This window comes from Cryptomeria japonica, chromosome 9 (assembly GCF_030272615.1).
Source record: "Cryptomeria japonica chromosome 9, Sugi_1.0, whole genome shotgun sequence".
NCBI classification, from domain to species: Eukaryota; Viridiplantae; Streptophyta; class Pinopsida; order Cupressales; family Cupressaceae; genus Cryptomeria; species Cryptomeria japonica.
The window spans coordinates 607,634,755-607,706,843 of record NC_081413.1 but is presented as its reverse complement, the minus strand read 5'-3'; the positions used below and the strand labels follow the sequence as shown (position 1 = coordinate 607,706,843).

Below are 72,089 nucleotides of genomic sequence, written 5' to 3'. Positions count from 1 at the left end.
AAATCAACACATATCTGAATCTCAACATTCTTCTTACGTACAAGTACAATATCGGCTATCCAAGAGGAATGGTGAATGAGGGAGATTATCCTTGCTTTCAACATCTTTTGTACTTCAGCAAAGATAGTATCAGACATCTTTGGGTTGTATTTCCTTTGCTTCTGACGGAAAGGCGTAATACCTGGTTTCAATGGAATGTCATGGTGGAGCTCTTCAGGATGAAAAGACTTTAAATCTTCATAGGAGTATGCCAAGATGTCAACATATTGCTGCAATAATGCAACAAATTTCTGCCTTTCTTCTTGTGAACAACACTTTCCAATGTTGATCATTTTTGGATTGTCTTCAGTCCCAATGTTTACTTGTTCATATTACATTGATCCTATAGCTGATCTTTGTTGCTTTTTAACATAACGATCATGTTTGTAAAAAATCTTTTCTAGAGAAACTAGACCCTTGGGGATCTTGTTTCCTTTTAATTGTAGAAATTTTTCTCCTATTTCAGCATCAATACTTTCAATTGCATCCTTTGAAGGACAATGACTACCTTCAAAGTACAGATCATCAAAATTGTCAGCAGTGTACAAAAAAATTATTACATGATGATCATCATTAAATACTTGCCAATGATCAGAGTTGTCAAGAACACTTGGCTAGAAAACTAACTCAACAACATAAGTTGATCCTAAAAAATCTTTGTGAGGAACCAAAGAAGTTCCAAATATTGCCAATGAATCCGCCCTATCATTAAATTCATGAGAGACAATAGATATATCAAAGGCATTGAATTCCTCAATCAAATCCCAAACTTGGTTACGATAATGTCATAGCCTATCGCTCCTAGGTTGATATATGTTTTGGACTTGACAAACAATTAACTCTACATCTCTTTGAGCATGCAAGTTCTTGATTCCCTTCTTCTGAGCAACATTCATTCCCTGAAGAAGTGATTCATACTCAGCAGTGTTATTTGTGTTATCAAACTACAATTTGAAAGAGAAAGGGAAAAGATTACCCTCAGGAGAAACCAAAACAATACCGGCTCCTGATCTGATAGAAGAATAGCTACCATCAAACTCTAGTGTCCAAATGTCATCTGGACTACCAATGCTGACGGTATCAAAATTGAGAATTTCTTGTTGTGAAGTTGAAGATCCTTTTGATTCTATAACACTACTTTAACAATCAATTGGAACATCATTTAATGGAATGGCATCTTCACTCTCAAGAGCCACCTCTAAACCATCATCGGCATGCATAAAATAATCACCCATACTTGATGATTCGAAAAGAATCTGGGCCCGCTGATCGTCAAACATGACAATGGTGTATTTTGATTCTTTTTCTGGAAGTAACTTTTGAACAACTCCTTTAATAGGAATACGAGCCTCAGTTGTATCCATGTTTAACTCACCCCCAACATCTCTACAGAAATTTCTTCCCAACAATAGACCATAGGAGGCCGACACGTCGGCTACCAATACTGTCATCTTAATCTTCTTTTCTGGGAATGAAGCAAAAGTAAACTGTGCGTCTTTTATTTGACCTATCAAGGGGACTTGCTTGTTATCCATAGAGAAACACCTTCCAAATGTTTTGGTCAAAGTCAAGCCAAGGGAATTGGCAAATTTTGACGGCATAACATTATCAGATGCCCTAGAATCAATTACATAGTTACTAAGCTTATATCCATTTATCAACAAAGATATGTAGAATGGTTCTATCTTCTCTACAAGAGAAGGGGAAGTTACTAAGTTATTTTGAAGTAAGTTAGACTTAGGAAGATTACTAGGGGTAGTATCTTTTTCTTTAACAAACTTGACCAACTGGTCAAATTGATCTGGATTAGATCTCAAAAATTCAACTTTAGACATTTGTATTTTGGTTTTCTTAGCATGGTCTAAAATATCAAATGACTAAAAGGAATTCATCATCAAAGATGGATTTGGATTCTCATTTTGAGAATTTAAAATATTAGGTACACTAGTCTTCGATGCATGTGTAGAAGAATTGACAGGTGCAGAAAAATTGACAGTAGTCGAAGAATCACTTACACTTTTATCCTTCGCGGCGTCCATTGAGATAGCATTGTCCTTTGCAGGATTTGGTATGGGAGTCCCACGCTTCGCAATAGAAATTAGCAAATGTTGAGACTCCTTAATTTGGATAGGATCATCACTCTTCACAATGACAGGTGGTTGAGCTTCCTGTGCTTGTGAATGAGTGAATATTGCAAAGACATCCCCATCACATGTGTCTAGTGTATCATCTTCTTGATATTGCATAAACCTAATATTAGAGTCGCCAGCCAACACTACATCATCTTCTTGATGTGAATTGGCATCTTCTTCACCAAAAGGGGGAAGATCATTTTGTTCAGCTTCATAATATCCTATAGCTAAATTTTGGGGTGGTGCTTCCAACGCAAGCCTCTCTGGAGAAGGAGGTAATTTATTCTGATTACGCATGGTTTAATTGGAAGCATTGTTTGGATAAGTCCTTCTTAGAACATCACGATAAGAAATTTTTCCTTGTGAGGAAATTTGCTTCTTAAGTGCCAACAACTCATTTGCTAACTTTTGTATCATGGGGTCAATAGAATTCATGGAAGGAATTGATAAATCAGCAATTTGATTATTTCTAACCTTGTTGGGCTTTGTCCTTATCTTACTGGTGAGGATAAGATCATCTTAAACCAATATAGCCAACTATTGAGAAAAATCCATATCTATAGGATTATCTCTTCACAAAAGAAAGCTCACCTCTGGCAATTGAGCGTTGATGAAGAAGCATTTCAAGTTTCCAATGGTTGGTCGTGAAGCAACTGGAATGCGATTGTGCAATCTGTTGAACTTTGCTACAAATTCATGCATAGCTTCCTGGGGCTCTTTCTTCATTTGAGTTAACTGAGCTAGCAGTACATGATCATCTTCGGCAGACTTGAACCTTGCTTCAAACAATGTTCTAAGAGACGCCTAATTTGTGATACAAGCATTCGTAAGATGATAGAACCAATCAGCAGCAGCTCCATGCAAAGTCTCAATGAATAATCTCACTAAAACATCTTCATGCTCAACACCTAGGACTCCACATGCAATGTAGAAGGCTGCAATGTGTTCATTAGGGTGCTAAGAACCATCCCTCAAAAATTTTGGTAATTTTTTTTGCGTACCTTTGGGAAGTTCATGCAAAGGTGCGGTCAAGTTCAAAGGACCAAAAGCAGTACCCCAAGGTCCAGGAGTAGCAGCCATCCTTAACGGATTATAGGGTGGTATTACAAAATGACTTGCAAGTGGAACAACTGAAACTTGCAAACTTGATGCCTCACTTGGTACGGGAGATCGTCGTGCAGATGGAGGAAAACTTTGTGTCCACTACAAAGGAGAAAGCGTCCGTGGAGGTGTCACAAAGGGAAAATTAAATTGCTGCAATACTTCAAAAGTAGGATCAACAATTCCTGCTAATCGTTGCCCACGAGTGTAACTTCGATCAGCCAGATTATGATTTTTGAGAAAATCAGCAAACAATGACATTATAATGAAAAGAGCATTGCAACCCAAAGGGAAAAACCGGTTGCACGTCGCTCCCCAGTAGAGTCACCAAAAAACTGTTGGGTGAATATTTTGTCACCAACGTGTTGGCATATGTGCAAGAATATGATGGCATGATGATATTATATGTTGTCATTGATGTCAATATGCTAAGAAGTGAACCAGCATATTGAAGCTAAGCAACTGGCAAAGAGAACCGGTATGGTTGTGCAAACCGGTATATGTGCAATAAGTGAACCGGTATGATATTGTGAATCCGAACCGGTATGTCAAAATGAGAACTAGTACATGGAATGTGGTAGGACTACCGGTTGGTAGTCTTAGCTTCAGGGTTTCCAGTTGAAGTGTTCCAAGCCTGTGTGATTCAACCAATGATATTATATGATGAGTTAGCATTGTAATGGAGGTTAGATCGTGTTGCCACGTCAGTCTCATGCACATGAAGGATCTTGCATGAAGGAGATTGATCATGTCTACCTCAGGAATGTGCGAAGTCTTTGCAAACGGTGGAGAACGCGTGATGGGTTATCACCTCCATGAAGCGATGAAGAATGAACAATGGAGAATGTCTTGAGATCTATTCAAGACTGTTGTATTCAAATGCAAAGTGTTCAATGGTCAGGATTGAACCGATCAATTGCTTAACCTAAGTGTTTAGGGTTTAGGGTTTATGCTACCGACCTATCTGTGCTCTATAAGGTTGATGTTGTGCTTCATGTTGAGGTTGTTGGAAAATGTTGTGTGTGTATCTAAGTGCAGAGATACGTGATTCTTTCTAGACCAGATAAGAGGATTGATACGTGCCTAGTGTGTGTGCAGAAGGAAGGAACTAAAGCGGATCTGCATTGGCATTGAGTACTATTACTAGATCATTGTAATACCTGTTGATCTTTAACTACTTCAACAATTGGAAAATCCCTTAACCGGGAAGCTTTAACCAGCTTGTTGTAAATCCTTTAATATGGTGACTCATAGCCATTGAGTTCATAAAATCCTCTAACAAGGTAACCTCTAACAGGGTTTAACCCTTAACCAGGTATTCTAGCCATCCCTTAACCAGGTGATCCCTAACAAGATCGGTTCCTAATAGAACCTATTGTAACAGTCTTTAACCAGACTAGGCTCCTAACAGAGTAGACTTCTAAAGAGTTCAAAAATAGCTTGTGGGTATTCATCCCCACCGTGGTTTTTCCCAGTTGGGTTTCCACATGAAAAATGTGTGTGTCGTGTGTGATGCCTCTTTCATGTGATGCTTTGTTATTTTTTGTCAAGCGGTGAATCATGTTATGCTATAAATTATTGTGTCTCCGATGATAGTTTATCTGTTTATGCATAAGGACAAAGTGGAAATGAGGAAGTAGGTTGTGTGGAAAGCTAAGAAGATTGACCGGTTCATGTCTTTCACAATTGCACTTTGTTTAACTAGTAGTAGTCTGGTTTGGACCGGTGTTGGAGATTGCCAGTAGTTTACAGTCTGCAATCAAACCGGTTAAGGAGAAGTTTTTTTAGTTTGTGCTTGTACTAATTCACCCTCCCCCCCCCTCTTAGTACCAGTTTGGTACTCACCGTTCATCATTGAGTTATCACAGTGTACTAATGACAAAATATATAATTCACACAAAGCTATGCTAAGAAATTAATCTCTCCTCTCATCAAGGGAAGGTTCCCTATGAAATTTCTCCTCTAATTAATAAGAAATTAAATTTGTCAGTTGGTGTTGGGAATATAACTCTCTTTTTTCAGAGTTTATGTATTCTCCCTTCACCTGGTTACAATTTCTCTATCTCTTTAGATACTTAAAGAAAAGAACTATGAATCTAACAATCTACACCAAGAGTTACTATTAAGCAGCACAAAGTCTCCTTGAAGGTAACACTAACTTAAACTGATTATTACAAGTCAAACAATTAGAAACTTAGCTTGTAGCTCAAATTCTTCAAGTATAAATTTCTAATTCTTTAAACTACAAGTAACCGCAACAATACAAAGCTTACTACTAATTACTTAATTTATCAGAAGGTTTCCCAAATACGTTAAGAGCACACAATTTACTTGCACGATTCAGGAGCTCTTTAACTCACATACCAATATCTTCAAGATCAAAGAAATAAAGAACATATATATTAAATGGACATAGGAACATTAAATTATATAAATAATTTTCTTGATACAACACAAAGTTTGAGATCAACAAAATTGTTTTCTTTATTTGCTTGATAGAATTTTCACCACAAAAGGCCCAAAGTCTTAGTTGGGATAAAAAATTTGCAGAGTTTTGCTAAGCATGAAAAAGATAAATATTTACAAATGAGGTCCTCCTTATATAGGAAAAGAAGTTGAGAAAAAGGTGGGCACAGTTGACTTATTCAACTGCACAGTCCCATTTTACTATAACTACAACATAAAGAAAACATGCAGCTACATAAAAATTGATAGCATCTATCGGTGCAACTGCATAAATAAAAGGTGCCAAAAGGGGGCACTTCATTCTTCATTCTCCACCTCATTGGATTTCTGAAAATCTTCGAACTTAGCCAGGATATCTTTCATCTCTACTTTGTTCGGCATTGAGGTAGAACTTGTGATCACTCAAACGCGGGAAATTGCATCTCCAATCTTTACCTGTTTCTTTTTAACATCCTTCAGCATGGATGCGAGGACTTCAAAACTGACCTGGATCTCTAACAGCTTATCAAATGTATCACGTGAGAAATCTTGTCCTGTGCAGTGATCCATCAAGGAAAGGAATTCCTACGTGACAACTTCAGCAGTGACGAGATTCTGATCGCCATCATATAAATAACAAGGAAGATCAACAACTTTGGCAAAAATGAGATCAACCTCGTCATCACCTTCTTTCTTCTCCTAGTCTAGTTCTGCAATCATTAACCTTATTGTCTCTTGCTTATGAGACAATAAAGACAATATCTGGATGTACTTCTCCCTTGTGGGAATTACCTTATTTTAAACAAGGACATCTATCCTGAAGTCCTCCATTTTGCTCCAAAAGGTAGTACTTTTTACAAATTCCTCAATCTCCTGTGATAAAGACATTTTGAGTCCTTGCCTCTAACTCTGGATTACTTCATAATCCGATAATAGTCTCACTGTTGAACTCAGAAGATGAGAGCCTTCTGACCTTAGATGTGAAATCCACTCATCCATCACTCGGCCTTTAGCTCCCACCTGTTCAATCTTCTTTACAGCTTCGATATCTATTAAGGATCCTATGGGCTCAATTTCTTGAGAAGATTGTGTGACCTTTAGAAGAACATTGGTCAATTGTTCACACTTCTGCTTCAAGATATTTTTCTCATCCCTCTCTTGATCCAATCTCCTCAATAAAGAAGTAAAGGTTGTCTGAGAATCCAATTTAACACTCTCATGGGTTTCCACCCCAAGCTCTACGACCTGCATGGTATAATCTTTAGATCGTATGTTGCCTTTATCCTTATCTGACGATGGCACCATAACCTCAACATACTTTCTCTTAGAAGTGGAGTCTACTACCACCCGAGATACTATCTTTGGCTTCTTTATTCCCTTAGGCTTTGGAGGAACCAAAAGCTCAAAGTCAAACTCATCCAAAGAAATTACCGATTTTTTCTTCTTAGGGGCCACTACTTCCATCCAAGGGGGTAATTCTAGATTAGCCGATGGAGTAGTAGCTCCTTACTGATTTTGAGTTGAAGTTTCAGGAGCAGGTTGACTGGAGCTCGGAGCAGTTATGACTGTTATTGATGGCACCGATGTTGAAGTATCTAGTGGAACATTTGCTGCCGCTGACACCTCTTCAGTTACAGATGGGAGAGTTGAAGGCGTTGTGAATGCAACTTTAGCACTTACCAATGGTGAATATTTTGTCGTGGTGATTGTAGTGACAGGTAAGTCTACTGAAACCTATTCTACAAGTGCCTCTTCCAAGGCTTCATTAAAATTCATCATCGTGGATTCAATAGTAGATGAAGGGATATCATCTAGATTAGAGAAGTTGGTTATTGTGAAAAACTTATTAGTGTCTTCCTATTGTGCCATGCCCATACTTAGATCCCCATCTTGAAAAACCTCATCCTCTTGGTCAGAGTCAGATTCAATAGAGTGGACGATTACCTGTGAGGTAATCGGGACATCAACTTCAGCTGGGTGTGATGTTTCTTCAGCATGTACTTCCTCTTGTTGAGAAATTTCATCTTCTTCAATTTCCTTGGCAGGCAGTTGTTCTGGCTCTTTAGTCACTACTTCTTGTACTGCAGATTATGATTCACCCTTTTTGGACCCTTTCACTATAAATTTAATCTTGGGCCCTTTCCCTTTTGATTGTATCATAGGAGCTAAGGATAGTGCTTGTGGGTTTTCCCTTCTCTTCATTCTCGTCTTAGTTGTAGCTTTCTTGCCGACTGGTCCATCACTGTTATCATCATCTCCTTAACTAGCAAGAAGTTGTTTCATCCTGAGATTCTTCTTTACTAGCCATGCATTGGTGTTTGCTAGGATAGGAGCAATTCTTTGAGTGATTGATCTTCTCTCGATCTTTGACCATTGTACGGGAGGAAGCGGAGAGTCGGCAATTTTCTTCTCATAATAGACCGGGTCTATTATGTCATCTGTATCTTCCATGGTCATCAAGATCTTAACTAAATCCAAGTTTTCAATTTGTTCCAGAGTAAGGCGGCTGAAATCCATCCTTCTTATATCCTCATCATTTTACCCAAACATATTCCAACCTATAAACATGAGTATAACTCCTTTTGAGTTTGTTCTTTATGCCACGAATGTCAAAATTGTTTCAGGCCTTGAACCTTGTCATGGTATTCTGCTGCATTTCTTCCTCCATATTTTTGGCCTTTGGATTGGTTAGCACTGAGTACCTACCGATTGATACTGGGAACTTCAGCCCAGTCTTATGTGCTTGTGACTGTTTTTCACGCACATTAATCAGTTGTCTACACAACTCCATGAAGATGATTTTGTTTGAAGGGAACCTTGGTAGAATAAAGGGCTCACCTAAGAAACATCCAATTTGGATGTAAGTGAATGTAGGAAACTGTAGGAATACACACCCCAAATGAGATACCATGTTATAAGCAGCCTCTAATATTCTCTGCTTTTGCAGGCCCTTATCATGATAAATACTAAGAGGGGGGGGTGAATTAGTATGCCAAAAAAATTTGCACTTAAACACTCTACAAGACTGACAGTAAACCGGTAAAACAGTTTAGCAGACAAACTGGTTAACACACATGCAAACCAAATAGCTAATAATCCATTCACCCACAAAAGCACAAACACCATAACACAAGAGATTTTGACGTGGAAACCCAAATGGGAAAAAACCACGGTGAGATGGAACTCACAAGTAACTATCTACAGAATAGGAACCAGACCGGTTAAGGTCTTACAATGTTCTATACCAAAACAGATCCTGTTAGGAATCTCAATCTTTGTTAGGAGATAAGTCCATTTAAAGAATACCTTGCTAGAGGGTTTTAGATCCACAGATGTGAACCACCTTGTTAGAGGATTTACAAATTTCTTTTCGGCCTACCCGGTTAAGGGCTACAGACTTCTCAAAGATGTGAGTAATCAACAAGTGATTGATCTAGCTAATAGCACAGACTGCTTGGTTAGATCCTTGATAGCTCGTTCCTAATGCATTCCAGCATTACTTCAGTCTTCTACACATTCATACTCTCTTTAACTCCTCAACCACCTTAAACCCTAGCAACAACATAAACTTTCACTATAATCACATCAACAACCTAAAACCCTAGACATGGTGTCCTTATAAAGGAATTTGATTTCATGTCGGTCCAATGGGATTACATTACAATTTCCTAGGTTCAATGAACCTGGACATACTTGGTAACACGACACAAAAAGAACCATTAAAGTGTCGGCACCGTCAAACAATCGGTGGATGGTAACTCATCACAACATGCCAGTTGGTAACTCATCATAGAGTATTACCGGTTCAAGCAAAATGTCGATTGTCGGTTTGACAAAATGAAGACTGAGAAGTATGTGTTCTACCGCTTTGATCCTTCATGCCGCTTGAGATCCTCGAACCGCTTGGGATCTATATACCGCTTCAAATCGGTAAACACATTATGCAAAACACCAATAGTCTAAGGACTATAATGCATCATACTGGTTGGAACAATTGTCGGTTGAGCATAATTCATACATACAAAAATGATCTCAATGCAAGTGTGTGTCCATCAATGACAATCACAACATAATCATCAAAAATACCAACAATCTCCCCCTTTGGCATTGATGGCAACACTTAGGAAAATAAAATTTTGACATCTAAGTGTTTTACAACAAAATCATGCCATTAGCAAAATTGCTCCCCCTAAGCATATACACAATCCCTTTGACAATACAATGTATAACAATTTTGCATATAGAGCATAAACATTGAGATATTCAAAGCATATATCAAAATTTGATTACCAGATACTTCTCCCCTATACTTCTCCCAAATAGAATTCTTCTCCCCCTTTGCCAACAATGACAAAGTACAGCTGAACAACCCTGTTTTCATTTGATATTAAAATAATACAAGTTTATGACAATAAGGAATAATACTTGTCAAAAATAGATTTAAAGTCCTGCAAGAATTGTTTCCTCGATAAAGACCAGGACTCAAGTAGGGAGGTGGCTACTTCTTTCTCTGTCTGCATCTGGGAGACATGTTCTTCCATGGCATCAATTGTGCTCATCTCCTGTGTCACTGTTAAGGCATCCAGGTTTAGATAACACTTCTGAAGAATTTGCAATCGTGGGAGTAGAACCAGTTGTAGCTCCTACAAATCTCTAGACCGGGTGCTGATCTCTTGCTCCATTTTTGCTGACTAGATGTGAAACCGGTGAACGGTTTGCCGATAAGTTTTAAAGGAATCATAAGGCGGCTTGAATGTGCTCATGTAGGAATGCAAGTCTGTTTGAAGCTTTTTCTTCTGAGCTAGCACATCATCATAGAATAGATGGGGTTGGTAGATCTTGTTGAGTAGCAGATTCCCCTCATCCAGAGCATCCCTTATATCCTTTTGTTCTTTTTGCAATTCAGAACGGAGCTCATGCAACTTCTTTACCAGAGCGGTATTAAGAGCTTTTTGATACTCTTTCTTGGCATTTGCCTCTGTTGCCTCTTCTAGGCTCTGCACCTAATCATCCACTACTATGCTTAGGAGCTTAAGTTTAGCCAGTGATGATTTAGTGTTGGGAAGGTTAGTACCGAGCATCAAATGGGTAAGAGTGTCCGCAGCCGCTTGAATTACATCTTGCTCCTTCTTCCTCCGTATGTTTTCAAGCCATTCTTGGGCAACTTTGATGCTCTACATCAGCTCCATTTCACTTGCAAACTGGAGGTCGACAGGACTGGTGAGGTCAGCCGGTTTGGCTGGACTACCAGTTGCCTTCGGAGTCTCCATCTGGGTTCTCTTTGCCACCTCTCTTTCCTTATCCTCTTCTATTTTTTTCTTCTCCACTTCTCTCCTCTTCTCCTCTTTCTTATCCTCCTCTGTCTTTTTCTTCTCTACTTCTCTCCTCTTCTCCTCTGCTTTGTCTTCCTCAGCCTTTTTCCTTTCTACTTCCTTCTGCTTCTCCTCTTCTTTCTCTTCCTCTTCCTTCTTCTTTTTCTCTGCTTCTCTCCTCTTCTCTTCTTCCTTATCTTCCTCTTCCTTCTTCTTCCTCTCTGCTTCCTTCTTCTTCTCCTATTCCTTATCTTCCTCTTCCTTCTTCTTCCTCTTTGCTTCCTTCTTCTTCTCCTGTTCCTTGTCTTCCTCTTCTTTCTTTTTCTTTTCATGTTCTTGTTTCTTTTTCTCTTCATCTTCTTTTCTTTTCTCCTCTTCCTCTTTTCTCTTTTCCTCCTCTTTCCACTTCTCCTCATCTTCATCCTTTTTCCTATGCTCTGCCTGTTCCTTTGTCACTTCATGTTTGTCCTCATCTTGCTTATCAACTTGTTTATCCTGTTGCTCTTGTCTTGTTGCCTCAGATGGTGTTTCCTGAGTAACATCCTCTACGTCCATAGCATCGACATCAATGGTGTCGATCAGCTCAACAACTGGGTTTCCTTCATCATCAAATGCTTCATCCAGTTTTGTTATTACTGGTTCTTGCTCAACCTTCCAGTTGGCTTCAGCCACTCGATGCATTTTCAGAGCTTCTAGAGAAAGGGTGTGTGTATTCTTGAGTACTTCTTTACCCTTCCCTTGAAGTAACAGGAGTCTTCTTCTTCTCATGAAGAAGAGGCCTTTGTATTTGTTCATCACTTTGAACAGTTTCGAATTTGATACATTCGGAAAATGTTCAACAAAAACGTTTTCTCTCATTTCATGTTCCTGCTCTATGGTAATGCGACATTTATTGTCTAAGGATTTATACAACGAATCCGGTGTCTCAAATCTAATTTATGAAGGCAACCGGTCATTAACACATAAATATTGAATTATTTCTTTTTCCACCGCTTCCCTTTCATCATCATTAAAGCCATCAAAACAATCAATTAAATCATTCAATACTTTTCTCCTAATGTTTTTGATAGTTCTTTGACAATGTGTCAAAGGTTTGTAAGAGGAGATGTCAATATTTACCAATGCTGATGATGTCGGTTCATTCTTTGTCTTTTTCTTTGCTTGACATGTTTTCTTTGGTTTTTCCTCAGACACAGTTTCTTCTGAGTTTGGAGAGGTATTCCTTGTCTTCCTCTTTCTCTCGAACACTTTAGTTAGTGCTGCTTCAGGTTTCTTCTTAGTCAGTGGTTGCTTGGTCACTGCAGGACTGGATATAGTAGCCAGTGCCGATGCTGAAGGCACTATTTTTGCCTTCTTCACTGTCAGTTCTTTTCCTTTCTTTGCTGAGGTTTCGTCAACTGGTGTTATCCTTTCTAGGTAGGTGTTGGTTCTTTTTGCCTTTGGATCAAGCAGTGAGGCAATAAGGGTAGAGGCATATCCTTCCAGCATATAATTCATTACCTCATAGCCCATAGGCTCCACTTCCTCCTATCTAGGCTCAACAACCTCCATTATACATTGATCCACTTTGATGGTGAAACAGATATCATCTTCATATTTCTTGACAATATCACCTGATATTCTCACCCTCTAACTCATTTTCGTCTGAACTCATCAAAGTACTTGTTCAGAACTTTAGGGTAACCGGTTCCAACTACTTGAATGCTTTCCTTGATTTGCTTGGTTATCGGTTGGTCAGCTGACCACTGGACATCACCTACTCCTAGAAAGTAGCCTTGGAAGTAAAAGAATAGCCCAACCAATAGTTGTCCAAACTTGAACCTTAAAGCATTATCCTGTTTGATAGATTTCAAATTCAATAGGAGTTGCCTTTGCATACCAGTGCATAGGTCAAATGATGCATCCTCCTTAATCATCTGGTAAGTGGCATTTACCGTTGTAGCAGATACAGAGTTAATTCTGCTGGCTGACAATGTTCGGTATCCAATCACCATACATGCATACTTCACCAGATTGTCCTTGATAGAATTGATGGTCATACCTCGTGAGTCACTCACTGAACCGGTAAGCTTGGACATTTCAGTTTTGCTTACTGTCCTTAGGGCTGGCACATCCCCTGTATTGCAAAAACCGGTGACAGCATGAATTGCTTGTGGTGTTATATCATGCGTTCTTTCCAGGTACATCTTGTCACCATGAACTCTGCTCAAAATGATCCTAATGTGATCATCTATGAAATCCTCTAGGAAATAAACAACATTGTGGAGCTTCTTCTTCTCCAAGATACTATACTCCAGTTTGATCTTTTTATCTTGTCCATAGAACAAACCTAGCTGGGAGTAGATAGCTAGAGACCCTAGGTCTTCAATATTGCAATCTATGTAATCAGAAATCCCTTCTTCTACTATAACACCAGCCAAAACTTGTGATAGGGCATTGTACTTAGACTTGCATTGAATAAAACTTGCAGAATCGACAGATGCACTAGAACTGGTATGAGATGCGGAAGCCATGATAGAAACTTAAAGACTCGAGAAATACCTTTTGAAACACATGAATTTAGGGCTTTCAAATTCTCCTTCACTTCACACTCCATCGGTTGCAGAATCATCGCTTTGCGTTCTTCACTTGGCCGTTTGCAATTTGAATTTGAATCTCCTTCGTGGTTTCTCATTTTCTCAAAATCTTAGCACAAATCACCTTTTCTTCGCTCGAAAACTAATAGTGAGAAATGACTTGAAAAATCCTTTTAAACCTATTCCTCACCTACCGCAATTAATGCTCCACCATTAGGGTGTAAACCCTAATTTGCCATTTACCATTTTTGGTCTTCCACCTATTGATAGGTATCACATGTCGGTTAAGGTCTTTTACCGGTGTAAACCGGGGGTTCGAAACATTTCGCCGTTTGCTCCCCCTAAGCTTTTCTGAAGCTTAGTTTGTCGGTTCCGTGATTTCCACACTAGGTGCAGAAACCGAGTCCTCTTGTAACACCATTGGTTTCTTCTTCCAAGTTTCATTCATGTCCGCTTGAACAGTGTCAACATCAATGTTTCCTTCCGAAGTGACCAGTATTTCATCAGATATGTTCTTTCTTGATCTACAGAATCTGGCAATGTGACCCGATTTGTTGCAATGATAGCAGACCAATCCAGGTGCTCTCCAAGGTCCATTGTTCATGTTTCCATTCTTCCTTTTGCATGTTGCAGCAGTGTGACCATGACTATGATAGACCATGCAGTTTGCTCTCCATCTGGTTGCTGCTTGATAGCCACCGCTTCTTTGTTGATGATTGAAGGCATTAAACCAGTTGTGATTCCGGTTCACAAAAGGTTCAGGACCAACTCCTTGGGTCCTCTAAGGATATCTACCAATGTTGTTCATAACTGACCTACATTCAGATGCTCTATGCCCATACTTTTTGCATGCATAACAGTTACCATTGAATCTATAGGATCTAGGCTTATCATTCAGGAAATAAGGAAAATTGTTGTAAGCCTTACTCCTACACATATTTGCAGTGCGTCCTTCTTTAAGACAGTTGAAGCAAATAGGTTTAAACTTTTGCTTACCTTTATCCTTTGATGTCGGTTGTTTCTTTGATGTTCCAGTATTTGTACCAAAGGTCTCACCTTCCTCATGACCGGAATAACCAAGTCCATTGGTATTCTTGACCAGTTTGGCAAATTCAAGCTTTTGCTCTAGCTTGACAGTACTCTTGTTGAACTTAGCAAGTATTTCCTTTGACTCAAAGAGTTCTTTGGAAATGCCAACATTTGTTTCCATTAGGTTTTCATTGTCGGAGATGGCAATGTTCAGTTCTCCTTGCATGTCTTCCTTTTCCACTTTGCTTGCATGGAGTTGAGCAGTTAGGGCACTGATCTCTTGTTTCAACTTGGAGATCTCATGATCTCTATCCATCACCAGATCTTCAGCTTTCCTCCAGTTCTCAAGCTCTTGACACATTTGAATAGTTAGTCCTTTCAGTCCTTTCCTTAGGTTGGAATTGGATTCATTCAGCTTTTCTACTTCTTGAATCAGGGCTTCCATGTTCGCTTCATCAGAGGAACTATTTTCAGATAGCTCCATTAGCTTTTCTGCATGTTCTCTCCTTTTTGCTTGAGATGCCTTGTATTTGACCATAAGATCATCATAGGTTTTCTCAGACTGAGTGAGTCGATGAGTAACTTCCCTTATAGAGTATTCCCCCATATCTCTTTCCAAGTGGTTAAACTTATAGAAAGGTAGGCTCTGATACCAATTGATGAATACTAAGAGGGGGGGTGACTTAGTATGCCAAAAATCTTTGCACTTAAACACTTTACAAGACTGACAGTAAATCGGTAAAATAGTTTAGCAGACAAACTGGTTAACACACATGACCAAACAGCTAATAATGCATTCACCCACAAAAGCACAAACACCATAACACAAGAGATTTTGACGTGGAAACCCAAATGGGAAAAAACCATAGTGAGATGGAACTCATAAGTAACTATCTACAGAATAGGAACCAGACCGGTTAAGGTCTTACAATGTTCTTTACCAGAATAGATCCTGTTAGGAATCTCAATCTTTGTTAGGAGATATATCCGTTTAAAGACTACCTTGCTAGAGGATTTTAGATCCACAGATGTGAACCACCTTGTTAGAGGATTTACAAAAGGCTTTTGGGCCTACCCGGTTAAGGGCTACAAACTTGTCAAAGATGTGAGTAATCAACAAGTGATTGATCTAGCTAATAGCACAGACTGTTTGGTTAGATCCTTGATAGCTCGTTCCTAATGCATTCTAGCATTACTTCAGTCTTCTACACATTCATACTCTCTCTAACTCCTCAACCACCTTAAACCCTAGCAACAACATAAACTTTCACTATAATCACATCAACAACCTAAAACCCTAGACATGATGTCCTTATAAAGGAATCTGATTCCATGTCGGTCCAATAGGATTACATTACAATTTCCTAGGTTCAATGAACCTGGACATACTTGGTAACACAACACAAAAAGTACCATTAAAGTGTCAGCACCATCAAACAATCAGTGGATGGTAACTCATCACAAGATGTCAGTTGGTAACTCATCACAGAGTATTGCCTATTCATACAAAATACCGGTTCAAGCAAAAATGTCAGTTGCCGGTTTGACAAAATGAACACTAGGAAGTATGTGTTTTGATGCTTTGATCCTTCGTGCCACTTGAGATCCTCGAACCGCTTGGGGTCTACATACCGCTTCAGACCGGTAAACACATTCTACAAAACACCAATAGTCTAAGGACTATAATGCATCATATCGGTTGGAACAATTGTCGGTTGAGCATAATTCATACATACAAAAATGATCTCAATGCAAGTGTGTGTCCATCAATGACAATCACAACATAATTATAAAAAATGCCAACATATCAAACATGCACTTCCATATAGCAAAGAAGGCGTCATTAACTCTTTTGTAATGGCTACCTTGATTCTTGATAGTAAGTTGATCATAGTACTCCCAAACGGGTACCAACCTCCTATCACCCTTAGTAGATAAGCCTGGATATTGCCTCATTGAAGCAGCCACATAAACCAGGTATGAGGTCATATAAAATTTCATTGTTACTTTGACCTCCTTCAACTAAGCACAGATGTCATCGCTGATTTGTTCACCCCAATCAATTCTTGTTGCTCCTTTCCTGATTATTTTCATATAGTAGCACATCCACCTTTGAAAGTAATGAGATTCTTTTGACCCCCTCACCCTTGATAACATGGTGACCATATCATTGTACTCCTCATTGAAATCACTCCTGTGAAAACCCTTAGGCCATCATGAGGTTAGGGAACCTCTTGCAGTAGAGAGGAAAACAGTATTGTACCTTCTTGCATTTATCCTCATTTTTTTCATAGTACTCTTGAGCACTTTCTTCAGTAATATCAGCCACCTCTTCAACTTGGGAACCTTTGAAGACACTATTGAAAAATACACTGTCTAGGGTCATGATGACATTCTGATCTTCATCTTTCACCTGTCTTGTATTTGGATCAAAGTGATCCGCTACTACAAGCACAAATTCTGGATCATGAGCTGCAACTAGAAAAGATGCATATTTATGCAACTCGGAGTTGATCAGATTAATTAGGCGAGCAGGAGCCTTCTCAACTCGGTCAATGAATTGCATATTTACATGCTTGATTTCAGTGTCTCTGATCTCCTTGATATTCGATTCTACCGAACTCTCTAGGTACAAATTCAAGTACTTGTCGTACTTGTACTTCATCTTTCTTGATGATGTTTTACTCGGAGAAGATTCCAACTGACTCAAGGAAGGCTCAGACTTGTTGTGAGGGAGCTTTGACATTTGTGATGACTACATTCGACACTAAGGATTAGCTCTTCATTATTATCAAAATCATTTTTTCTCAAACGGATCGAAAAACGGGACTCAAAACAGGCTTGGGAGTAAAACTACCAAAAACAGCAAGTTGGGGAAAAAAGTCCGGCATGCTCTTTTGAAAACAAAAATTGCACATCGGACTTTAAATTCCGGTGTGCAAGGATAAACACCTTGATCAGCACATCGAACTTTAAAGTCCGATGTGTGAGGGTAAATAAAGTTGATTAACACATCGGACTTTAAAGTCCGATGTGCAAACTCGGGGTAAGTTAACAGCACATCGAACTTTAAAGTTCGATGTGCAATCCGGGGAAGAGTTATCAACACATCGGACTTTAAAATCCGATGTGTTGATTCAGGGTAGATCAATAGCACATCGGACTTTAAAGTCCGATGTGCAAGGGTAAAATCTTAGGCAAAACCAGCACATCGAACTTTAAAGTTCGATGTGCTCACAAAGGGAAAAACAATCGGTTGACATGTCGGGTTTTAAAATTGGATATGTCAACTGAACCTTCACATCTCCACATATCGGACTTTAAAATCCGATATGCAAAGGTTATGATCCCACATATCGGACTTTAAAATCTGATATTCAGAGATTCCTCCATCCAGCTGCATATGCAGATTTTAAAACCCGTTATGCAGCTTTAGGAAAATGAGGAATAAGGGGGGGCAATCGGATTTTAAAATTGGATTAACCATACTAACACACCAAGCAAAAATGGAGGAAACAAAACAAAACAAGCGGAAAAATAAAAATGCAAACAAGAAAGAAAAACCCGAAAAGAAGAGATAAAACCCTACCTTCTTTGCAACAAGTGATTTTGAAAGATCTGACGATGGCGCGATCAAATCTGAGGTGAGACAAGCAAAAACGAAGGAGGGCACATGGAGAAAAAGAAAACACAAGCAACAATGAAGAAAAGACATGCAAAAATTAACTAAATAAACCTTTAAATTAATAATTAATGTAGTGTTAATGACAACTCGCAGTGCATGTCGGACTTGCAAGCTAGAAATCCTTGCAAGTCAGACTTTAAAATCCGACATGCATTCTCCAGCCAAACAGCCTTGCAGGTCAAACTTTAAAGTCCGAACTGCAAAGGAAGATTACATACAGGTCGGACTTTAAAGTCTGAATTGCAGGCTTAGACCACCTGTAGGTCAGACTTTAAAGTCTGACTTGCAGGCTAGAAAACCTAGCAAATGCACATCGGACTTTAAAGTCCGATGTGCATAAAGCAAAGAAAGACCCTATAGTTCAGACTTTAAAGTCCGAACTGCAGGTAAAACTGCAAACTTAGAAAAACTAAGAAAACACTAATAACGAAAAGCAAGAAGCTAAACGAACTAATCGAAGAAGTCGATTAAGCTCTCCTGGAGACCGTAAGGTACGAAACGGATCAGTTTCGTAGGGTTGCCTCATGATTTTGGCCACATTGAAATTGAGGACAACATACTCAAGGTCAACCTAATCCACCAACCTTGGCTAAAGATGAGGAAAATGATTGCAAAGCAAGAGAAGCACTTTTGAGCGCATTGTCAGATCAGCAAACCATGGGATTACCAAATAGATCTACTGCTAAAGCTATTTGGGATAAATTGGAGTCATTGAATGAAGGTGATACCACTATCAAAATTGCAAAACTGGAATGATTCCGGGTCAGGTATGAAAATCTGAAAATGGAAGGAGATGAAAGGATTTCTTCTTTTATGGAAAGAGGTAATGAAATTGTTTTGGGTATACAATGTTGTGGAGGATCCTTAAGTGAAGATGAAATTGTTTCTAAAGTTTTAAGAGCATTTCCATTGACATATGTAATGAAAGTAACTACTATTAATGAATTGAGAACAATGCCTAATACATCAGTATCTAGAGATACTTTGATTGGAAAACTTTCAGCTTTTGAACTTGAGGAATTTGGTCCTATTGCTACAATTAAGACAGATTTGGCTTTCAAGGCATCTTCATCATCTGCAGCATCATCATCATCATCTGAGAAATATGATTGGAAAGCACTCTATGCTAGAGAACTTGAAGAAATCAGAAGAGAGAATGAAGAACTTGAAGAGCTTGAAGCACTATTTGCAAGAAAAATGCCTAAAGGTCCAGTTGGAAGTAAGTATGAAGGTAAAGCACCATTTAAATGTTTTAACTGCAATAAAATTGGTCATATGGCATCTAGATGTCCTAATAAACATGCAAGATTGAAAGAAGAAGCTAAAAGGACATATAAGCCTAACCCTGAATATCAGAGGTACAGATTTAAGAAGAATAGAGACAAATCATGCTACTATGCTAATGAAGGAGTAACTGATGATTCTGATGAGGAACCGACAGACAATGGATGGGCTTTTGTTGCTATAACAAAAGATCAACTGACACCTACTGTTCAACTGGTAGAGCAGGCCCTGACAACTAAAATTGAAGATAAGGATGAATGGATCATTGATTCTAGATGTTCGCATCATATGATAGGTGATAAAAGTAAATTCTTAACCTTTCAGGAATACAATGGAGGTCTAGAAAGATTTGGAGATGATAAAGTGATCAGAGGAAAAGGCACTATATCTTTTGATGGTAAGCACAATACTGATAATGTTTACTATGTTGAAGGTTTGAAGCATAATCTTTTGAGTGTTGGTCAATTAGTTGAAAAAGGATTTCAATTACAATTCAATAATGGTAAATGCAAAGTCATGAATAGAACAGGTTTGGAAGTTACAACCGGTAATCAGACTAGAGGTAATATCTTTCATTTGAATAAAAATAAGAAGGCATGCTTGATTGCACATATTGATGAAAGTTGGCTATGGCATAAGAGACTGTGTCATGTAAATTTTGATTGCATTGTGAAAATCAGTACAACTAAGGCAATAAGAGATTTACGTAAGATTGTTAAGCCTCACAATCCGATATGTAAGGAATGTCAATTTGAAAAGCAAGTTAGAGCATCTTTTAAGTGTGTACCAGAAAAATACAATAATATTCTTGACTTAATTCATACTGATTTATGTGGTCCAGCAAGAACTAAAAGTTTACAAGGAGATAGATATTTTATGCTAATCATTGATGATTATTCTAGAATGTGTTGGGTTACTTTTCTCAGGGAAAAATCAGAAGCTTTTGGGAAATTCAAACTATTCAAGGTAATGGTAGAGAATCAAACCAGTAAGAAAATCAAATGCTTGAGATCAGATCAAGGAGGTGAATTCAGATCTAAGGAATTTAATACATTCTGTGAACTGAATGGAATTAAAAGATAGTTATCAGCACCTCGGCCACCCCAGCAGAATGGAGTTGTGGAAAGAAAGAACATAACTATTTTGGATGCAGCTAGAAGTATGTTATCTGAAGCAAATATACCTCATGTGTATTGGAGAGAAGCAGTCAATACAGTTGTTTATACATTCAACAGAGTTCACATCAAAGGTGAAACCGGTAAGACCCCTCATGAATTATGGTTTGGTAATACTCCTACTCTTAAATATTTCAGAATATTTGGAAGTAAATGCTATATTAGGAGAGATGAGTATATTGGCAAATTTGATCCTAGAAGTGATGAAGGAATATTTCTTCATTATTCATCTAAGAGAAAGGCATATAGATGTTTTAATAAGAGATTGCAAAAAATTGTTGAGAGTGCAAATGTGAAGATTGATGAACAATTTAGAGATAATTTAAGGTACATGGACTCTGAACCGGCAATAGAGATAATATCAAATGAACCTACAATGAGTACACGGTACAAAATGTTGATCCAGTCACACCGGCACCATCTAAAACTCCACAGTGACAAAGGAACAGCAACAAGTAAAAACACCCTGGTATGTAAGATTGAATCACTCTGAAAATCAAATAATTGGGAACGAGTATCAAGGTGTTATAACTAGAGGAAGACTGGCAAATGAAGAGGTATGTCTAATTTATCAATTGGAACTAGCAACTATTAATGAGGCATGTAAAGAATTGGAACAAATTGAAAAGAATAACACATGGACATTAGTTCCCCGGCCTAAAGACAAAAATGTAATTGGAACTAAATGGGTATTCAGAAATAAACTCAATGAAGATGGTAAGGTAATCAGAAACAAAGCAAGATTAGTGTGTAAGGGATATCACAGAAAGAAGGAATTGATTATAATGAAACCTTTGTACCGATAGCTAGAATTGAGGCAGTCAGATTATTCTTAGCTTTTGCAACACACAAGAACTATAAAGTATATCAAATGGATGTTAAATGTGCATTTCTGAATGGTGATCTTGAAGAGGAAGTTTACATTAAACAACCTGATGGATTTTCTTTGACAGATGACAAATATATGGTTTTCAGGTTAAGCAAAGCTTTATATGGATTGAAGCAAGCTCCTAGAGCTTGGTATACTAGATTGGACAAATATCTTTTGAAACTTGGTTACACTAAAGGTAATGCTAACAGCAACTTATATTACAAAGTGACTAATGATGACATCTTGTTTATTGAATTTTTTGTTGATGATATCATTTTTGGAGGAGAAGATGGATTGTGTAAAGACTTTTCTAATAAGATGCGGGAAGAATTTGAAATGTCTGTGATTGGAGAGATAAAATTCTTTTTAGGATTGCAGATTTCATAGACTGATAAAGGTATATTCATAAATCAATTAAAGTACTTGAAGGAATTACTAAATAAATTTGGCATGGAAAACTCTAAACCAGTAAGCACACCTATGACTACATCTGATAAACTATCACTGAAGGATGAATCAGCACCTGTTAATCCGGCTAGGTACAAGTCTATGATAGGAGGTTTACTATATTTGACACAAACCAAACCTGATATTATGAATGCAATATGTATTGTTTCAAGATTTTAGAGTAATCCTAAAGAAAATCATGAATCAGCAGTGAAAAGGATCTTCCAGTATCTACAAGGAACTACAAATCTTGGTTTATGGTATCTTAGAGATGAAAACTTTGATTTATGTGCATACACAAATGCAAATTGGGTAGGAGATGTAGATGACAGAAAAAGTACCAGCGATGGAACATTCTTTCTTGGTAGCAGATTAATCTCTTGGTTGAGCAAGAAACAAAGTTGCACATCTTTATCAACAGCAGAATCAGAATATGTTGCAGCAGCAACTAAGTGTACACAGGTATTATGGATCAAGCAAATGTTGAAGGACATAAAGGTAAAATGCAAGGAACCTATAACAATTTACTATGATAATATGGCAGCAATTGATATATCAAAAAATCTAGTATTTCACTCAAAAACTAAACATGTTTCTATCAAATTCAATTTTCTAAAAGAGAACGTTGAAGAAAAAGAAGTGAAATTGGTTTATGTGAATACTAAAGAGCAGATTGCAGATATTTTCACTAAGCCTTTGCCTAAAGAATGTTTTGAGTATCTCATAGAGTAGCTTGGGGTTATACCCTCACCAGTAGAAACTTAGATAGTTGATGCTTGCCATCAAACCGATAAAATTAACAGAGAAATGTTTTTCTGACTTTGATGAGGAGAGCTACTTCTCAGGGGGAGTAGTTGGATAAATTGATAAGTTGGTATTTTGTGATAAGTTCTTTGAATCTGGTTTTTGTATTGCTTTGGCATTTGATGTCAAAGGGGGAGAGATATCTATGGAAAAACACATTATCTTTTGGGAGAGATTGTTGGAGAAATTGTTGGAGAGATTATTACTCTCTCTATCTGTATTTTGATTTTTGGTTAATGATCTCATTTGGAGATTGTTGGTTTTTGGTTTTTGGCACTTTGATGGTTTTTCCAGCTTGTGTTGCCATCAATGCCAAAGGGGGAGATTGTTGGTATTTTTATTATGTTGATATGGTTTTGTCATTGATGTCAACACTTAGCAGCACTTGGAGATCTTTGGTTATGTTCACCGGCATGTTCAATGACTTATGCACAATCACCGATATCTGGTTCACCAGTAGGTTATATTGTTCACCGGCACTTGGAATGACTTGGAGATTACTTGGTTATGTCTAAGATATTGTTTGGACACTTGGTTTTGGTGATTTGTTCATTGGTCTAATTGGGTTTGCATATTTGTTGTTACCGACAAATAGGTCCAGGATATGCACCGGCAAGCATATCTATTCCAGATTAGCACGGCACATCATGAAGATGATTTATTAATATTGTAAATGCATTGAGCCAACATGATGCATCACATATTGATTCATTTGTAATTGATTTTATTGTAATATCTTTTAGTGAGTTGACCTACTCATTTGGTCTTAGGTTTTGGTATAAATGTAAGATCTCATTTGTGAGATTGTAATAAGGATAGTGGAAGAGGAATATAATAAGGTATATGTAAATATAAGAAGAGCTATACACGCAGACATCATTCAAGATTGAATGAAGGTTTGAAGAAGGCAAATGAGAGCTTAATCGGTACTGAATCTAGCATATGAAGATGCTATTTTGAGCAGTACATTATCATTGGATTTAACCATCCAATTGTAGTCAGTGTGACTCTCATTTTGTGATTGAGCAGTGAGCTCTAGGCAGTTGGCCTTTTTGCATATGCAGACCCCATATTGTACACACATATTATCTGCAATAGTATCATCTGATTGTGGGTAAGGTTTCCCATCGTGGTTTTTCCCCTTACAGGTTTTCCACATATAAATAACTATGTTATATGTTATGTATGTTATTTGTCTTTCTGTTTCATGCATTAAACTTTACCGGTATTGCAATTAACTGTTAAATTGTCTATCGACGTTAAATTTTGGTTTAACGGTATTATGCACTAAGTTTGGTTAAGTTACATTTGGGTTAAAATTAATAGACAACTGATTCACCCCCTCCCCCTCTCAGTTTCCTCTGGAACCTAACACTCCTCACTTGATGAACTCTAGTGAAACCTTGGTCATCAACCTTCCTCATTCCTTTTTTTCTAGCATACCGGTTTGTATGTTGAACTGCGACATCTTTCTATCTTACTGGTTGATCCCTTGTAGCAGCAGCATATGACTTATTTTTCTTAGATTTACCAATAGTGAATACATGCTTGACCTTACTCTCACTGGATGTCATGAACTATATCTCCTTTTTGGTTGAGTCCTTTCTTCCGAAACTCTGCCCCTTTTTAGATCCAAGTCCACCAGCATCCTTTGAAGACTTTGGTTTTCTCAACATTTTATCTAGGGCCTATGTGTTGCTTTCATACTTGCTTCTCATCATCAGTTCATTCTTGCTCTTCTCTAATTCCTTCCAGAGCTTAACAATTTCTTCTTCTAGGTTCTGATGCTCCTTCTCCTTTTCACTCAAGCTGGTAATAGTAGATTCATATCCTCTTGGCCTCTTCCAATTGAAGTTTTAGATCTACAATTGTTTTCTTGGATTCTTCAAGAGATTGCTCCAACATCTCTTGTTCTTCAGCTGCAGCCTTTTTCACCTTCTTTAGATCTCTTCTTGTTTTCTTTAGCTCTTCCAAGGCACTGATGAGCTCTGCTTCAAGATCTACTTCTCCTTCTTCTAGTACTGGGACCTCTTAGGCCATAAAAAGGTTTTCTTTGACTTCATCTTCATTGCAACAGTCATCTGAGGCACTCTCCTCATCTGTGGTATCATTTTCATGTGTGTAAAAATTTTCTCTGCTTCTGGTTGCCTCTTCTACCATGTCGGTAGACATTCTTCTTCTTGTCTTTACCGATTGATCTGCTACCACTTGATTGATCATCTTCATCCTTATCACCATAGGGACATTTGGTAGCAAAATGTTCAATCTTTCCACAATTAAAATATTACAAGGGAAGTTTGCCTTTGTATTTGTTGGAACCCCTCTTGAGTCTTCTGACAAAGTTTGCCATGATATCATCAGAATCTTCACCGGTTCCATCTTGAGCAGAATCTTCTTTTCCTTTCCTTAATGTTTTGAATGCAGCTTCTTTCTTCACAGCCTCAGTACAGGCAATCCTCATCTTATAAGCAGTTAGGGAACCATATAGCTCATCCACTGTAGAGGTTTTCAGATCTTTTGCTTCTTATATTGCTAAAACCTTGTATCATACTTATATGTGAGAGATCTAAGTACTTTCTTCACTACCACCTCATCTTTTATTTCTTCTCCAAGCCCTCTAATGGTGTTTGTTGTTTCATCAATCCTTTGGAGATAGTTAGCAATTTTCTCTTCATCTCTCATCTTCAAACCCTCAAGTTGTGCTCTCAATGTCTGTAACTTGGCTTCCTTGACTTTAGCATCACCTTCAAATATTTTCTGCAACTTATCCCTAGTTTCTTTGGCAGATGAGCAGTGCATAACCTTAATGAACTCATTATCGAATAACCCAGTAAGAATGACATTTTTAGCTTTAGCATTGTTCTCATATTCTTTCTTAGCATCGGGATCAGTAGGGGAAACATTTGGGACTGTATACCCATTCTTAACTGACATCCACATATCAAAACCTAGAGAGGATAAATAGGTTTCCATTCTTCTACTCCAAAAGGCATAGTTGACACCATCAAACATAGGAGCTTTTGAGGAGGCAGATTCATTTCTTGCCATTGTGCACACTTGAGAGGATCTACCCAAGCTAGAGAACGCTTTGACAAAATAGGGCACCTAGGCTCTGATACCAATTGTTGGACATAATGGATCACTGAGAGGGGGGTGAATCAGTGATTTAAACACTTATTTCCTAATCAGGGATATATCAGTATAATATAAAACAAACAAAGTGCTGACCGGTAAACCAAACAATGCAAACTAAGTGTGTGAAAGGATTTGTTATAAAATCAATATAACACATACACAAGAATGCATCACATAACACCATATATACAAGGAAAACCCAATGTGGGAAAAACCTCGGTGAGAATAGCTACTGGAGATTTTCTGCTCCAATCCAGCCTCACAATGAAAATGATCTGATTACAATTTTAGGGCACCAACCCAAGGAGCACCAAATCCTGATTTATGAGCACTGACTCAAAGGAGCACCAACCCCTGATCAAATTATAGGCTACAACCTAAAGGAGCTACAACCCCTGCACTAAGAACCTACTTAGTGAAGACAATGTGAAGATTCAAATACACAAATAGATTCCCTGTTGCAAATGAAGTTTTGCAACCCTTCAATACTTTGCACTACCGATTTCAATCTTACTGGTCTGTGAAAACTCCACACACCTTGCAACAATGCCTTTCTGTAGATTCTTACTCTTCTAAAACTTCTCTCTCTCTGACTGTTGGATTCAATTCACACTTGACCACACTTTGCCAGGTTCTGCCTCTGTCGGTTTTGACACCTTTGTGTTCTTCACTAACTCTGTCAATTTGTCCTTTACATTGTTTTTCTTGTTCCTTCTCACCAATACACAAACACTTCAGATATTTCTTATTTTTCACTCAAACAGACTTTGCCCACACACTTTCATTCTCCGGCATTATCACATATCAGTCTCAAGTTGGCATCTTTAAACTTGAGGCTTCCCACGAAAAACTAATTCAAACTTAGGACAGTTAGGGTTTCCCTCCTCTGACCAAATTTGTATCCAATATGATTTGATTTGCCTTGGATCGCTCACCTGCTTTGAAGGGACAAATCATCACACATTTTTCATCTGTCCAAAGCATGTTTGCCAAAAATAGCAAACCTAACCCTATTTTTCAGCCTTGAAATCTATCGACACATTTATGATCCAACTGTTTCTTTCTCAAGGTCAATTTGCAATCGTATTTCATGCTTCGATCACAATCCCTCAACTATCTGATCATTCTCTATCGTCCATTCTTCCTCGAGCCGCATCAGTCTGTTATCAATTCATCTTGCCTTCTGGTATGTCTTCATGTCATTCTTTTTGTTCTGCTCACTGGGTGTTGTTATGATTCATATAACATTTCGCCTCTTTATCACAAACAAACAGCCAGCCATCCAACTTTTCCAACCCAAAAACTATCACAAGTTTCCTCAAATGGGTCCTAAATGGCCTCCTTATGATTTGGCGCCAAAATTAAAATTTGAAATTTAAAATGTGGCGGTCTGGTGCCAAAACTTGAAATTGGCTATTTTGAATTTGAGCCAAATTCGAAAACTATAAACTTTATGAAAAGTTGTCCAACTTCTGGTAGCCATAACTTTTGATCTGGTGGTCGGATTGACCCATCATTTGAACCGTTGAAAATCTCTCAGAGTGAAGAATATGCCGATAAATTCTCTCTGCCAATTCCTGCCATTTTTAGGTGCATTTAGTGCCTCAAATCTAACTTGAAAGAATTTTTAGATGATTTTTGAGAAATTGAAACTTGAATAACTTCCAAACTGTAAATGATTTTGACCTAATTCTTTTGCCAAAGTTCTTATTTTTATATCATAAAGTTTCCCACAATTTTTTGTCTCCATCTACCTTCAAATTGAAACTTTCTAAAAATAGCAAGTTGGCTAGAAAAAGCAACAAAACAATTCTGAAAGTTGGAATCTCTTATTTGCTCAAACGAGTATCCACAAATGCAAAAACATTAAAAGAAAACTAACAAAAAGGAAAAATATTTTGGGTGATGCAGGATTGGCCTTACACCACTAGATGCTCCTGCATTAGAAATAGTCACCTTAACTAAATAAATATGATTTATTCAATTAAGGTTGGGACAATAGAAGAAAAGGATGAATTGGTTCAATTAATTAAATAAATAAGGGTAATTTATCCATTTAATGCTAGAAGAAATGTTAGACAAGTTAATTGAATAGTTGAAACTTATTCAATTAACGTAAAAAAGATTTATTAGAGTTAATTAGTTTTAGGAGCAGGTATTGCACGTCCCATTATTTTGCTTATTTTATTAATGCACAAAAAGTTGATTTAGATATTTAATTAGTTAGTTTTTAATTTATTTTTGAATGGATTAAGTTAAATAGAATAATGATATGCGTAATTTAAAAGTGATTAAATTAGATTTTAAAGATGTTGTAATCAATATGAGAAATTAACGATGATTTAGACTATATATATATGATGATAATGATTTTTTTGAGTTGACCTATCGATGTGCAGATGAGTTTAAGTGGATGTAGGATTAGTCGAAGACAGGAACATTATTGAAAAGAGGGGTCCTAGTCATTTGGGTAAACAACGTCCATGATGGGAACCATATCGCACACCACGTAGATCATGCATATGAATGATATAATGAATGATTCTATTTAATTGCCATGCATACGTATGATCATTCATGCTTATGAGTGAATAATTAGAAAATAAAAAAAGTAAAATTCTTTAGCTTGTATTTACTTGGTGCATTGCTTGATAACAAGTACATGTTGGAGTGCTATGATAATATGTTGTCATCTCTACTTTTTTATGAAATTATATATGCTAAAAATGAAAAGTGCAATTACAAATGTATTGTGTTTCTCATTTATTAAAAATTGCACATAGAAACTTACAAGTTCACTTATAAGCATGACTACATCACCATATGAGTACGAATATATGGGTACATATGTGTACATGTATGCACTCACTCAAATATATACTTATGATAGTATAGGAATGACTATATGTGATCATACAAGAAACTATTGTTGATTTTGCTAAGCCTCATAATAATTTGGAGGCCAGTTATTTCAATAGAAACATCCATTATAATATTGCAAGTGATAATGGTCACTTGACACTAACAATATTATAATGAATGGTGCTAAATTTATATTATTCATGAGTGTTGCAATAAATTGTAATGCATTATAATACCACCATTTGAAACTTACTCTTAATGTGAAATGTATGGAATATAGTAAATGAAAATCCTTACGACATTAAATGTTATTATTAAACTAGATTCAACACAAAGAATAAGTTGGCTGCCAACTTTGATATAATAAGTCATTGAACCCCCAAAAGTAAAGGCGATAAAAGATTGGTTTTGAAATGACCACTAAGTGACACTTGCGCACCATTATGAAGGTAGGAATATGTTGTTATTTAAAAAAGAAAAGAAATGCCTCCACATATAGGTGATGGGCAAGAATAGAATACAATGACATATTAAGCATCATTTCTACTTATTTTAAACACGAATGAAGTAAAAAACCACTCTCTGCATAAGATATAATTCTTTCATATGGATGTAGTAATTCTAACATAACTTTTCCTAGTAGAATCGATAAGAAACATAAAAGATATTAGAATGACTTTGTCTGTAGTTGCATTTGCATGCAATCAAGCTTGGGAAGATATTATAAAATTTGATATCCAAATTTGAAAATTGATTAGAGGCAATTAAATTAAGTGATAGATAAGATTATGTTGAGCAACAAAATTTGCAAGCCCAACCCATTTCCAATCGAATCTTTTCAACGAACATCCAAATAGGTCAAATATTTTCTTGTAAAATTTGAGCCTAATATTGAAGCTAGATAAAATGTATATATGTATATCTAAAATTGTTTAATCCTCATTAGATTTCTAAATATAGTCTGATCGAATAATTGTTCATCATACCATGAAAACATAGATTTATCATTAAACCATAGGTGAAAGCAGCAGTGCAGAGAAATAATTCCTCATTGTTCATTACCATGATAAGTTGGTAGGAAGACAACAAAATAAGTTAGTTCTTATGGTTTGAAACTAAATAGTAGTATAGCTAAAGAATATTAAATCAATAAATTTTCAAGCTATATTGAGATATTTATCTAATAAAAAACCGGATACATAGAAACATAGATATATAATGCTCCATGTTCAATTGAAAATTAGTTAGTTAAAAAACTAAAACTGAAAAATGAAAATATAAATATAATTTGTTATTGCTTATTTTCATGATTATGATTGTTATTATAAATTTGCATTTTCTCTCTTTTGAACTAAAAATTTAAAAGAAATTTACTCATAAGCATGCAATAATTTGTTTTCTTAGCTACCATGTCTTCTTTAAAACATGTTATTGTTTTCATAATGACTATATTATGTTTGTAAATGATTCCAAAATGATGCATTATAACAGCCATATAGAATTATAGAAACGCATATGAACTCATGTAAATAATCTCAATGTGATGATAGAAATGCATATGAAAGTCATATAAACGATCTCATTTATAATGCATTAGAAAGATATATGTATATGATTGCATCAAGATGTTGAATAGCAATGTAGAATAATAACTATGGGATTTATTGTAAGTTGGATGTAGGAGTTGCATTAAATGATCATGTAGAATGTGAATTTGTCTAGGATGCATACGAAAAGCCATGTAGGAGAAATGAGAAGTCTCTTCAGAGGAAAATGCATGAACATAGGATCATTGGTGTTTGATGCATTGTGTGTGGGATAAGCTATGTTTCCAGGAAGAGATGTTGAATGTGAAACAATGGAGAAGGATGATCCTTTTTCAAGAAAATTTGTGTTTTAAAAGTGTTTTGGCCAAAGACTAGTTCATTGAAATAGATGAATTACCTAGAAATTTTACTTAATATGTTTCTCTACCACATCTTGATAATATGCCATTGCATTATCATATAGTAGATGTGTGTGTAGATGCATCAGATTGCACCATGGTTTCCATCATGCCATTATTTCCAAGTAGCTAGGCTCTTCGTGCAGGGTCAATGGTTCTTCATGTCATGATGAACTTTGGGTAAGCATAATTGCCTCGTGGTTGGGTGAAAAAGCACCAAGGCCATGCTCCTGTCCTTAGCTAGTAGATGACAATATGGTTGGTGGTGAGCAAGGATGATTGTATTCTATTTATTTATAATTTGCATATTGTACTTCACTTGTATTATTATCATCACGGCATGTGGCTCATCATCATTGTACTTATGACTTATGTATATGTGCTTTCCTAGAATAAGCATTCAAACTCCTTGAAATTGTAATTGTAATTGTAATTGTAATTTGTGATTTCGTTAGTTAAATATTTGTATAGTTTGGGTTTTTGAGGTTGTTACAAGTATGTGGGGTGGATATGGTGTGATGATGGCAAAAATAAAGTATGCATTTTAGGTGTCTATAATGGGAATTAAAGCAATTTATGAATAGATGAGACAATGTCGAATAGAACTTCTATATATATCCTCTTTATACACCTTTATTACTTATAATTTGAGAAACAAAAATCAATATAATGAACCATTGTTGGGTTTTTAATAAGTTGTTTTTGTAAATTAATTATGTATGTGATTGTTTTTCTTTTTAAGATTTATTTAACAATACACATATTTATTTGAATATTTTAAACTTTAACGTGTCACGCTTGACTAGTCCTATGAACTAATATCCCGATGCATAAAAATATTAAATAATAACTCATACATCAAAAATATACATGAAATTACTATTTATACAACATAATTATTTAAATTATTAATTTGTGTTAGTATCAAATTCAACTAATCACTTAGTACCTATTTGTGTAGAACACTCTATGTATAACCAAGTGAAAGCATCATGGAAGAGAGCAACTTCAAATATTAGTTATGATAACTCATAAAAAGAATGATATGCCACTATGTGATTTGATGTTTGTGAGTGTTTGTTATCATGCTTTCTGATCTACGCTTGAAATAATTCTTACAATACTTTTCATGATTAAATGGGTCCTTAAATAATTTTGAGATTGTGTGCTGCTATGATGTATAAATCAATTTGAATTCACATGTATATTATTTTTTCTTTTGAATTAGTGTGATAATGATTATTATGGGCATAGTTGAAATACCAGTAGGATCATGAGTGAGTAATTGATGTTGGCAACATTAGTCATGTCATTTTATTATGATTGCTAAATCTAGGCATATAAATATAAATAAATAATGTGGAAGTCATAATCTTGATTGTCTATACAAAAAGTCATAATATTTTTTTCACTTGGGTGATCTCATATTGTTTATATATGTCTAAAAATAGGTCAAATAATATTTGTGTTAATGATTATTGTCTTTAACAGGGAGATTGTGATGATTACTCTTTGAGAAAGTAGTAAGAATTTTCAAATATTGTCTTGATTTTCTGTTGAAATTTGAAATTTGATGCTTTGTAGATCATTTTTAATTTAAAATCATATATTGAAATTTTAAAATTTATGAAATCACATAATTTGACTTGTTATATTTTTATATGTGTATATAACTCTAACTTATAAACAAACTATAAAAATTTATTATACATAAATATAATTCAGTATTCTAATTAATTTAGAATATTTTTAAAGATGGAATATAAATGATTCTTTAATTTTTTAAAATATTTTTGACAAAATAGTCTTAATATTTTTTAAATATGAATTTAAAATCTTATTGTTTTTTATTAAGTAGGGAGAGGGCCCTCATCCCATAGAGTCAATAAATTTAAAATCTTATTGTTAATTGTGACAATAAGTTTAAGATTTTTTCTTTATGTGAACTTTGAAAACATTCAATTTAATAGCATTTGTGATTATCATTGTTTTGTAATTTTTCTTTTATCTATATATGTACACTTTATTATTAGAGCAAATTGCTATTAGAGAGATCAAGAAAAGTTGTTGTCATTGCATAAAAATTGTTGAACTATGATTTGTGAGTAATGTCCAAATTCTCACATTACTAAATCTTGCTAGTAATTTTCTTTTATTTTAAAATAATATTGCTTAAAACATAAAAAAAAGTTCATTGAGTGCTTTACTATAAATAGAGTTTTTATATTTGAATTTGTGCTTCTTAATGTAATTTTAAAACATTATAATTTTCTATCCTCAATTAATACATCTAATAGAATTTATCATAAGTCAAAGTTGAGATCTTTTTCCTATTATTGAAATCTAAGATAGTCAATAGTAATGATTTATAGCTTAAATTTATTTTATGATATGTCAATACAGAAAATAGAAGTCTAAAGTAATCTAGAAAGAATGATAAATGACCCTTGAATCTTGGTGGCCGCTTCACCAACGAAGTGTTTTATGATGGCCGCTTCACCAACAAAGTGTTTTAACCGCGACACATGTCCAAAGACCTTCTACATTCACTTTAATTAAATTAAAAACCTTTTATTTATTACACAAAAAAAAAAAAAGACTTTATTTTCAACAATGATAAATAAATGTAGACTTGTATGACTTTGAAAGGAATACACAAAATAGAAAATAATTTTACTCTTTTATAAATTTAATTAAAATATTAAAAATCAAATACCACCAATATATCCATTACACATTCTTCTTTAACCTTCACCATTTTCTTTTAAAAGCTTCACCCTTTTAAAAGAGGCTTTCAATTTAACCTTTCTATATATCTAAGAAAATTTTCACTATATAAGAAAGTTGTATGCAATAGTCAATTGATCTATTTTAAATAATGTAAATGTAAACTTTCTAAAGAATAAATAAATTATATGCAATAGTCAATTGATCCATTTTAAACACAGTGTAAATGTAGATTTCCTAAAAAAAATTTATAAATAAAATAATAAATATTCAGTAAGCCCATGAAATTGAAATTAAGCTAATAGTTGCAGTAAGCCCATGAAATTGAAATTAAGCTAATAGTTGCAGTATGGTCACATTAGATCTAGTTACGCAATCCTTAAATCTTAATTAAATCTAAAGAAATTATTAAATAGCCAACTGCATTTTTATTATACAAATGATTATTTTATTTTATTTTGATAAAAGTGGATATACCACTCAATTATATTAATATATTTTTTATTTTTTTACAAGGTGTCTAGTTCAATGAGCGCTGAAGGGAACCAGTAAGAAAACCCTTTAGTATTGCTCTAATAACACAAAGCCTACCTACCCATTACAAAAAGAGCCACCTGAGCGACATTCCACCAAAACCCCTTCCCATATTACATAATCTTTTCATTAGACACAAAAGAAGCTGCCATGAGAGGCATACAAGCATAATCTGTCATTCAGATCAGAGAGAAGAGCAACAGCCACCTAAAACTGAAAGATCAGCACAAAAAGTCGTCCACGAACCACTCGTCTACAAAGAACAAATCTCCAAGCCACTTATACAAACGATTATTGACAATATAATTATAACTCTTTTGAGTCTCTTATTTTTCTTAGAATTTTATTTGTTTCCTTTGATTATCACATTCACATGAAATTATCCTAAAATACATTCCTTTAGTTAAGGGTAATTCTGTCGTAAAGCAAAAGAGCATGATATCAAAAGTTGGTAAGGTAAAGGTAGATAGGAAGAGTTATCTTGTCTAACACTAGTCTGAGAATTCTGAGAATTCCCGGTTGCTTTCAGAATTGATGAAAATGACATGTATACTTTTTGTAGGTTCTTTTCATAAAGATTCACATTATTAGAATGCTTTTCACTCTGATAACAATAGTAAAGGATAATATGGTTCAGATCCATGTGCTAGCAACATTACCACTAGGCTCTAAGAGAATCTCCTTTTTAATGTTAGTTAAAAAAACTCATCATCTTTCTTTTTTTAAGATCTGGAAATTAAAAAAAAAATTTATTAAAAAGAAGTTTGTTGTATAATTCAAATTGAGAATACAATAACATGGTATTCATCTTTTAAAAAAGAGACCTATATACCAATACATATTGTCATCCAATTTAAATAATGTTACTAAATTATTTGCAATAAACAACTCAAACTCTTATTATTTCAAGGTGTGATCATCAAAGAGTGAACCCATAAGTTTATAATTTTATTTAGATTAATTTTGTATTGTGGGTTTATAATTGATTAATTTTGTATTGAATTATGGTATAAAACATTGTTTTTACAATACAATCATTTGAATATTTCAAAAATGTACTCATTTTGGTAGTAGTTACATAAGATCAAGGCTATAGAAATTACATTACAGATGAATAGCTCAAGATCTAAAAAGTGTGAATAAGTTGGATCACAAGGAATAAAGTTTTGAATATTTTAGATGATTCAATTATAAATTAGAAAGGAAAAAAAATAAAGATCAATACAGTTAAATTTTGAAAATCTATATTCTTCATAGATAAACAAATTTCTTATACTTCTAGATAGTTTTAAATTGTAGAACTTTTTAACTGTTTTCTAAGATTTATAAAATTGTTAGTATAATTGTTTTTGTAAAATAATATTTTAAATATTATCAATGAAAATTTTTATTAATCAATAAAATTTGTGTGTTTATATTTATCTTATTTAAAAATTTGTTGGCACTCTGCTAGCATTGTATGCAAGGTCTCCCAGTTGGTTCTTGGTGAGAATGGAGGAGACAGGAACCAGGGTTTAAAAGATACGGTATAACAGACATAATATATGATATTATGTTGGGAGTGCTTCTGGATATAAAAGTGTGAGTTTTTGATATCAACATTTCGGATCAAAACTTGAGGTAGATTGCAGACCCTCTTCATATAAAGGAGGGGAGGTGGGAAGGAAAGGTCGAGTGGAAATCTAACTTGGAATTGCTTTGACATCTAGTTTTATTTTTAATAAATAATTACATAAGGAAATGTTCAGTTCTGAAAAAAAGCTCAGCCATGAGCTTATTCTGTCAAGCTTTTCATATTCTCGTTCAAAATCATATGCATTGAAAAAATAATTTTAATTTCAAAATCAAATGCATTGAAAAAATAATTTTAATTTCAAAATCAAATGCATGCATCCCCAGAGGATAAGTCTCGTCTTAGGTTGCCCATTCCTAGCCCCGACATGGCAGTAAGTAAGACCAAGGCATGGCAGGTTGGGCACTGGGCTGGGTCACGGGGATACCCCTGAGTTAACAAAAAAAATATAGATTTGTTTGGGAATGTGTTCATTGTTCTACGAAAATACATTTCATTCTTCTGTATTTCAAGGGTCTCAAACCTGGGTAAATTTATTGGGTTTTGTTTGCAGGTCATCTTCAGAGGGTTGGTTGACATACCATTCTTTTATCCCTTTATACACTTTCAAATTCAAAATTTTAACAAATAAAGGACTTTCTAAGCAAGATGTGAATGCATAACAAAAATCTTCAAATTTTGTGATCCGTCCATTTATGATGCTAGTCAGTGTATCCCTTGCACAGAAGGATGATGTGCTAGACATTTCGTACTGTTGATTTCCTGTTGAATGCGTTGATCTATTAACTATTTATTTCCTGTTGAAAATGTTGATCTATTGCACCTTTTATCTGTCTTAAACGTTAAAATTATATGGAAGCAATAAAAGGATCGTATCCATATGAGGCGTGGGTAATGCATTCCCCATCACCTTTATCATGGTGATGTGGTTCATGCTCAAGCAAGGACCAGATAAAGTTGACGAGTTCAACTTTTTCAACCAATGTCCACCAAATCTCAGGATATTAAAAACACAAAATTATGACTTAAAAAATCCCGAAGGAGGAGATGTTTCTCATTTCATGACAAATTACTGAGCAAGCATTGAAATGAATACACGAACATCATCAAATAAGAAACTATCATGGTAATTGACTGCAGGTATTTACCTATTGTATCGATACATTCTCATGTTTATTTTGATGTTTTTGGTCAAATCGTCCACCACAGACCCAGAGAATTCTACACCGAAGAATGGAGTACACTTCGCAGATTGGCTTGACCCTTGAAGTGTTAAAAAGACTCTTTTCGTTGTCCTCGTCAGTAGAGTCAAACCATTAGTGTTCACTGTTTAAACCATTTTATAAGTACATTAAGATTGAGCTCTAGAAGTCTAGTTTGGGGAGATTCGCCTATTAATGACACCAGAATGCAGTCCTGTGAGTTTTGTTTGAGAGCCAACTACATAAACAAAATTGAAAGGTTACTATCTTTATATTATCAATTTATATCATTATTGAAAACAACTATCCACATTTGGTGTGCTACAGAACTGCAAAAGGATGTTATTGTATCATTTTTAACACCTATGATTTCATTATCCCAAAAGGGGCAGGACAAAACAAACATTCTCATAAAGAAATTTTAAAGATAATAACGAATTATTTTAATTTATCCATATTTTATCTGGAGAATTTGTTATAAAGATTCATGGATCCCAATACAAGAGATAATCACAGATACTACAGCCTAGTCCACAAGTTCAGAACAAAGTATAATCTACTAAACCGACTGCAGAAAATTTCTAATATTCTAAATAAACAGCTCAACATGATTTTAGAGAATATGTGAGTGTCATCAGTAGGCAGCCACAAAAAATAGGAAACAAAATTGCAAAGGATAAATAAAATTATAAAAGTATACATTGAAAAATGATACATGTAAATATAAACAAATGCCTGAATCAAGTGAACCTGTAAATTGAATAACAAAATGGAACTACTGTAAGAGATAATTTACACAAATTCCCAACATTTCTGCAAGACATAAACCCACTACAGAACGCACTGGCCACCAGCTACCCACCAATAGAAATTTGCATTGTCAAGTTTGATGGCCATAATAATCTCTTGGCATTTATCTTGCACCCCTTATTTGTTCTTTGCTGCCCCACACTTTCAAGTGTTTACATGCCCCATCTCCATTTAAAGTCAAGGAACGTAATACCTTTCCACAACCTCACTGAAATTTAATAAATGACAGTATACATTCAAGGGCCCATCACTAATCTTCCCACATTTTGATGATAAACAGATGAATTTGATGCATGATTGACAGGCACAGTATCCTCAAAATCGAAGTGCTCTGGCGCTTCTTCCTTGGCTCTTCGAAGCTCCATATCTTTCTCTTTAGATTGCCCAAAAAAGGACTGGAAAGGGACTGCAGACCTTCCACTATTAAGGCCGGCACTAGCCATTCCAAGGCCTAAAGAACTATGCATCTGAGGTGGAATTGAAGGAGATATTTGGGTTGTGTGCAATTTCTCACTCTGTCTAAGGTTATTATCAAAGCCAAATTTCCCAAAACCCATGCTTCCCCCCACTCCTAGGTCAAGAATGCCAGCACTCCTATCTTGTGATTTAAGACTTCCATCTGCAACTCTTTCAAACAAGTATGTCTGTTCTGGATGCCTTTCAAACTGTGGCAATGTGTCTTGCACATGAGAAACGGGCCTTACAATACCATTACCAGGCACTGCAAAATTACTCTGCCTTACTGCAGAAGGTTGAGCATTTCCAATTCCAGCATTGTCATGGCTGCTATGGCTGCTATTCCGTGCGGCTGGTACATCGTGGTTATGTTTCCCCTCGTATGTTGTAATTACTGCCTTTGGATCATGTGAGGCTCTTTCAACATGTTTCCTGACAGGACATCCTGCATTTGTACATTTATAATAGCTCCTGAAGCCCAAAATATTCCACAAGTAAGAATCATAGCAAAGATATGGCAAAGCAAATTCTAGAACATTTATAACAATAAAACTACTCTGCATATTCAAATCTTGGATGTAGTACAATGTTAACTCAGATCCACTGCCATCTGAGTCTTGCAAAAGAATTTTTCAATTGTTCCATAAAAAATTAATAATTATAGATAAGTTCATCAATAATACAAATATTTTCACCTGCTAAAAAAACTAACCGAATCAAAATGTTTCTAAAATTGCTAAACTAGCAAATACAACAAAATTAGAATTAAATATTAAATTTTAAAGACAACCGAGAATCCTCAGATAAATATAAAATTTCAAGTATTATTGAATTAGTTCAACCATAGATCTCTACATGAGCAGACAAATGTGGTCCCAAATGTCAGTCCACTTGAGAATTATTATTGTGTCTTGACACATGCATCATAAGGGTAAGAAATTTGTATCTCGACTCCCCCAATCTTATTGAAACTCAAAACCAAACCTAGAAGCAAAATGTGAGGAAGGAAATAAAAATCGAATAATAATAGTTAATGCCGAAGAATAAAAAAACAAAATGTAGAAAATAGAAAGCTAGATGTTAAGTTTGTTCAGAAGAGTGCAATTATAAACATGGAACAAATCCTATCAAAAATATACCACAAGATTACCAACAGCTCAAAGTTAAGAAAACATTACAATAAAAGCCAGCACAAGGAAAGGGGATCCATGAAGCCTGAGCAGCACATCTAAGTAATGTTTGTAATGGAGAAGAGAACATTGAAGACCTGAACGTAGGGACTTGCACCAAGAATCTTGTTTTCCAATTGGTAAAGTTTTGGTAGCATGGAATGCTGAACTAGCCTTCTTTTGTTCACAAATGTTCTCAATGGGGAATTATTAAGTACAGAACAACACAAGAGAGGAGGACAAAATAAAGCACAGATGCACCATAGACACATCCCATAATCTCATTAGCATCTTGTACTCAAAAGAGCATCACAATGATAACAACCAGAAGGCAAAGAAACCCACCAAGCACAATAGGTTCCATAAGTAATGTTAGTAGCGGGCAAGGGTAGGTCACTAACAAAAAACCAGGGGACTTGCACCCCAATGCTGGCTTCCAGATTAGAAAAGCTTTTGGTGGCATGGAATGCTTCATAAATTCTCATTGACTTACAACTGTTATTATTATTAATATAGGATTATCATAGAAACCCAACACATCACACACAACAGGAGGAGGTATTATTGAGGAACAAAATGTCAAAATCCTACTGCAGATATTTTTCGAACACAGATACAACAATCTCTAATTAAAAAAGCATTAAAATCATGAGCAGCAGAAGGCAATGGGCAGAAGGGCAGAAATCAAAGGCAAAGGCCCCGTGATCCTATTACTATTATGTCTAAAATAGAAATCAACATTCCTAAACTATGATCAAACGTTTAACAAGCCATGTAGGAGACTGTAGCGCAAAATTCATTTCCAAAATAGGGGTACCAAATTCAGACCAGAGGTCAGTCAAGAACCAGAAATATTGGCCTAGGGCAATTCCTATCCATGTCTTAGGTAATAAGGTCATGGAAGATTGAATTTGTGAGCAGCAGAAGGCAATGGGCAGAAGGGCAAAAATCAAATTGCAAAGGCCCAATGATTCTATTACTATAAGTCTAAAATAGAAATCAACATTCCTAAACTATGATCAAAAGTTTAACAAGCAATGTAGGAGACCGTCCCACTTAACACACAAAGCTGCACAAAATTCGTTTCCAAAATAGGGGTACGAAATTCAGACAAGAGGTCAGTCGAGAACCAATATATTGGCCTAGGGCAATTCCTACAATCCATGCATTAGGTAATAAGGTCATGGAAGACTGAATTTACGTGTGATTATATAAGTAGACTGGATTAAGACCCTAAAGCCTTTCAGTAAGCAGCCAAAGCACAGATCCATATGAAATGATTTAAGAATACAGATTACAATAGCTTTGAAATATGAAAATGAACCACCTGAATCCCCAAAACAGAGAATCCTACCATCCTACCATACATGCACATTTCATTCATGTTCTGCATGTGCCCCCAAATTAGGAGAACATCGGAGTCATTTAATAACATAGGCACATATGCAAAACAAGAACAGGACTGTGTGTAGCTGATGAACATTAGACACATAACCAAAAGAAAAAGAACGGGACTTAATGGATGTTGGAACTTGGCATTAGGTACATAAGAAGAAGAAGAAGAAGAAGAAGAAGAAGAAAACAGTGGATAGATGTTGAATATTGTATGTTTGGTTGCTTGATAATGGTGTTAGTATTTGAATCCCAGTGGGATGCATGAATTAAAGACCTCCTAAGGGTGGTTCATAATTTATGTTTTGAAAGGCTGCCGTAAGGAATACTTATTCATGAAGAGGGGGTGGGATCATCCAACACTCCCAAGGAAAAGTCAGGATTTTCAATAAATTAGAATCTAGATCTTTGATCTACCATTAATGGTACAAAAATAGAAATTGAAGATCTCATCGAGCAACTAAGTTAACCTTAGAGCATGATTATTTGTAATGGATATTCTTTAAAATAATAGAATTCACTCAAGATATAATAGTTTTATCAAGAATTGCAATCTATATAAATATATTCAAGTCAATACATCCTTGCACAATACCCAAGTTGATCAAATCATGAATTCCCCATAAATACCTTGCAAATCTGTTGAGCTAAAAGACCCTGTCCCTAACTCAACAGTGACGAAACTATAGACCCCTTCCCTAGTTTATCAAAGGTAGGAAAAAGACCTCATCCCTCCAAACCCTAGCTCACCCTGTGAGCCCAGACCCCATCTGATGACAATACCAAGGACCCCGTCCCTAGCTTACCAAAGAGTAGGAAAAGACCCTGTCCTTCCAAACCTTAGCCCACCTCATGGGACCAGACCCCATCCAGTTTGCAAGTACTAACTAGAATTCAAAATTGATGACTTGGTGTATTTTCTAGACTATTGCTAAATAATATTTTTGATGGAATTACCAATCAACTCCTTAAGTTATATTTGAGTGTTCTTAGGAATAAACTCAACTTCCTGATTGGGAAAAAGATCTGCTCTTCTCCATCCTGGGTTTCAAGCTCTCGAAGATTATGAAGACAGTCCTAATGGAAATTATGGCAATGACCCCAAAGATCATGCTGCCAGAGCAGTGCTGGCAGCTTGAGATCAAGAGACTATTCTCATGGTACATGACAGCTAATAGTTGTCCAGTGAATCTTTTAATATGTCCTGACCAATTTCCATGGTAGCATGGCAGATAAGCTTGCCTCTTTAGAATATACTATATAGCTCCTGCTTTAGGGGACAATTAACCAGGTTAGCAGTTTGGATTTGGGTTCGGTGTGGGGTTCAGGTACGTGGGTACAGCCAAAAACAATTGGGATTGGATACGTCTTGGGTACATCCATACAAAAAATATGTAAAAATCATAAATATATACACATTCTAGCCTAAAAACAGGGACCACATAACATAAATTTAATAAACAAAACAACCATTAAAAATTTATACGATCATATGTACCTCAATATTAAAAGTAATTCCCTTTGTGTGGACCCCGCCAAGAGCATAAAAATTAAAAAAGAAAATTCATGATGCTAATGAAAAAGATGGTACAAAAGTAAAGCATGCATTGTTTTTAACAAATGCGAAGCAAGCAATTATTGCTTTAAAGAGAAGTGCAGAAGATAATATTCCAGAACTAACCAAAGGACAGTTCTCCAAAACTTAAGAAAACGAGCAGAATATGAATTTAAAACAGCAGCAACAACAGCAATAATTACAACAGCTCCAAAACACCACCATTTTAGGCACATACTCATCAGCCATCATCAGACAGAGAAGTGTAAGAAAGAGAAGCTTCAGGGAACAATGGCCTTCTTAACAGTCTTCTTGGCTTCTTTACAGTAATGGCGCCACTTGTACAAGTCCCCCATCATTAACAATGAAATTGTTTTGTAGCAGTGATGTGAGGAAGAGTCTCATTTTATTTTACCTTTCTGTGAAATATGATGGAAAGAAAAGGTATGAAGAAAACGAAAAAAGAGTAAAAATAAATTAAAAAAAGGCATGATGCTTGCAGTTGGTGCAGGCTAGGCATGGGCAGGCCATACTCTGTTGAACCCAGGTGGACACTGCAAAGTCCTGTGTACATCCACAGGAGACCAGACCACATACTTTGACCAGGTACAAACCAAACCTGGATCTGAGGGCCAATCTAAGCAAACTGGAAACATAACAATTAACCAATAGTCTAATAAATGGTATTGTGTGGTAAGATAAGTCTGACCCATATTAGCAAAAAAAAAAATTGTCACGACTTCTTATAATAATGGAAGTTAAGTGTGTATTAACATTTTAATGTATCCTCAAGTATCTTTATGCTCCCTCAGCCTGTTATAAACGTTTATGTTTGATTTATATGGAAAGCACATTCTGGTAACTGAGAAGCATGAGTTCTATACTAGCAGTCTAATAATCTAATCTGCCAACTATAGACAGCAGGCCCTCTTTGCAAATATGAAAAGTGTATTCTTGCTTAAGAGTTTTGCCCTGTAAATTAATGTAAAACATCCTTTGGCCAATCAAAACAAACAAACAATTCATCATGTACAGCCAAACTCAAGTGATTCATTGTCATTATTATGTCAAAAGTTACCTGAAAACAACATTATTCTACTGCTGTGTAGCAATCTCTGAAACTTTGTGTACCATAAATTTAAGAGGTCTTCTCAAGTCTTTGTAAGAGCTACATAATATGGCAGAATTTCTGAGCTTTGGGCACCACAAACAAAGCCATGTTCACAACTTTGTAAGACAATCTCAATCTGCCCCGTTCTGCAAAAATGTATTTGATCCATTTTGAACCTAATCTACATTGCCCTTACTAGATGCACCTAGCAGATGCTTCTTAGGTCAATAAGCAAACTGGAATGGACCACTATCTCTAATAATAAGAAAAGGCTGTCAAATTTATAGGTCAGTTGTTCAAAGGAAAAATTAAATTTGCCACTTGTACTCGTACATCCATCCCAGAGCAGAACAATAAATTTGCGTTTTGAATGGAGTTTCATTCAGCTTCGCTTATTGTCACAGGCTGAGCATTAACACTGTTCAACATGGCACAAACGTAATTCCCTAGAGTATTTTCATTACACAAATGTCCACAAGTTAAACAGGCTAAAAATATTTGAGTAATCCATTTCTTATCTATTCTAAGTTGCCAAAAACTTGAGTGACCATATATTCATTAATGCTTTTCTAAGAAATATGGGTGCATTAATATTTAGATTTTAAAGACACTTGAAACGGCAAACTGAATCTTGGAAAAAAAAAAAGTACAAGAGAATATTATAAAACATCATTGGAATGTTTCTAGTGACTTATTTCACACTTGCAGTCGTCAAGGCATGGTAAATTGTTTAGACAATTCTGATCTTTACTAATAATATTTCTAGATTTACATACAAGAAAAAATCCAAGAATAATCTGGTGCTTAACAGACTCTGTTTGAATCAAACATGTTTCAGAAAAGCCAATCATGGTCATACCTTGGATTAGGATTACCCTTCACCACTTTTTGTCCATATTTACGCCATCGATATCCATCATCAAGGATATCAATCTCGCTAGTTGTCTGTACAACAACACGTGGCTCACGTATGGTTCTATTGGATGTGATGACATCTGCCGAACCGTTTTCTTTCTTCCTGTAATTTTTTCAAAACCCATGCATAAAGTACCCTTTTACCAATCACTGCTTATATGTTTATCAGCAAAGTTCTGTGACCAATAAAAGTTTCAAAATGAGATAGTTTTCTATGATAACCCACCTGCGCTTTGATTCAGACTCGTCTTCATCAGCATCCTCCCCCAATGATTTACCTCCACCCTCTCCATCATCATCGCTAGCTGAAATTGATGAAAATTCTGGGGTGCCTGTTGACTCTAGATGATTGGAGGTTTGTCCTTGCATCGTTGATGGTGGATCTGACAGTTAAACAGCCAGAAAAGTAGATACGGGAGTTTAATAAATTTCCTTTCAACATAGGATATAAACATCTGTGGCATCCCTACATTTCAATATATAATAATAACTGTACCTTCAATTTTTACAATACTTCCAAAGCCTTCATTTATCTCTTCTTCATCCTGGCTTACATGAGCAGCACCTATTGCTGATCTACGGCTGGGCTGAGGTTTAGGGTGATCGTGGACACCCTTATAGATAATCTCTGTTATTTGTCCATCGTGAGAACGTTCCAACTTTTTTCTCATTTGACAATTTGGGTGAGTGCACTTATAATAACTCCGAGGGTATTCACTGCCTTTCACATGCTTTTGCCCATATTTCCGCCAATTGTATCCATCTTCAGATGGTTTCTCTGCCACTGCCAAAGGAACTGACACATTTTGATCACCTTCTGAAGTGTGTGCCTGCATATTGGAGTTCTGCATCTGCTGTTCTTGAAAAGAAGTAGACTGTGCAGTGGTAACCTGAGAAGGAACGGCCCGTAAAGGAACAGCATACAATGGACCATCTGCAGTAGTGCTAGCTGCTGGATGTTCAGGTGGACGATTCAAAACAAACTCTTTTTCGATAGCAGATGCACTTGTGGTCCATGACTGAGTTTGAGATTGTGATTGAGACTGAATTTTAGGTTGATATTGATTTTGAGCTTGCTCGTAACTCGAACCAAAAGAAGCCTTCAAAGGAATAACACCACATTGTTAGTATTTTAACTTTGTACACTCCCTCACCCATAAAAAATATCACTATAAAACATTCACATAAAAACATAAGATCTGTTTCTAGGCGCTAAGTTCCAGCTTCTAAGTGCATACTTATGACAAGATCAGTTTACTACTTCAGAACTTCTCCCTATCATACTTCATCATACAGGAGAGAAAACCATCCATAAACTATTCTGTCCAACAGAATGGCTAAAATTTATCGCATGAGTCTTTCGTCTTCTAATTTATTGATAAGTCCTTAAACTTTAAAAGTAAAACAAATCATGTACAATGATATGATCAGAAATAAAAGTTCCCATTTCTTGCACAAAAGACAACTTTTAAGGCAAAACATGTTTCCTCTAATTGTTGAAATGCAATACTTGTCGATAAATAGATGGTTGTGTTGCACACACTTGCAAATTTTCACATGCCCGTCTTCATTGATTGAACAAACAATCAAGGCCCCATTGTCAATACCATATTACCAATGCACCCAATAACTAAAACCAATACCGGAAGACCAGCACAAAATATGAAAATAAAGATGTAAACAAGCAAACATACATACTTAATGAAAGATAAGCAAAGAAATATTGAAATTACCAAGCCCCCAAGAGGTGACAGGCTCGAATTGCTCCCAGATTTGGCAAATTGTTTAAATTCAAAGCTGGAAGACTTTCCATCTTCAATCCCACTGTTCTTAGAAACATCTGATGTAAATGATGGTGAATCACATGCACGAACACTGTCAAAGAAAAAAGGTGGCAATAAAAAAGTGCCAGTTGTAGGAGATGGTTCAGCCTGTTCATATACACAATCCACAACTTTATCATATTTTCAATGTTCAATAGATGGAAACTATTACCACTAAAATTCTTTTCTTGAGCTATGTTTGAAGGGGAAAAACTGAAAAAGGTGTCTTTGTGCAATATCCAGATGAAATCTATTGCTATAGTAATTTCCATTGTTGTCAAGGTTTCAAAGCAAATAATTAGAAAGAAAGTAGAGTATTATCATGGAATCTACTCATACATATCAAGGTAACCTCAGAGCACAGTTTCTCAAAATTTCATCCGTATCACAAAACTTCAATTCTATATTGTGGTTCTATAAAATCAGGACTTGTGACTTTATTATAAGCCTAATATGGGCTTACCCAGTGGACTAGTTCCAGTCTTTTTGAGTTTCAACACGAATGACACGAGAAACCTAAATTAAAGACAGGTATATCTCTCCAATTTTATTTGCCCTCTTTCTGTGGTTACAAAGGAAACAGGAAACCCATTCTACTACATTGCCAAGGTGACAATAAAATATTTTACAAGCATGTCATCTCATACTCATGAGTCAAGTTCTCTTTCAACACTTTGCAAGAAAGGAACAAAGTTAACTAATTAGTGTGGAGAATGTGGTAGAATGTTTTTCCTATGCTCCCCCAAGTTTTGGGGACAGGGACGGCAGGGGATGGGGACGTGTTTCTGGTATGGAGATACTTTTGGGCCATGTTTTAGGGGACGGCAGGGAATGGCCATGAAAAAATAGGGAAATTTTTAAAAATATAGAGAAATTTCAAATATTCATATCATAAACATTGTAGAAGCTTAATACATAACATTAGACATACAGATTTCACGTGAAAACTGACAAACAAATTAACAAAATTCAAATTCTTTCATTGTCAATGTGCTACATATTATATAAGAAATTAAGAATTATAACAAAATGCCCAAAGGCTGCAAGTTTCAACTATAAAATGACAAATTCATAGAAAATATATGGCTGCCCCTAATCAACAGATGTAACTGGTAGGTTTGTATCAAAATAGGAGCTCAAGTCTGAGTCACTGCAACTGGTAGGTCTGTATCAAAATCAAAGTTTCTGAGGCATCCCCAAGTTCCTGAAATGTTTGGGGGATGAGGATAACAAGGTGGGCTTCCTTTTGACTTTAAGCTGAGGGACATAGTGAGATTCATTGTCTGTATACCATATCCATGAGGGAGAAGAGAGATCAATACACATTAATGTTAAATGAGGTGAGGAATTCATTGGACGGAAGATTTAAGGTCCCTGCACATTAAATCCTGCTGCCTTATTGGCGAAGAGTTAGGGCTCATAATGTTTAACATGAACCTGCAAAGCCTTTGCAAAACAGCATAGATGGGGTAAAAGATGCATAAACAAAAGAGGTATAACTTTAACATCGAAACACAAAGCCAGAAAAGCTTAGTATGATGTCACATTGCAACCATCAAAGGCCTCTGCACACAACGGCAAAACATAAGTCTTGCTACAAAGGCAAGGATGACAGCTCAGAGCTCTTGCACTATTTTCTGTCTGAAGAACTAAGCATTTGCACTTCAACGCCTGGCACCCCATTGGCAAAGAGTTAGAGACTCTAATTCCTAAAACGAACCTCCGAAACCATTATAAAATATCCCATGGAAAAAACCACTAAGCCCTTACTGGATCAACACCTAATGATGATCATTCAATATGCAAACCGCTCAGGCATTCCAATGTGGATTACTAAGTTACTAACATTCATGCACCAGATCTTATATACTCAGCAGTTAAGGTTGCATGAGCCGGAGTAGGATCACAATTGGCATTTCTCACGATGTTACTCACCTTTGTAACATATCTCATGGAAGTTTGGAACTAATCCCTCAACCAATAGTAGATGCATACTTGATATTGAGCATTCAACATCAAGCCAGTTCAAGCATTATAATCCAGTTATGGCATAGATTACCAGATCCCACGACAATTTTTCAATTGATCATGCATGAGCCGTGGTAGCCTTTGAAATATATACCATGGAACTATTCACCACCCCCCCACTAGGTGTAACCTTAATTAAGTGACCATTTAATATGTACTCAGCTTGGAAACTGTAATCTGGATACCAGCATCAGTGCACCAGATCCCGTGAAAACCCAGCAAGCAGGTCAGCACATTTGAGCCAGAGTAACATTGAGGTGGATGATTTGTTTTCGGTGTTGCAGTCTTTTAACACTCTGATCCCCGGGCTTGACCAGCTTGAGGTTAAATCAATGGATGGAGAAGATATTTATAGCCTGAATAAGGAACTCGTGTTTGAGCTCTTTGAAGAGGAAAGAATACACAAACTCCATGTTTGAGCTCTTCGAAGAGGCAAGAATAAAGTAACTCCAACGATTGAGATAACTGAAGAGGTGCAAATAAAGGAACTCCATGTTTGAGCTCAAGAGGCAAGAATAATGAATACTGGGAAATTTCTTATCAAAATCAGAAGATGAAGATCTATCTTTTAGAAGAAAGAGACTATTTATTAAACTTCATCCCTTTAATTGGCAGCCGATGCAGCTTCACGTTTTGTGGTGCCATAGACAGCTCGCTCTCGTGGATGTAACTAGAATCATTTCATTTCATTTTTCCACCCATTTACATTAGAAACATAAACCAGGATTTCCCTGATGAGTTGCAGACCTTATTCTGCTACCCCGCTATTATTATAATAGGTTTTCAAGTACCCTCTTCAAAATAATCCTTCATTCATACGGGTAAAAGGACATTTTCAAATGCCGGATGGGATTGAAGCAGGTGAAAAAAGTATCAGGATTTCATAACGAAGCTCCAGATTCCCATCCCATTAGACATGCTAAATTGTTTAAGTAAAACACCCCAAGCAACTCGCAGTGCAACCCAATGGGGATGCAAGTTCCCAGTGAATTTCCCTGGTGAGAACCCCTGAGTTGTGGCAAGTACAACTAGCACAAGTTTATCCCCGGAGGGGCAAGGACATTGTCTAACACAACTAGGCATGCATTTTACTTGTTTGCTTGGGTTTGAAAGTGATTCAAAAAACGAAACTTTCGGTGATCAAACCCAAACAATTCCAACATGGCCAGCAACCCAGTTTCCAACAGATAAAAAAAAAATCACAGTCAAAAACCCAAATTTGTCCAAAACGAAGAAAAAGAGCACAGAATTTTTTTTTCCCTTCAAAAACAGAAAAGGAAACCTGTAACGAACATACCAGAGAGTTAGAGAGAAGAACAGGAGAGTCCAACAAAGTGGTGGGGCTCAAGCCAGGCGGTATTGTCAGGCAAGGGGACCGCGGTATCGGCAAGCTTGAGGGCGGCAAGGCCTTAAACCGAGCAGTATTGCTATTGCTATTAATATTCAGCCTGGGATTATCCCCACCTGTCCTGGCAGCTAAGCTCTCAGCAAAACTACCCCCAATTTTCCTGCTATTAAAACCACCGGGCATCGGCATACCAGATCCTGTCCCATCACCATTTTCTTCAAATGGGTAGCCAGAAAGACAATTGGCGGCGCTCTCTTGCATCGAAAGATTGGAATTTTCTTCACCCAGCGGTTTCCTAATCTGGTTTTCCGGATAATCACGGCTCAAAGCTGGTTTCTGCCCACCATTTTGGTCATCCCCCATTGAGTTGAGTTAAACTGAACCGAGTTGTTCTATTTTTTGTTGTCTTCTTGTTGGGTTGTTATGAGAATTTCCGAGAGAAGGCAGTATATTATGGGCAGCACAACAGGAAACAGCACAGCACAGCAGAGAGACAGCCTCTCTGTAATTCGATCCGAGGTCGACGCTATGTTAGGCCGACGACTTTTAACAAGCAAATTTGTCCCTTTGGGAAGATGTTAAAAAACAATAATATTGTGATAAATGTTGGCCTTTTGGTTATAATTTCAGTGCTTCAAATCCTTTTATGGCTTTTGCTTTTTCGTATTTTGTGGATAAATAGATTGTAGATAGATACCTATGCAATCAACCTTGGTGGATGGGAACTTGGGAGTTTGGAGAGGACAGACACTCTTCTAACATTTGGTGATTGTGGGGCAATCTGTTGGCAGGTTCTTTTTAGTTCAGTTAAGGATAACCTCTATTGTTGCTCTAGAACTATGTACATCATTCTCATAAATATCTTAGGTTAACTAATTAAATCATAATAGGATGGGATTAGACATAATTAAATAAATTAAAATGTGATATTTGATTATATATTTGAGACAAGAAAATGACATTAAAGATATTAATAATTAATTTTATTAATAATTAATTTTATTATAATGTTGAAAGTTTAGAGTTCAATTAAATAAGAGTTTTAGGATTTGTAAATTGATTGTGTGATATTTTAATTTACATTTATTCCTATGGACATGATCATTATATCTATAGATTTGAACTAGCATAGGTATTTGAATGTGTATTCTTAAGAATGAATGGTATAAATCTAACGATTGGAATTCACTCACCTTTAGCTTTTGACATTTGAATCCTAGTACGAATTAGTAGTGTTTACTAAAACCTTTAAGGAATTTATTGAATTGTGAGGCTCATGTTCTCCCCAATTAGATCTCTAAGAAAATAAATTTAACAATTTTGGAGTAGGGATTGAGGATAGCAAAGAATTGTGCAATAGACCTAAGATGATGTAAATTGATGTGATGCTAGAATGATATTACTCAATTGCTCTTCAATGATACTACTCAATTGCTCTTCAACTATTTCTAGATTGTCATAGATATTTTCAAATAAATGAATGAATGTCTCTAAATACAACATAACAAACAAACCAACATAAATGTATACTAGGTTGGTTAACAAGAGCTAATAAAATTTCAAAACAAGGTTTAAAATTGAATTTGTTTTTTTTTTAAGTTCATAATTCAAATATGTGACTATGAAAATAATGGATCAATTTTCTGTGCATAATGAATCCAAGGTAATGAATAATGGATCTAGGGATGAGGACCAATCTCTAGTAATGAATGATTATCAGACCAACCAAATTTGCACAAGTATGTGTCACTTGTAAACTTGTTATCACATAAAAGATACTACAATTATAGTGGGCCCAAAACATGAGTGAAAAGGGCATGGGTATGCACTTTTCCCAATTACATTTCCCACCACTATGATGTGCATGCAAATTACTAGGCAAAAGCATGTCAAAGTAAAATAGACATTCGATGTAGAAATTAAATATTTTTCATATATAAATATGCTCAGAAGGATATAAGTACAGTTGATCATTCTTGAAATTTTCTCACAATGAACACTCCATTATAAACCTGCAAACAAAAAATGTGTAATGAGTAGCATTTATCACATTTTGAAATGGGGAATAACTACAACATGTTTCAAACAAAACTACCATCAAAAATAGTAAAAGGTAAACATGAGAAGAATAAGAGATTACATCATGTATAAAAAGTGGTAAAGCTCTAACTAAGAGAAAATATAAGAGGATCTAATCAATTAAATAATGCACCAAAGGACTCTGGTAATGCAGAAGGACTATAAAAATCCTCTAGCCATGAGAATGACTATGATACCATCATTGTAAAACATAACTCACAAAGGATTGGTAATGGCATATATACCCCTATAATCAGTTGCATGCAAAGGATGCAATAAATTGGAGGAGGATAAAAAGATATAATCATGATAAGGCATGTAAACACATGGTAAAAGGTAACATCATATAATAACATGTAAGGAAATAAGAAAGATATAATCATGGAAGCATTGTAATTAAGTAAAATACAAAATGCCCTAATGTTTCCCCCAATGAAGGCACGTGAGAAGATAAGGATGATCATAAATGGTAGATTGATAAGAAGTAAAAAATATAAACATGAAAATGATCGTAAAACATATAAAGTATAAGCATTAGGATCATGACAAAGATGAGCATAGTAAGCATAGCATGAGAAGGAGAAGGAGAAATCACAAAAATAAGGAACCATGTAAATCTTGTAACATGGGGTCATATGACCAAAATGTGGAAACAAAAGTGGTAAAAGTGGGGCATAGGAGAACATGGAAGTCAATAAGGAACATAGGAAATTGCATACCCTGACAAGTAAACATATGCAAGCATAGTAGAAATGCATACTGGCTAACCAAGACACGTAGGAAAGTACATGAGCCAAACATAAAATAAGATAAGATGCCCCTGTAGACGTCTAAAAATAATTAAATTAAATATTTAATTTAATTATATTTAATTAATTTAAGTCTTTCTACATAATTAATTTATCTAATTATGTTTATCCTTATTCCTCTTAAAATTAATTAAATCAAATTTAATTAATTTTATCACTATAGTCTTATAATTAATTTATCCCCCATTCTTCTAAAGTCAAATATCATTTATTTCTTCTAAACCTACTTAGATAATTAAGTTCAATTAACTAAGCTAATCATGTAATTCCTACAAATCAATTCTTCTAATCCTCACTTAGCCTAATTAATTCTTCTAGAAGCATGATTATCATTATTCCTCAATTTTAAATTTCTCCACTCATTCTCTCTCCTCATGTCACATCCTCCTAATTTTCCCACTTGCACTCTAATCACTCATTAAGCCACCTAATCAATCTCTTTAATCATTTGTGCATCCCATAAATGGCTTTCCCATCTCATCCTCCAATCTTAAATGCACCCACTTTGATCATTTCAAAGAAATTCAAATTCTTTGAATCTCCCTATGCATCCTCTTCCCAAGGATTTTTTAATTCTTTTTCTCATTTAGTCTTCCCACACATCTCTTATTTTGGAATTTTTAATTCCTCTTCCCTTCCCCCGAGAAATTTTATATTATTTTTCTCTTCCCAATGTACTTGGGGAACTCTTTCCCATATACCTTGAGAGGTGTGGAGACAAGAAATGTCTTTATGACATATCTCTTGAATCCCACTCCTTGTCCTCTCAATCCTCTCCCACTCTTTCTTTCAATCTCAACCCTTTATTTCCAAATCAATCTCGGCCCTCCATTTTGGCCTCCTCCGATCTATAAATTGGAGTTTTCTCTCCTCACAAATCATCCACTTCCATTGCATTCTTATGCTGGTCTTTTATTCCCATATCCACTCCCATCATATTCTTATGTTGTCCATTTGAGGATGAAAATATTCTATCATACCATCATAATGCCAAAGTTTTGTTTCATCTAAGCCAATCCATCTAATCCTCATTTATCATTTGATCCAATCCCTTGTTGTATAGTAGAGAGCAAACCGCAATCCACCTAGGGACCAATCCAATCAAGTGAGGAAGGGGTGCATTCTTTATTTCACTAAAGGTCTAATATGAGGAGCAAGAGATCATCTTCATGAAGGTATAATGGTTTTTGGTATATTTGATTATGTGTTTTATGCTTATTTTGATTGAATCTAACCATTTACCCTTGTGTGGAATTTCCCTTGGTTAAGCCCCAATATGGTGAAAACAAAACATGAATCTAATATAAAAGATAAATTGAGCATAGGATGTGCCAACAAGCATGCCACAAGCAAAAATATAAGGTAGAAATGAAATAGAACACAAGAAAGAGGTGACATAAATAATACACCAATGTTCAAAGCCACTTGTGTCAACATGCACCACTAATATGTCATCATGAAGTATTCCCACACATATAAAAGTATGATGCAAAGACATCAAATGTGATGTTGGCTTGGAAATAACTAGCTTAGATACTATTTTTGTTGTGTGGGACCCTCCTTGACACCCTAGCCTCTCTAGCGGTGCTCTCACTAACAATTCAATCTTTTCATGTAATGGTAGTTAGTTTGTGTTAACAAAATTGGCGACTATGTTGGGGAGGATTTGACTCTCAACGACGACAGCTTATTCACCTCGTGTTCGACTATGTCTAGTACGTACCTCTTGTCTCAAGGGGCTAAATTGTTGTTGAGTGGGACCCTCAACCCTTTTCAACACCCTAACCTATTCAGTAGTACTCTCACTAATAGTTCGAGCTTTTGGTGTAGTGACAACTAGTTTGTGTTAACAATTATATTATGTTCTTTATATTTTATCTCGTGTATAAGCTCAACATATGGTGTGTTCTAATCAATAAAGAAATTGATTAGCTAACATTAGAAGTATCATGCTCAACTGGTATCATCTATTTATCTATAAGATCTTGAAATTGATGTGCCTATTAGAAGGTTTGTCCATGTGATGAAAAGTACAAAACTATTTAGCCATGTGCGGTGTAAGGTTAGAAATATCTATTGTCATAACTAGAGGTAAAGTAATAGCAGTATCCTCCAATAGATTTTTCAAAACAACATGGGGATTTTTCTCTAATGTAGTGAATTCTATAAAAAAATGCTAGGATATTTATATGGCAATCATCATTATGTACATCCTCATTATCCAAATTAAGGTGAAATGTTATAAATACAAAGATATAAAAGAGGATCTTCCAATAAATTTTGTTCACATTTACATACACTAGCACATAAATCTAAAAATTTCAAGGCTTTCAAAACACTTTTCTTTAAAGAGTGGAATTAAACTATTAATAAATATATAGTAAATCTTAGCATCCCATAATGTAGACTTACTTAAAATTAGTAATCAATTCTTGAAATCTAAATTGTTATCATTAATTACCATATATTCTTCTTACATTAAATGGCTTGTGTAATGGATTTACTAGGTTCAATCTTGTAATAAGTATGTTTTATGAAAGTGTTATCCTAATCCTTACAGTGAATAGAATCATGTATATGCATAGCCACTCAAGCTTGCTAGAAATAATTTGGCAATAAAATTATCTTTATGAAAATGAGTGAAGCATATATCTTGAAAAGCTCTTATATGAAGCAATTGATGACTTTTGCAATCATACCTTGTAAACAAGGTGCAACAAATCCACTTAGTGGATGGTCAATCAAAATGTCACATACTAGAGGATTATGGCACATCTCACTAGTATCATCTTTTTCTAGAAAAGTTTCTCATTATCATCGACATAATTTTTAAGATAAGTAATTTATTAATGAGTAACTCAAATAAGATGGAACATTATTCTCAACTTGTCACATACACATACACACATATGTATGTATTTATGTATTTCATGTGTAATAGCAAGAGAAGATAAAAAATTGTATTATCAATGAATGAAACATTATCCACATGTGTACCAAGTAAGAATTATAAAATATCAGCATGTTATTCTTCATCCTTATGTATAAGTTTGATCAATAGAAAGTGTAGAGAGTGTACTCCATAGCCACACAAAGACACATCACAAGAAAACACAAAAGGATTCAAAGACTCGGGTCTCCATAAAAAATGGTATAAAACTTGGGGCATATAAAATCCATGGTGTCCACTAAGGAAGAGTTACTAGAACCAAAAAAATGAGAATCACAAATGAAATATGATAAAGGCCTAATAGTAAAGATGTATGGAAGTACATGGAAAATCATGGAATGATGTATAATAAGTTTAACATGAATTAAACCATTGTTTACCTCTATCAACCAAGATACCACCAAATTCATCAACCAATGTAGCATCACTAATTTGTAAATGATTCTATCATTAAATTTGGAAAAGGATTATATTATAAATTAAATCATCATCAAACAAAGATTCATTAATCTCATCAATGTAAAAAGATAATTAATTATCATTAACTTGTCAATATATAAGGCTAAGAGAATTTTAACTTGTAAATGTGTATCTCAATGACTAATAAATGATTCTATCATTAAATTTGGAAAAGGATTATATTATAGATTAAATCATCATCAAACAAAGATTCATTAATCTCATCAATGTAAAAGATAAATAATTATCATTATTCTCCTCACTAAACATATAATTAGCATACTATAACCAAAAAACAAAGAAGAAGGGTTAGCAACCCCATGCAAAGGTGAAATATGTGCATGTACATCACTAGGACCATCAAAAAAAGATAAAGTGGGAGAGGCATTAGTAAGAAAATATATAACTAAACAAGGAAATATTGCATTAGATTTATACAATACATGCTCAAGATATATAATCATTGTTAAGAAAGCATCTATATTGAGGGTGGGGGGGAGTCAATCAGTATATACCAATTTTAACTTCAAACCTTAAATAAATATCAATACCATTATCACATCTCATATTATCATTAGAACAACTATGCAAGTGACAAGCACAACCACACATCAACAGAAGAGAACACCGAATTTATATGGAAACCCAGAAGGGAAAAACTATGGTGAGAAAAGATGCTTGGATCTATTGTCCAAATCCAACCTCACAATAATATAATAAACTTACAATGATTTTACATGCTGACAACCCACAAGAATTTCAACCTAAGAAAGGAGACATCAGACCCCAATCAAATTTGTGGGCAACAACCTACATAAGACATCAATTTCCTAATCCAAGAAATGAGAGGAAATACAAAATATGTACATCATGTAAACCTTCCGAACTCAACCTTCATCATTTGTCTAGATTGATATGCTTAAAAACACTCTTGCAATGTATATATGATCCACATCTTTGTTTGCATGCTTTGTAATGTATTGTTGAGTACACAACTTGCATGACTTCTGCCACTACAACTACCCATTAGATTGGAACTGATTGGCATTATATTTGTATTCTAATATTATTTACACTTTCATGTTAGCCTAAAACTTTATTACAATGTTTGTAAGTCTTCCAAGGATAACTTAATTCAAATGTGTAGTCGGCTTCGTCCTAAAGCTAACATGTTACATCGAGAGTAAGATTACACTATGTGTGACACAACATGAACTTAATTGGTCCCAAACTACCTTCACACACTTCCTCTAGTTGGCACATGTCACCTTCCTCTGGAACATCCAACAAAATAGTTTGCACAATAAGTGAACTAGCATTGTGAACCCTCTATCATCTCTAACTTTCTAAATACATGAGCAATACCTCATAAGCTATGGAATATTTGTATTTATGTATAGCTTATCTTCCAAATAGCATGCCAAAATACTTTAATATGGTAGAATGTGGTATCACAAACATCAATAGTACAATTGGATGCATATACAATCTCTGGTCAACAAACCTTAGAAACTCAACACAAACACTTATAGGCTACAACAAATGCATTAGGCATATAGGAACCATTGGAACTAGTATAGAATGATAACATTAAGAAAGCCATCCAATCATTACTAGACTTTATCCTTTGTCCTTCATTGTTCTCAAGTAGTATGACATGACTTAATCACCTTGACATCAACAATCTTCTTGACACCAATGACAACACTATATTCAACAATCATCACATGAGTGAGTAGTATCATCACAATGTGTAATAATTCCACTAAGAACTAAGGAAGGTGTAACTGCATTCTCTAAAGCATCATCCCTAGACATGTGACTAGAATGTAAAGCTACCCCATCATCACAATGAAACAAAGCACGTGAAAAAAGAGTACTCAAATGTAAAACATCATCATTCTCATGGATAATACTATCACTAACCATAAAGAAATGATAGTGAAGATGAAGCCCATGCACAAGTTAATTGGGAGTATCCAAAATAGAATAATAAGAAATAATAAACTCTATTAAGGAGAATGGATTACAAACATAATGAAATGACATCTCCATAAAATATGCATCTCCACTCAAGGATAACAAATATGAAAGCATGAATGATGAGGGTATTGGATTAAACAAAATATATGCACATATTGAATTCTATAAGTTGTGTGAATAAAGGATAAAGAAAGTGGACTATGGGAATCCATGATAAAAAGATATACCAATTATCCGCAAATAAGGATGGGTGGATAGGGGTCAAATAAAGATCATGCAATAAAGGCTCAACCATAAGCAAATTAGAATATTGAAGCACAATGAAGGATAGATCCAAGAATTTCATAAGGTATAATGACTAGAAATAACAAAACAAGGTTAAAACCCTAAGATAAATCCTAGAGACTTTTGAATATCAAGTTCACCAAATAATATAAGTGAAAATAATTCACATAAGATACCTAGGCTAATTAAAATTATTGACACAATTAACTAATAATTAACCTAAATAAATGTGTTGGAACTTAAAATAATTTAATAATAAATTAATTTTATAAATTAAATGAATAAAATTATGGCACTTAGCTAGATTCTAGAGATGGAAAAATAATGTTGAAGGTGCTAAGAACTACTTCATCACAATGCTATAATTTTAGGGTTTGATCAGACAAGTTTTCTTAGAATCATAAACTAATTGTACACACTAGTCTAGTCTAGATCCATACTTGTAATCTTGATCTTCACACTTATCAAATAATTGTCTTATAATATCGATAGTATTTTAATTTTTATAGACATAATCACAATATTATACTATATATCTTATTATCGTATACAATGTCCTTCAACATAATTACCATGTTAGAATTTTTTATTTTATTTTAAGACTAACACTAATAATGCATTAAATTCTATATATTAAGTTTCATTTGTAACATATTTATTAAAGTATGGGGAATAGGTTTGAATTATTAGTTTAAGGATATCATACATATTAGGAAGTGTATTGGAGGATGTTAATACATCAATTGTAATTTGAAATATATGAATTTATGTATGTGTGAAGTGATTATCTTAGTATATTATGTTTTTATAATATACTAATTTATGTTTATGGAAGGAGACAAACTTTCTAATGTTAAGCTTTATTACTTTTTTAAAATAATTTATAATGTAAGGTGATATGACTTATTAATATAATAATATTTCTATTACCTTTAAATTTTAGTGTTGTACGGGTAAAGTTATTAATCATATAAATTTCTTTCATTTCAAGTAAATACATAATTTAATTAGTTTAAATTTAAGAGTAATGATTGATAACTGAAATAAATGTTATAAATGAATGTTTATACAAATATAAAATTGAATGATTCAAATGTATAGGTGTTTAATTTTTATTTTGATGAAGATGTCATTATATAGTTGTAAGGAATTTATTTATCCTGTGTTATTTTTTGTTGTATTAAATATAAGTCAAAAAACTGTTATAAAAGTGTCACTTATCAAGGCCCATTAATGGGCCTAATTGGGCTTATCTGGAAGATAAACCATCACAGAAAGTTACATGTATGGTGCTTGAAGAAGGATGGTTTAAAATTAATTTTGATGGTGCCTCAAAGGGCAATTTGGACCATCTGGGGCTAAAATTGTGGTTAGAGATTGGAAAGGAAATATCATTTTGATAGGAGCCAAAAGGCTTTCAAATGGGACAAATAATGTTGTTGAGGCACAAGCTGGTCTGCTTGCAATTAATCTTGGTATGAAGATGGGGTTGTCAAAAATTCATTTAGAAGGCGACTCTGATATTATAGTGAATGCCATTAAATTGAGAGGGACCCATGCTTGGCACCTAAATAAATACATCGTGACAATAAATCAAGCACTAATAGAAGTGAATGGATTCATTGTGTCACATGTGCGATGTGAGGGGAATGAGGTCACTGATGTCCTGTCTAAATGGTCAGTATCCTTTCATGATGAGGAGGAGATACAGCTCAAGGATTTTCATAATCTCCTGATAGATTTTGATGAAACTTTGCATGTTGAAGTTGGTATACATTTATTACATCCCACCAATGTTTGATGATGGATATGACATGGTCTCATGGCAGAGGCTTTTAAGGTGGTAGAGGCTTTTAAGGTGGCAGAGGCTTTTAAGGTGGCAGAGGACACTTATGCTGGAAGAAGGTGATGAGTGGTGAATGTAGAGTAAATGGAGTCGACTTTCACTCTACAAATGACAAGGATAGCCTTTTTAAGGGAGATTTCCTAAAAAGGAATAAAAGAATTGTTCAAATTCTACAATGAGGGTTTTTTGTAGGCCATCTCTACCCTTTTTAGGGTGGATTTTATGGCTTCCACTCACAAATACTAAGTGAATGCTAATATTGTGGCCATGGTTGCTACTTGGGGTTTGAATTTGGGTGAGAGAGAGGAGGTGGTAGAGTGGGTTATGTGTTCCTAATTTGAGGATGTCTAGCTTTTGGGGTTGAATTCGATACTGGAATGGGCAATGTTGGGGACAGATTTTGACCTACGAAAAGGGGTTGAAAATAAAGATGCAGATGAATTTTGGCCCGAGCTTTTCCCTTTCATCTATTGGCCAATTTGGGTGAACAAGGATGCGAGGTGAGCGGAAGCGGTGGAAGGATGGAATGCACTGAAATCCTTTCTCCAAAGGAAGGTGGAGGAGAGGAATTTCGAGTGGGTGGAGAGATTTCAGGGGTCAATAGAGATGAAGCATTTGAGGCTAAAAGAGATGGTGTTTTCTCCTAAGGTGGCTAGTGGTGGTGATAATTGTGAGGGCAATGGGTAAGATTCATCTCACTGAGGCAAGCAATTTTTTTTTTTTTTTTATATATCGTTATGCTCCAAGTATGCAGATATGTCACCATTTTCTTCTTTGGCTCTTTTTGTCAAGGTTGGTGACTTGGGTTTGGTGAGTCATGGACTCTTGCTAGTTTGGGTGGTCAGGGTCTAGGGTGGGTGTATAGTGTCATGTCCATATTTTTGGTTGGGGAAGCTGAGGCTTCCGTTTTTGTCAAAGGGGTTTTGTTTATGTGAAAGATATGTTATGCTTTGAAGGTCTATTGTCTGTATTTGTTTGGTTTTGTTTTGGAGGAATGTTGGTATCTTGTAGGAAATTGGGGTTTTGAATTTTGTCCTTGGATATGGGTTGTTGGCTGGTTAGTTGGAATTTTGTGGTATGGAATTCTGGAGCTTGTGGAATGTAATTCTGATAAATTTGGATCTTCTATGTACAAGTTTTTTGAATATTAATAAAATTATATATTACCAATCCAAAAAAATAGTGTCACTTATTAGGCTATACTTTGTTTAATAGAGTCTAATTATAGGATACAAAAATAAACATTATTGTATGGGACTAACTCATATACAAAATCACCCCATGTACTGTGTACAAAATGGGGCCTATACATGTGAGATATATACAATATAGCCTATATAAATTGAAGATACATTAGATCTAATGATTGCATATTCTCCATTGTTCAATCCAGGAGGTCCATCCAAATCATAGTCTTGTTCCATGGCATTTCTCCTACCACTAGCTAGGCCCGGTATTGGCATTCTATCTTTCTGCCTTTATTGATCTTGTGCATGAAAGCCTATAGTGCATTGACAAGCGGGGATCTTTCAATATTGAACTTGGACCAAGCATAACCATGTGACAGCTCAAACATGTATACCCTGGTAGTGTTGTCTTCTATAAACCTCTCAAACTTCTTAATTGCAAGTCTCATCACAATGGAAACCTGCACATCAACATTATGAATAATGAGTCTCTTTAGAGACTCAATAAGCAGCCTGTCCTTTCCTTGATACCTTTCCTCATTCCTAATTTTCTAAATAGTCCAAAGAATTTCACAAGATTAAAAGGGACTAGAAGAGATTAATATGTTTCTTAATGCCTTTAATGTAACCAAATACAACATCATGATAATTGAAACCATTAGCAAAATTAATCTCAAATATATTCTAGATTTCTTTAATAATATAGTAAAAATATATATGCATAGTAGTATCAGCAACCCTACATATTACACACATCAATATCTTGTTGCTTAGTCTTAATATGAAGTCTATGAAGATTAAGCAGTCATTTGAAGCCTTTCTTTTTTAGGGGTAATGTTACTATCCCATAGCCAGGTGATTTTTTTTTGCCATTCATCATTACTACAATTCAAGTATTATATTGAGTTAACACGAATCATCAAATAAAAATTAGAACATAATTCATCATAAACCATTTTAGCTTTGGTATCCATGAGTGGGGAGCCATCCACCTAGGTGTGGGATCTATATCTATTTGCAATCTCATCACATGGCTTGGAAAGTTGAAGGTTGAGATAGGCCTCCCTCAGTATAGAATATGTCCTCCATTTGGAAGGGAGTATATGATACCTCTGGTTGATATCAAACTAATAAATTAGATTACCATTAATAATAATATCATTAAAGCAACAAATACCTCTAAGAATCCAGCTCTTAGTAGAGCATCCTTGGATGAGTGCAAGATGCCTATCCTTGTGGAACAAGTTCCACTAGATAGATCTTTCTCCACATAAGGAGCTATTAGTACTAAGAATCCTATTATTAGTAATCATGTGTCTAATGAATTCTCATGCCTTCCATATTGCCTTGAACACATTAGAACTAGTCGGAGAGACATGGAAGTTGCCAACAATAAGATCACTAAAGGGGAGCATTTTTTAGGCCTTGGCTTGCTTCGGGACAACAAGATTAATGTTATTTCTAATGATAACCTTCCATGGTCCCTCACCTTCTAGAGCATGGAAAATCGATTTTGTGGCTAAAGCAATCCCTTGCATATTGGTATCTTTCAGCCCCACACTAGCCAACTTTTTACTTAGACAACACCAATCCCATTTAATCGAGTGCCACTTCATGTTACCTTTTCCATCAAACCATAGGAAGTTCCTAATAGATTTGTGAATACCATTAATCTAATAGTTACTAAACATCGAAACAAAGTCACAGTATAGGCTATAAGAGGAGATACCCGTTAATGATAGATACTATTTATTCCATTTGCCCAGCTTACTCTCCAATTTCCCTTTGATCCACAACCACATTTCTTTCAAGCATGTATTAACAGCAAAAGGAATGCCCATATATCTTACTTGTTTAGAAGGAACACTCCATTGATAGCCATACTTACTGAGCCATAACAGGGGGGGTATCTTCCCAGCCCAAAAGAGTGGATTTGGCTATAGATATTTTAGCCCCTGAGGCTTCATAAAATATATTGAGCTTTAACATCAAGGAATCCATATTGGCCTCTTCAAGTTCTAGGAAAAGGGTTGTATCATAAACAAACTGGATATTAATAAGATCCACTTTGTTGGGTAAGGAGATACCCCTAACCCTTGAAGAGTGGGTAGACTCTCTAAGCAGGTAGAAGATAGCATATGCCGCAATAACAAAAAGGGCAAGAGCAAGTGGGTATCCTTGCCTTATAGACCTTTCCATCTTGAGGAGATGAGTATGAGAGTCATTGGCCTCAACTTGAGCAAAGGCATCATTAAGAACTTGAACCATTTGATAAAATTCATTTGGAAATCCAAATGCTTCCAACATCATGATGAGAAAGGTCCATTCAATCGGATCATATGCCTTTTCAAATTCAATCGGGAACATAGCAACTTTTTGGTTGGTTAACTTTGCCCAATTCATGGCTTCCTAATTTGTGATGAGGTTGTCAAGAATGTTCCTCGCTTTAATAAAGCCAGTTTGAGTATTGCTTACAAAATTTGATAAGATATCCACAAGTCTAATTGCAATAATTTTAACAAGAATTTTATAGGAAACATTTAGTATAGTAATGGGCCTCCAGTTCTTAATAAGGGATTTGTCCCCATCTTTTGGGAGAAGCTTTATCACCCCCTTATTAATCTCAACACCAAAAGAACCCCCTAGCCAGAGCTTCCTCATAAGTCTACAATAGGTCCATGCTAATCCAATCCTTAGCCTCTTTGTAGAACTCAATGGGCAGCCCATCTGGACCTAGGGACTTATCATAGTTAAGGGTTCTAATATCCTTATGGATCTCTTCAATCGAGATAGGTTTCTTGAGAAAATCAACCATAATTATTGTACTCTTATTCGGTATGAGGGCTTTACATTTATCTTTAGAAGAGAGTCTAGAAGGGGAGTTACCATTAAAGGAGAATAACTTCTAGTAATACTATAGGAAGTCGGTTTTAATGTCCTCATTGTCAACCATTTCTTTACCCTCCTTCCAAACTCTATCAATCCTTTCCTTGAATTCCTTTTGTGTCAACATATTAAAAAATAATTTGGAGCCTTTATCTCCTTGTTGTAGCCAATTGAGTCTAGCCATCACCTTGATCCCCTAGATCTTTATTTGTTGAATGCTTCTCAGCATGTCTCTAGTTCAGGATAGTGAGTGAGATAGCTCCAGAATGTCAGGGTCATTTTAAAACTGGGCTTCCCGAACTAGCAAGTTATCCACTAGGTCTCTTTCTTGTCTTCTACCATCTTTAGATTTCTTCTCTCTAACTATTTGTAGAATTACCTTCCAACTCCCAACATTTTTATTCTATTTATCAATGGTAGAGGGGGTATGACAATCCCATCTATTGATTTGTCTAATCATATAAATGGCACTTTTGACATCTTGATCATTCAGAAGGTTGTTGTTGAGGATAAAGTTCTCCTCTCTCTTGGGCTGAGGGGTTGTATTGAAATTCATTGTAATATGAGTTGAAGTCGAATGACGATCCGAGAAGGTGAAAGGACAAACTTTGATTGTGGTTCCTTCATCCTCTTGCTTGAAAGAGAAAAGGTCTTTATTAGCATAGAACCTATCCAACCTATAGTAAATTCTACTCCTCCCTTACTTGATTTTATACCATCTATATCATATCGATCTATAATCCTTCTTCATACCTTCAAGGGGATCAAATAGTCTAAGTTTATCCTTCATCCTAGTCCAATAGAGCTTCTCCCCACTTTTTCATTCTAGGTTCAAACCTTATATTTTATCTTCTGGATGCTCAACCATGTTAAAGTCTCCCCCAACAAGCTAGGGAATATCTAGGAGATTACACAACCATTTCCAAAGATCTATTCTTTCTTTGTAGTCATTGGAGACATAAATGGAACATATGCCAACCTTGGTATTATGAAGGTTTATAATTATCCACATCGCTTTATTACATGGGGAGGAACCACTATCCAAGACTTTGTTACCCCATTTGTCAGACAATCATAATGAAAAAAACCCCTTTACCTCTGTCATGATTAGTAGAGAATAGGATTTCATCTTTTCATATGTATTTAAGGTTCACCTCTAGGGTAAACTTAGTGGATTTTACCTCCTGCAACAACATAACGTCAATATTTTATGTTGGTTAAGAAACCTCTTGACCACATGTTTCCTGTCCAGGGATTCAAGTCCACTAATGTTCCAATAAATGTAACTCAGTTCCATGAGAAACCTTAAGCAATGATGTCCTCAATAGCTTTAACGTTGGCAAAGCACTTAGGAAGGTCCTTATTATCTTTCTTCTTAGGACGAGGGATTGCTTTCCCTTATATCTTCCCCTCTTCCATTTGACCTTAGTAAAAGACTATTCCCAACAAGGATTATAATCTCATAATCTTCAGCTTTGGATTCCATAATTTTATCATGACCTAGACTATGCTCCTCTTTAGTGATTGAATCACATGACAAGGACCTAGTCTCCAGGTCTGATTCTAAAGGATGGGCTTCAATGAGATCATCACAGAGGCTCATTCTAGTTTTGTCATACGAAGCAATGGCTAAGTCATGGGCTTCATTAGAATCCTTGTTCCTAATAAGTGGGTCTGCAGTAATAACATAAAAAATGGCAACATCATTGTCAAGTTTAACGTTGTGGTTATCTATGACCAGAGATGTGCTAACATAAAATTGAGGGGAAGAGGTAGTCCGATTATCACCAAGCAGGGGGGGAGCCCTGGCAATCTCATCATCTTGGGGCTCCCCAATATGAGGCTATGCAAGAATGTCAAAAATTTTAGAGAGTTTTAGAGAGTCTGAACCTCCATAGGGGTACCTAGGCTAGCCACTTCACTCAGTTTCATACTAGAGTGTCTTCTTTCCTTGATACCCCTAACAATAGACTTGACAAGAGAATTGTTATTTTCCTTAACCAAACTAGACACAAACAACAGAATATGAGAATCATCATCCATTTGGACAGAGGGAGGGTCAAATTGGGAGGGCTCATTAGAATAGTGAGTCACCTCCATCATGGAAACCTTAGAGTTTTTAAGCTTATCTAGAGCAAGCTACTGTGTGTGCTTCCTCCTGACCTTGTGAGTCCTTGGATGCACAAATTGGTTTGATTTATCCACCTTGGGATCCCTAATTTGTGAAAGTGACACAACAATGGCTGAATGAGGAAGGGGATCAACATTGAACTTCCCAAAATTAGTAGCCTCCTCAAGGATGAGAAGACTAGCGAGCAAAGAATTAACTACAACCTTCACCACCTCTTTAAAAAAATTAAGGTGCTCCAAAATAGGGCCTTGTGCACCCTTTGTATGATTGGGAAAATCCTAAAGAGGGATAGCAGGTTCACCATTGGGTTGCATGGGTCGATCTCCTAAAGTACCATTAGAGTTGGCAAGGGGTTTGTGTTTCACTAAAATAGGGAATTTTCTTCAAATGTACCCTTCTTGTTTGCACATGAAATAGGAATTAATTCTACCTAAAATTTCAATATCATAGACCATGGGATCCTCATCAATACTAATTTCAACAAACTTGGGTAGGTCTTTGTTGAGGTCGATAGATATTAAAACCCTAGCATCCATGTAAGGAACCAAGGAGTGACTATTATCCACTTTGATAAATTTCCCAATGGATTCTAACATTTGGGGAATAAAATATCATAATAGAGGGGGAAGGTTTTTAATAACTATCCACCTAGGGCACAAAAGGGCTAAGATTTCATCACTAACAGCCTCGAGTGACCATTTAAGGGCCCTACATGTACATTTACCAATGGACCAGTATTGCTTCTCGACTACTACCGCCTGAGACTTAGTATCATTGAAGAAAATGATAAACAATCCTTTCCGAATCATTCTATAGAAGGAAAAGAGAAAACCTAATTTTTTAATCCAAATATTTTTGAGTCATTCATCCAAATATTTGTGGGTTGGGCATTTAGCAGTTCCCACTGTCGCAAGAAATATAACAACATTCTTTAACCTAGACTCCTCATTATTCAAAGCATTAATCATATATGAATTAGGAGTGATGGATAGGATAGACAAAGAAAGGTTATTTTGCTTACCTCCTCCTCTTGCATCCCCATTACCTTCAAATAGAGCAAAAACCCTAGCATCAAACTTCATCGAGTTAGGGATAGAAAGTGGAGAATCAACAAGCTGCCTTAAATAATTTAGTTCCATTCACAGTGGCAACCTCTGAATTAAAGGCATGTTCACCTGGATTAAATGCCACAGTGGCTAGATCCCCATGCCACAGTGGCAACCTCTGAATTAAAGGCATGTTCACCTGGATTAAATGCCACAGTGGCTAGATCCCCATCCATCCAAGCGCATTAAACAACCTATACGAACTAATGGAAAAGCCAGAAAACCAACACAAACCAACATTAATAATACAAAAGAATCAAGAAAGGGAGAAGTAGCTTACCTATGTGGAGGAGGTCGTATGCCCTCCTCCACAACCTGGCTTGGAAGACCCCTCCATCAGGGCACAAACCTTAGAAACAAGCATCTGAGTTGTAGAGCAATTAACAATATATCAAGTTCCTATGTTGTTATTTAAGAATCTTTTGAATGATTATCATTGAAATGTAAATTTATTTTTGTAAATAATTAAATACACTTTCATGAGTTGAGAGATGATCTCTATGAGTCTGAAATTGAACTTGGTAAATGCTTTTAAATAACTTAATTTGTAAAATGTGATCTAGAAAATATATATTATCTATAAAAAATCACTTTTAAATATATGCTTTGGATTTGATAAGGAACAAACAATGCTTACAAACACCTTTGATAAATTTATTGAATTATGAACATAAATTTATTTTAAATCAGTCTCTTGGATGAACCAATTCATTGGTTATGAACCAAGCTAAAAAAACAAGAAGCATGCATGCGTGATACTCCTTGATTGATGATATAATTATAATAAAATTATCTTTATCCAGTTGCAATCAAATTTTAAATTTCATCACTGGGTTCCCCTAGATCCTAGATAATTCATCTAAATTATGGTTAATTATTAAATATGCCACCCTAGTGTGTAATTTGAAACAAGTTGTGCTTTTGTTGGCTCATAATTTTTAGTAAGGCAGAAAACATGGATCCTAATTAAGAAACATAAATTTAAAGGTTTGATATTCAAAATTAAAACCATGGATCTAACTTGAATCAATTTTACATTCATGGATCTAAGGTAATGAATAACTACATGTGGAGAATTTATCGAGGTTGTAGGGATAAGTGATGATTAGAATAAACTAGTATATATTCATTTTCAAACATCTATATAAAATACACCATCTTGCAAAGCAATCAATACAAAAAAAAATTAATAAACACAAACCCAAAACATAAAAAAACATAAATATATAATTTTTATAATTACAAGTATCTTTAGGTATTTTTTATTCACTACATAATAAATTATGCATATAAACGTGCATTAATTACTATTTTAAGGTTTTAATATTAAATTTTATTAATGTGTGCACACACACACACATAGATACACATACATATACATATACATATACATATACATATACACATGCACTTTCTCTCTCTCTCTCTCTCTCTCTCTCTCTCTCTCTCTCTCTCTCTCTCTCTCTCTCTCTCTCTCTCTCTCTCTCTCTCACACACACACACACACACACACACACACACACATAAGGGAATGATATAGTAGATTTTTGGATTATTATTAGATTCACTTTCAATTAGTGCTAGTATCTCATTAGTATTATTAGGTTTGATTGTGTTGTGTGGATTATTGTGGTTAGTTTGTAACATATTAATTAAAAATAAGGATAAAAATAAACATAGAATAAAAAAATAGTCTTAGCTTTCAACTCACCACACCAATGGAGGGCTTACACCAAAATTCTTGCAAAGTAAGAGTTCTATTATTGATTGTCATCTTTACAAAAATGTAAATTATGGATAAAAATAAACCTTTATCCTACTCTTAAATTTCTACATACAGAAAATGTCCATATAATGATATTTATATATTCTATATAACTAGATTTAGTCTACTGCAACCTAGAATTAGAACTGGGCAAATGGTTTTGGTTCAACATCCTCCTCTTCACTTGCCACATCATCATCATTATCATAGGTAAATGGCCAAGCAACATAGGCAAATTTTAGGAATTCAATTCCCTATTTTTCCTATTGTCTTCACTATGCATCATCTTGCCCAATCATCATGATGATAAAAGACACCTAGGGCCAAGAGTATGTAGGATTAATCATTGACCAAGTCCCCGCACTAGGGTGAAAGCCAAGTCTAAACATCACATCACCCAGAACCTTTCTCAATATGTACCTTCATCTTAGTTTGATCATAAATTATTCTACCACCTAAATGACCTCGTTAGATTATCTACGTTGTAGAAAAACAACTACATTATCATTGATGAAAATTTAGTTTTAGCTCAATTGTAATGATCCAAGACCATAAATGTCTCTCCAAACACCATACAAATTACATGAAGCAAAATCACAACCTAGATTTTACAAAATTTAATCAAACACAAAGGAAATATTTCCCAAAAATAATGGTTGCCTCTTCTTATCCATTAGGCATGTAGTGGTATCCATCTTCCCACACCAAACTAAAGCTTCTATTGAAAATTTCAACATGTTTTCTAAATATCATTATGGCTCAAGTGTGGGTATTTCCATAATTATTCAACTAAATCTTGTAGTACCACAATAGTAAGAAATGAACCAAAAAAAAATCATATGATATAATAATGAACTTTCATGCAATAGAGGGACAAAATATAAGGCACTATCTTCCACCATGTGTCAAGAGATTTATTGATGATATGTTTAGCTTCCATGTAAATTTTTACATTTCTCAACTAGTCAACATCCTTATTTTACTTTATGTATATGTGATTGATGAAGAACTTGGTATCTTAGAAGCATTATTCCATTTCTAGTGTTGATTGTTGCTAACTTATTTGCTCTTCTTTTGGTCTTCATTTTGTCTACCATATGATCTTCCACTAGTCCTTCCATCATGATCCCTTCCTCTCTTCCTTCTTTTAAATATTCTATTTAGCTTCTCCTTTAGCTTCAAGACAAAATAATAATCATCCTTAGTAGTGGTAATTCCTATCAAACTTCGGTCCTCTTGAATATTTGGATTCAACCCATTTATATAATGGGCTACCTTCTCCTTGTTGACCTCAAGATAGCCTATTTTAATCAATAACTTCTAGAACTCTTTAGTGTATTCTTTGACAGGCTTACCTACCTGCTTCAAATCTTGCATCTTCTTTAACAACTCTAACTTGTAATCAACAAGAATGAACTGTCTCTTCAACTTTTCCACCATCTGATCACATCTTGCTATCTTGTATTTTCCTCTTTTATTTATTTTTAGTTGTACTTCCTTCCACCATATACTTTCATGACCTTTCATCTTGGTCTTTGAAAATATGACCTGCTAAGGATCTTCCACTTACCCATAATCAAAGTGTTCAGCCACATCATTGTTCTAATCAATCACATATTCTGGGTTAATGTTTCCAAAAAATGTGGAAACATTAATCATTGGCATTTTAATCTTGAAAATATCCTTTAATAACTCAACTTTCTTGGGAACTCCTACTACATCTAAATCTTCTTCAAATTTTCCTTCTTATTCAACTTCATCTTCACTTTCATCTCCCCCTCTTGGCTTAAAACCTCTGTGCAACTCCTCTTGCATTACCTAAACTTTTCTCAATTTGGCTCTAAAACCCTTTTATATTATATCAACATTCTTCCACCATCATAGTTTCATTGTGGATGCATTCTGATCACTTTTCTCACAAACCCACAATCATAAGTCTGGTACAAACTACCTCACATTTAGTGATCTATTTACACACTCAAACTCTTGTTAGATGATACTACTTGATGAAGGGCTACTCCACCTCACTTATACATAGCACAAAAACAAACATTAACACAAAAAATGAAAGAAGGAAAACAACCCACTTTCAATTTCCTCAATAAAATAGAATTACATATTAAAAAATATGAATGCTACAACCACATGGGCTTAACTCATTACATTGACAATAAACTCTCGAAGAAAACTCTACAATTTGAATCCACAATCTGCTTAATGGAGGTATCTTTTGTAACCTCTATTCACATCTTTATTTGTTAGCAACAACCACCTTAAAATGTTCAAGAAAATGTAACCCCCCCTTTTTGGGTGCCTATAGGTCCACTAATTCACTTTCCTACCTAGGAAGATTTTTCATTTGAAATGTGTATTTTGGTACCACAACTTTTGAGAGACATAACTTTTGACTCGACCTCTATTATAATACATTGTTGGAAACCTTGAGAAGAGGTATACAATGTTAAAATCATCTAAAGATCAGTTTGTCCACTTTTTGAACTTTTACAAGGCTTATACTTGCTTCAAATTTGAGTTGGAAGCTTTATAAAAGTACTTTCATGGGATGAAAACTTTAATGTCTCCTAAACAATATATGATATTGAGATGATTCTTTCACCATTCACTTAATTTTTTAATTCTACTCCTTGGGATAAGTTTTCATGTTGATATGTTCTTGTGTAGGCTGACATGAAAAATAACAAGCGATAATTTTTTGCCTTTTTGGACTTATGACATCCTACACCTCATAAATGTCATCATGGGCTTTATAAAAACTAAAGAAACCTTCAAAATAATTTTTAAAAATACAATATTTTTGGGGTGATGCAAGATTGCCCTTACACCACTAGACAATCCAGCATCAAACTCTAACTAATAACATTCAACCTATTTTTTTGATTAACATGCAAAGGGTAGAGGTAAATATTATAAAGTCTTGCAATAGATACCACATTCCTTGCTTCGTATTTTTATTTCTTCTTTTCTTAGGATTATATATCTAAGACCATGTTGCATCTATAAATGAAACACTTTCCATTGCAGACATTCTATCCACGTGTCCTTCAATGAAATGTTTTAGTGACTTTCATCATCTTGTTTTTAATTTTTTTATACTAGC

The 72,089-nt window shown here is 35.3% G+C and overlaps 1 protein-coding gene across 1 annotated transcript; it reads right to left on the bottom strand.

Moving 5' to 3' along the window:
• Positions 1–37,602: 37,602 nt before the first annotated feature.
• On the bottom strand, positions 37,603–50,217 carry LOC131040215 (WRKY transcription factor SUSIBA2). Its single transcript, XM_057973122.2, has 6 exons — positions 49,435–50,217; positions 46,020–46,217; positions 44,783–45,386; positions 44,513–44,669; positions 44,231–44,389; positions 37,603–38,615 (listed from the first exon to the last, which is right to left on the bottom strand). Exons 1-6 carry the CDS (start codon positions 49,846–49,848, stop codon positions 37,925–37,927), a joined length of 2,223 nt encoding a protein of 740 aa, XP_057829105.1. The 5' UTR covers positions 49,849–50,217; the 3' UTR covers positions 37,603–37,924.
• Positions 50,218–72,089: the final 21,872 nt, after the last annotated feature.

Bases quoted from the DNA above. Each gene is read 5' to 3' on its own strand.
- LOC131040215 (XM_057973122.2), bottom strand. From the start codon at position 49,848: ATGGGGGATGACCAAAATGGTGGGCAGAAACCAGCTTTGAGCCGTGAT. The intron at 44,670-44,782 runs GTACAGTTATTA...TTTAACTGTCAG, and splicing joins AAGTATTGTAAAAATTGAAG to ATCCACCATCAACGATGCAA. The intron at 38,616-44,230 runs GTATGACCATGA...TTTGGGCTTCAG, and splicing joins AAGGGTAATCCTAATCCAAG to GAGCTATTATAAATGTACAA.